The sequence below is a fragment of the Saimiri boliviensis genome, chromosome 8 (assembly GCF_048565385.1).
Source record: "Saimiri boliviensis isolate mSaiBol1 chromosome 8, mSaiBol1.pri, whole genome shotgun sequence".
Classification (NCBI taxonomy): Eukaryota; Metazoa; Chordata; class Mammalia; order Primates; family Cebidae; genus Saimiri; species Saimiri boliviensis.
Genome location: NC_133456.1, coordinates 20,546,443 through 20,617,104, shown reverse-complemented (window position 1 = coordinate 20,617,104; position 70,662 = coordinate 20,546,443). Strand labels below are relative to the sequence as shown.

The 70,662-nt window shown below is 52.0% G+C and overlaps 1 protein-coding gene across 3 annotated transcripts; it reads right to left on the bottom strand.

The window, feature by feature from the left end:
- Positions 1-29,654: 29,654 nt before the first annotated feature.
- Positions 29,655-55,488, bottom strand: HDAC11 (histone deacetylase 11). Of its 3 annotated transcripts, none has more exons than XM_039477466.2 (10): positions 55,430-55,488; positions 54,371-54,519; positions 51,140-51,240; positions 38,390-38,506; positions 37,326-37,368; positions 34,882-34,958; positions 33,736-33,798; positions 32,713-32,809; positions 31,727-31,905; positions 29,655-31,529 (listed from the first exon to the last, which is right to left on the bottom strand). In XM_039477466.2, coding segments are annotated over exons 1-10 (1,044 nt in total). In that variant the 5' UTR covers positions 55,432-55,488; the 3' UTR covers positions 29,655-31,313. The 3 variants fall into 3 exon arrangements, with proteins under 3 accessions (XP_039333400.1, XP_074260188.1, XP_074260187.1); XM_074404087.1 differs by lacking the exon at positions 55,430-55,488 and adding an exon at positions 55,300-55,377; XM_074404086.1 differs by lacking the exon at positions 55,430-55,488 and adding an exon at positions 54,703-55,089.
- Between the last annotated feature and the right edge of the window lie 15,174 nt (positions 55,489-70,662).

The window sequence follows — 70,662 nt, the reverse complement described above, 5'->3', positions numbered from 1 at the left end:
CAGTGCAGCCTCTCTGTAGCAAGCCCAAGAATGGGCAGGGAGAGACGTCACCACATGGCCTGCCGGACGACCTCAAGGAAGGAGCGGCTCTCAACCCTACGGCCAACTTCCCGCAGCTGAATCAGCTCCATGCCCCTTGGGACTCCCCCCAGCACCTGCATCCCTCTGGAGAGACTTCAGCCAACATCCTGCCACCCACAGGGAGTGTGACGTGGAGAAGGAACTCCCTCCCCTCACCGTTGTGTTCTCACCTGTGAAATATGAACAGGGCGGCGGGAGGATGGAAAAGCTGAGGCTCCCCCTTCCCCGGAACTGTGGAAAAGGCCAGAGATGCAGAAAATAACAACTGTGGACAAAGAAGTGAAGCCACAGGAATGCTCGACTGCCAGCGGGAGTTTCGGATGGTGCGACTGTTGTAGGAAACTGTTTGGCAGAAGGGACCAAAGCAGGACATATGTGTGCGCTGTGACCCAAAAATTCCCCCCCTCAGTTTCCACTCAGGAGAGCGTGTGTCCTCCAGGCAGGAGGCACAAACAAGAAGATCCCCAACAGGGCTGGCGGCAGCTCCCCAAACCAGAAGCCACTCCCCACCCGCTGACAGTGGAGATGGGCAGGTGCGTCCTGGGGTCCCCACACAGCTGAATACCCACAATTCAAGCAACTACACATAGCAAGGTGGATGTAGCTCACAGACACAGCCCAGAGCCAAAGAAGCCGGACGCAAAGGAGCACCCGCCTATGGCATACACACTTTGTACATTTTGTATGAAGTTCCAGAACAGGCAACACTCAACTATGCTGTTCAAAGTTAGGAGCAGGTACCCTTGGGGTGGTGGCACCTGGAAGGGAGCAGAAAGGGGATGGGAGCGGGGGTGCTGGTCGGGTTCTGTTTCTTGATCTGTGTGCCAATTCCACAAGTATGTTCAATTTGTGAAAAGCCGGTGTGCACGCACTTGTCATACAGGCATCAGTAATTGAAGAAAGACAGGGCTGTGGCACACCGTTCCCTGGGTGTGTGGCTTTTGTTGCTGGTCTCTAAAGGGATGGCTAGAGTTCAGTACAGACGGCCGGTGCCGGAGGTCACCGCAGCCTCATGGCTGGTTCCTGGGCACAGAGATGACGTCTCACCTACACCACTGGCGGCGAGAGCTCATCCTGCCCGTGTTGGCCAGGTAGCCCAGAAGTGTCCTGAGCTAGTGCCTCCGGGAGCCGCTCTCAAGCACTGTCAGGGCAGGGGGACGGCGGGGCTGGCAGTCTCTTGCTGGGACAATTCTGAGCTGTGCTCTACACTGTCCTTTTGGATTCCAGCTGGACTGAGCTCCAGCGGCTCCCAGTGATGACATTCATTAACATGCCTTTTCTTGTTTAAAGACAGGATCTCACTCTGTCCCTAGGCTAGAGTGCAGTGGCGCAATCATAGCTCACTGCCTCCTCAAACTCCTGGCCTCAAGCGATCTTCCTGCCTTGGCCTCCTGAAGTGCTGAGATCACAGGCGGGGCCACTGCACCAGGCCTAACACACCCTTTGTGGGCTTCTTCCTTTCCCTGCCTCACATCCTCACTGCACTCTGAGATAAGCTCCCAAATAAACTGCTTACACCCAAATCCTTGCCCCACATCTTTTGTGTCCCCAGATGTTAAGACAAGAGGGATTGTTTGTATCTGTGAATCAAGAGGTGGGAATGCCAGTCTCTGAAGGAATCAGAACACACCACATGGCCTTAGGTCACCAGCCTTGCCTGAGCCTCCCACAGGAGAACGGGGTGTTGAGGGAGTCTTTTTTTTTTTTTTTTTTTTTTTTTTTTGAGACAGAGTTTCGCTCCTGTTACCCAGGCTGGAGTGCAGTGGCACAATCTCGGCTCACCGCAACCTCCGCTTCCTGGGTTCAGGCAATTCTCCTGCCTCAGCCTCCTGAGTAGCTGGGATTACAGGCACGAGCCACCATGCCCAGCTAATTTTTTGTATTTTTAGTAGAGACGGGGTTTCACCATGTTGACCAGGATGGTCTCAATCTCTTGACCTTGTGATCCACCCGCCTCGGCCTCCCAAAGTGCTGGGATTACAGGCTTGAGCCACCGCGCCCGGCCCTGAGGGAGTCTTTTCCTTTTGCAGGAATTAGTGGCCAGGACCCAGAGCTCAGGGCAAAGAAGCAATCTGATGCCCGCATTCTAAAGAGAGCCACAGCCCTGCCAGCACCCCAAGATCCTCTCCTCAGCGAGCCCCAACAGTCTAAATATGCAGACATCCAGGAAGAGAAAGGGAGCTGGGAAGTCACCAGGCTTGCAACCTGCTGCCACGGGGCAGGAGCTGCACTTCCCTTCCTGCTCCAAAAAAAGCCAAAGTCAAGTCCAAAGCCAAATCTCCAAGCGACTGAGAGCACCTCCAAAGCAGGGAGACAGGCACCCCCCTCTCAGCCTGGGTGTCATCTCCTGTACCAGACCGGCTGTGCTGTGTCCTGGGCCCATCAGCGCAGGGAGAGGAGGGCCGAAGAGAGCCACAGGACAAGGAGGGGCGGCAGGGACTGTCCACAGCCCATGGATTGGTCCCATGAGTTTCTGCAAGTCGAATGTCACCACAGTAGGGAGCCTGGCATGGGCTGTCTCCCTGGTTCTGCACCATAGAGGGATGCCTGGCCATGTTGTGGGGGGGGCCACAGCAGCAGGGGACCCTGATGGGAGTAGGAACTGAACTGGTGGGATGGGGTCCAGCAGGAGCCAAATGCAGAGGGGGCCTCCGCCAATAGCACTTCTGGAAGAATCACAGAAGCTCTGGCGGACAAAGGCCATACCAAGGGCATTGCTGGTGTTGATGACTGGTCAGTGCAGCCAGGAGGCTACAGAGACAGAGACTGGCCAGTAGAGTCAAACTCAGCCTCCTGCCTGCTGTCTCCAGCCTCAGGGAAAGACAGGCCACACCCTCCCCACCCCATCCCTGGTGCCTCAGGCCGAATCCATCCAAACCCAGTGGAGAGGGGAGGAGTATAGAAGTTGACTGAAGCCTGAGTTGGGATTTTCAATCTGCGAGTTCTGGGATGTCGCAGAGACAGTGATTATGGCACACCAGAGTCCATAGAGCCCAGGGGACAGCACCGATGGAAGGAAAAGAGAATTCTTTTCCCTTTGTCCTCCCAGAGAGTTCAGGCTGCTCCGGAAACTGGTGGTGCTTGGATTGGGAAGCTGCCCTGCATGAATGAAGAAGGGGAGGGGAGTCAGGGATGTGGGGTTTATGGGGAAGGGGAGTTTGGCTAAGGCCTAGCCATAGGAGCCCCCACTCACCCACCCACCAGAGCGGCGCCCTCCAGACTAAGGAAGTCTCCATCACCCTTGGTGACTATGTCCCAGTGGTCACCAGCCTCGTGCCCGGGATCATTAACTCCCCTCCCCAGAGGGCCCCCAGTTCATGCCCACCCAGGGTCCAGGAAGCTTTGCCCCACCGCCCCAGCCAAGCTCTTGGTCTTGGTGGCTGGGCCAGCTCAGATAGCTGAGCCAGTGAGCATGGCCAAGGGTTGGGTGGGGAACGGGGTGGGGTGATTGAGCAATAGGAGGTTGTGAGTTTAAGAAAAGGAAAGCACAGGCCAGCCTCACGCAGAGACAGCGACGCAGCGCCCTGCAGTACAAACACTAAAACCTGGTGCAGCCGCTTCTGAAGGCAGTTGTCACCTGCCAGCAGGAGGCATCCAGGAAGGCAAGTTTCACTTTGCCCTAGAAGAGCAAGGCGTTGAGCTTACCAGGGTAAAGGAGCAAAGGGATAAGATCACCTGAGTAGAGACAGGGAAATGTTTATAATAAAGGCAACACCGGCTCATGCACATGGCTCATGCCTGTAATCCCAGCACTTTGGGAGGCCAATGTGAGCAGATCATCTGCAGTCAGGAGTTTGACACCAGCCTGGCCAAAATGGCAAAACCCATCTCTACTAAAAATACACAAATTAGCCAGGCAAGGTGGTGGGTGTCTGTAATCCCAACCACTCGGGAGGCTGAGGTGGGAGAATTGGAATCGCTTGAGCCTGAGAGAGGGAGGCTGCAGTCAGCCGAGATCGCACCACTGCACTCCAGCCTGGGTGACAGGTGAGACCTCGTCACAAAAAAAAAAAAAAAAAAAAAAAAAAAAAAAAGCAACACCTTACAAGATAGCAGTGGAAAGGAACTGCCTTAATATCATAAAGTATATTTAAATATTTCATTTTCTACAGAAAGTTAAAGATGGGATCAGATGAGTGTGAAGGTCCTATTTCAAGACCAATTTGCTCTGGCAGGCAAGTGTCCCTTAGGACCTCTCACGCCAGATGCATCACACAGAAATAGCAAGGGACGCCTCCTGTCCTGCCTCAGCGAGGCCTCTTCTTGTTCCAGAGGCGGCTGCCCCTAGGGTTGGGGAGCAAGGCCGAGCCAACTCAGTGCCACATGCCAGCTACCTGGCCTGCCCTTCCCTTCCTCCTGTGAATATCTGCCACTTTGCTTTACAAATCATGATAAAATACACATAACACAAAATTTACCATCGTAACCATTTTTTCTTTTTCTTTTTTTTTTTTTTGAGGCAGAGTCTCGCTCTGTTGTCCAGGCTGGAGGGCAGTGGCACCATCTCAGCTCACTACAATCTCTGCCTCCCAGATTCAAGCAATTCTCCTACCTCAGCCTCCTGAGTAGCTGGGACTACAGGCGCTGCCAGCACACCCAGCTAATTTTTTGTATTTTTAGTAGAGACGGGTTTTACCATGTTGGCCAGGCCGGTCTCGAACTCCTAACCTCGTGATTCACCCACCTCAGCCTCCTAGTGCTGCGGTTACAGAAAATGTTTAAATGCACATTTCAGTGGCATGAAGTACATTCACACTGCCATGCAATCATCACCACCATCCAGCTCCAGAACTGTTTCCTCTTCCCAAACTGAAACTCCCCATTCAACACTGACTCCTGAACCCCCTTCCCCCAGCCCCTGGCACCCACACCCACCATTCTACTTTCTGACTCTGGGAAGTTGACTCCTCTAGGGATCTCACGTAAGTGGAATTATCCAGTATTTTTTCTTTCGTGACTTGGATGATTTCACTGAGTATAATGTCCTCAAGGCGTATCCATGTTGCAGTATGGGTCAGAATTTCCTTCCTTTTTAAGGCTGAATAATATTCCATTGTATGAATAGACCACATGTTCTTTATCCATTCATCTGCTGATGGACACGTGGGTTGCTTCCGGTTTTTGCTGTTGTGAGCAATGCTGCCGTGAACACAGGGGAACAAATACCTATTCAAGTTCCTGCTGGCAATTCTTTCAAACCCCAGGACTACTGGCTCCTCTTTTCTCAGTAGCTCAGACACTGGGATTGGCGAGATTTGCTGCAGAAGGACTGCTTTCCGTCCTTTCTGAGGCTTGTTTTTAAGAAGGGGAGGGATGTGGGTGGGCAGAAGAGTCAGGGGCTGCATTTGTTGGAGTCATCCACGTGTGCAGTCTCAGCTCATCTGCACAGTAACCCCGATCTGGGTCACAAATGCATTTTGTTTGCTCAGGATACTTTAAAACTCAGGACAGTTCAAGAATCTGTGTTTCTGGCTTTCTGTATTGAAAAGCCAGTGGGTGTGGTTTGGCCCGCATTCCTGCAGCGGAGCCACGTGGTGGACTTTAGTCAGAGACTGCCCCGCCACTCCCTGCCCTTCCCTGGACTCCTCCATGCTGAGCAGAGGGCTGAATACCGCTGACCATCCTGGGCTCGTTCTCCTCCCTTGAAGACCCTGTGAGCAATGGAGCTTTTGAGCCCTTAGCTGAGGTTCGGGGAGTGGAGGGCATCATTTTCCCATTTTACAGCTGAGGAAAGTGAGGCGGAGAGGTTAAGGAAGTGGCTGAGTCAGGACTTGAACCCAGAACTCTCAGGCTACAAGCAGATACCAAATGAAAACCTGACTGTGGAAGTTGGGACTGAATGCTCAGAGAGAAACGTGGTGACTCATCCACAGGCCCTCACCTGCGTCCCCAACTACTCTCCAGTTTGCGTCCCAGACTGTGGCCAGGAAGGGCCTTTTGGAAGTATGCACCTGCCTACATTATTCCCCTGCCCAGAAGCCTTCCTGAGCCCCACCACCTTCAGGATGGAGTCTGAATGCATCAGCCTGGCCTCCGAGGCCCCTGTGAGCAGGCCCAGCTGCTCTGCCTCCCCAGCCCCCAACACCCACCCCTCCAGCCAGACCACACCATTCACGCCTCTGCCTTTGCAGATACTCTTCCCTCTGCCTTCACGCCCTGCACTCACTCTTTGTCGTGGTAAACTCCTACTCACCCTACAGAGCCCAGTTTAGGCATTGCTCTTTGCCCTGGGCTTCCTCCATTATATGTATTCCTACTACTCTTCTCTCATGAGACTGAGTTCTGCAAGGGCAAAGAGCTTGTCTGAATCAGGCCTGAGGCCCCCATGCCCAACCTAGAGCCTGGCACAGAGTGGGACAAATTGAATAAATAAGTGGATAAAGGGAGGAATAGAGGAAGGGAAGGATGGGAAGAGATGGGTGGGAGGAATGGAGGGATACAGGGAGGGAGGGCTGGATAGAGAGAGGGATAGAAGGACAGATGGATGCAGGAATGGAAGGAGAGAGAGAAGAATAGGTGGATGGAGGGAGAGAGGGAGAAACGGATAGATGATGGGTTGAAGGAAGGAAGAATGGCTCAATGGAAGGAGAGAGTGAGGGATGGAGGGAAAAGGGGATGGATGGATAGGTAGAGGGAGGGAGGGAGAAATGAAGGGGAAGGAAGGGAGAAACAGAGGGAGATATAGAAGGATGGATGTGGAAATGGAGGGAGGGAGAGATAGATGGAGGGATGGGATAAAAGGGATTTCCTAGCCGGGCGCGGTGGCTCACGCCTGTAATCCCAGCACTTTGGGAGGCTGAGGCGGGTGGATCACGAGGTCAAGAGATCGAGACCATCCTGGTCAGCATGGTGAAACCCCGTCTCTACTAAAAATACAAAACATTAGCTGGGCATGGTGGCGCGTGCCTGTAGTCCGAGCTACTCGGGAGGCTGAGGCAGGAGAATTGCCTGAACCCAGGAGGCGGAGGTTGCGGTGAGCCGAGATCGCGCCATTGCACTCCGGCCTGGGTAACAAGAGCGAAAACTCCGTCTCAAAAAAAAAAAAAAAAGGGGATTTCCTTACTCCACTGTGTGATGAGGCCCTTGGGGAGGCAATGAGGTCTTCATCTGACCCAGGGGTCCTCCTTGGAGCCTAGCACAGAGGTGGGTGCACAGCAGGAGCTGCGTGGAGTGAGGGGTAGCTGGAGCTGGGTTGCGCTGGAAGTGTCACTGGGAGTGGAAAGAGCAGCCTCAGTGGTGACCAGCCTAGGACAGGGGCTGGGGTCCAGGGAGGAGTGGCCAGGCCATCAAGGATGAACAGATGGGGGTCATGGGACTGTCAGAGAGCATGGAATCGTGGCCAGCTGGGGCTGATATGCAGAGGCCGAGGACGGTTCCCCTAGAGTATCATCCAGGGGCAGTGCTGGAGCCTGGGTCAGTGCTCTGGACTGGAGCTGGGCTGGGGGTTTCTAACAGAGAGAGGGGAAGGGAACATGTGAGATTGAGGGAAAAAGCAAGAGGATAAGGCAAAACCTTCGGGACATGGGAGTGAAGCCAGCCAGGAAGGAAGCCAAGAGAAAAGGGTGGGGAAGGGGGAAAGGGGTGGGGAAGGAAAAAAGGGGTGGGGAAGCCCAGGAGGAGCCCAGGCCACGAGGGGCTGGAGAGAGGGAGTTCAGAGTTGGTTCCCTTCCCTTAGGCCTCCTCTTCCATCCTGTTCTGCCCTTGGGGTCAAATAAATGATTGCAGAGAAAGGACGAAGGAGGCGAGGAGTGGGCAGAGCAGTTGTCATCTGCAGCACCAGGGCGTCAGGGCTGCCTGCCGGCAGAAGCAGCCAAGGGTCATGTTAACAGAGATGCAACCTGCCGAAAGTGGGAGTGCTGGGTGGCTCCTGGCAGACTCCTCCACCCTGGCCTGTTGTGTGGCACCCCAGCCCCTGTTTGGCTTCCTTTCTCACCCCTACTTCAGCTGCGCCTTCAACACCCCCTCCCCAGCCCTGCCTTGCCTCCATACCCAGACCCGGGGTTCAGAGCCCCACACCTCAGGGTCTTGCACCCGATCTGGGTTCTCTCTGTGGTGACTCTAGCGCAGTGGCAGACATAGCACGTCGGACACAGAGCAGGTCGCTTTTACAAAGTTACTCTTGGTAAGAGTCACAAAATGAAAATACTGTGTTGATGAACTGAAATGTGCACTAACCAAGCAAAACCATTTCACCCTGTTAGCATTTATTTCACTGTTTTAAATGTTAAACCCAAATAAAAACTCCATGTGGGCAGGCACAGAGAAAGAACAAAAAGTAACTCAACTTTTGTCTCTTCGTTTCTCTTTTTTTTTTTTTTTGGAGTGCAATGGCACGATCTTGGCTCACTTGCAACCTCCACCTCCTGGGTTCAAGCGATTCTCCTGACTCAGCCTCCCGAGTAGCTGGGATTAAGGCATGGGCCACCATGCCAGGCTAACTTTGTATTTTTAGTAGAGATGGGGGTTTCTCCATGTTGGCCAGGCTGATCTCAAACTCCTGACCTCATGTGATCTGCCCACCTCAGCCTCCCAAAGTGCTGGGATTATAGGCATGAGCCACCGCACCCAGCCATGTTTCTTTGTCATTCTAGTCACTGCACAGTCGCTGATTATTTCAAACCCACTACCTAAATGCAAGAGTAGGTACCACCACGGGGAACTAGAAACACGAGCTGTACCTTAAGCTGCTCAAATGATCCTAAATCACCACAAACAGGCTCTCCAAACACATGCTTGTCATTGAATGGGCATGTGTTGGGGCTGGCTGCATAATTGAGTTTTCCAATTAAGTTCCATATTTATTAAAACAAGTCAGCTGGGTGCAGTAGCTATAATCTCAGCACTTTGGGAGGCCTATAATCCAAGCACTTTGGGAGGCTGAGGCAGGCGGATCACCTGAAGTTGGGAGTTCAAGACCAGTCTGACCAACATGAAGAACCCTCATCTCTACTAAAAAATACAAAATTAGCCAGGCGTGGTGGCGCATGTCTGTAATCCCAACTACTCTGGCGGCTGAGGTAGGAAAATCACTTGACCTTGAGAGGCAGAGGTTATAGTGAGCCGAGATGGCGCCATTGCACTCCAGCTTGGGCAACGAGTGAAACTCCATCTCAAAAAAAAAAAAAGTCACCAGAATATGCTAATGTGAGCATGCATATATATTAGTAAAATTTAACAGTATCTACCGCAATTGTTTAGCACAAACAGCAATATTCTACCTTTTTTTTTTTTTTTTTTTTTTTTTTTTTTTTTTTTTTTTTTTTTTTCAGATTTTTTCAGAGCATGGTGATAATAAAAAGCAGCCTGGCTTTTGGCCGGGTTCATTACTGATTCAAATCATGTGCAGCAATGCACCCCTGACTGGCCGTCCCAGACAGACAGTTCCCACCTCTTGTCTTAGTCTGCCATGGCCCTGGCACCTCATTAGCTGTGAGGAAGGGTCCTGCCTGATGCCCCAGGCCTAGCTCTCTGACCACACGGCACAGATCCTGTGGCTGGAGACTGTCTCATTTACCCTGGCCCACCTAGAGACACCAGACCACCTTGGTCCTCACCCTGACTGGGTCCTGCCTGGGCAACCACCACCCCTGGTCTGAGTAGTGGCAGGGCTGGCCCGAGGGTGAGGTCTCTGGGGATGAGGACGTTTCTGGCTCTGCCCTGTGACCCCAGGAGGACACTTGTCAGGGTCCCTCTCACTCTCCCAGGCCAGATGGCCGAGTCCACCCTCCGCAGAGATGTGCCCCAGCAACCAAGCCTCGAACCAGCAGGGACGCCATGCCCAGCAGGCAGCCTGGGCCAGCCTGTGCCTGCCCACCAGACTGATGACCCTAATCCTCTGTGCAGACAGGGCCGGCCTGAAACCCTCCCTTGCACAAAAGGCCTTTGTTCTGCTGCCCCTCCTCCCTGCCCCCCATGGCTGCCTTTTCTTCAACCAGGGAGGAAGGAAGCTCCCTGCCGAGCACACCACCTCCAGGCCTGGTGCCAGCCATCCGTCCGTCCCCAGCCGTCCCTCCCCCGTCCTCATCCCCGTCCGAAGCTGAGAAGAGACTAGAAAGGCCAGGCGTGGGCTTTTGTGTCAAGCCTGAGAGGGTTTCCTCCTGATGCCACACACCCGCTTCGCAAGTCCGGGCTCGTTCCTGCCTCTCTGCAAGCCCACTTCTTAGACATGGAGGTGTCCTCCTTGCTGGAACATATTTAAGCGCAGTAGGAGACCACATCTCCCTCCCTCCTTGCTGTGTCTCTGGCTCCCCAAGCCCCATCCAGACTCCAGGCCCTGACCCTCTCACCAAGCCCCGGGCCAGAGTCCTCCTCCCCCAGTGGCTGGCCCTGATGACACAGGCCCCGATCACATGGAACACTCTGAATTCTTATCCGATTTATTTTTCTTCCCAACCAGCAGGTCTCAAATACGCTGCTCTCAGGATCCCTTTACGAGGATTGCTGGATTTACTACATAAATAAAAGTACAGAATGCCCAGTTCAATTTGAATTTCAGATAAATAACAAATATTTTTTCAGAACAACTACGTATCACATATTGCACAGGACATACTTCCATTTCATCTGGCAGGCCTATTCTCTACACTCTTAAAAATTATCAAGGACCACAAAAAGCTTTAGTTCATGTGAGTTATAAAAACTGATATTTACTGTATTCAATTTTTAAAAGTAATAAACAATATATGTTCACATGAAGCATTTTTATGAAAAAGTTACATTTTTCAAAACAAAGAAGTCAGTGAGTGGTGTTGTTTTGCACTTTTGCAAATCCTTTTAATGTCTGACTTAATTGAAAACAGCTGGGTTTTCGTAGCTGTTTCTTTGTTCAGTTCGTTGCGATATGTGGTTTTCATTGAACTATGTGAACAAAATCTGGGCTTGCACAGCTATGCAGTTAGAAAAGGGAGGAGCATTTTAATAGCCTTTTCAGATCGTTATGAATGTTTTTCTTTGCTATAACACCAAAACTCAACAAGTGTTAATTTCTTAAACTTTTTTTGTGATATGGAATTTGGAACCATATGAAGACCTTTTCATACTTGGTTACACAAAAATCCTTCTGTCTTTTTTTTTTTTTTTTGAGACCAGGTCTTACTCTGCCACCCAGGCTGTAGTGCAATGGCGAGATCTCGGCTCACTGCAACCTCCACCTCCCGGGTTCAAGCAATTCTCCTGCCTCAGACAACCTAGTAACTGGGATTACAGGCACCTGCCACTACTGCCAGCTAATGTTTGTATTTTTAGTAGAGATGGGATTTCATCATGTTGGCAAAGCTGGTCTTGAACTCCTGACCTCGTGATCCACCACCTCAGCCTCCCAGAGTGCTGGGATTACAGGTGTGAGCCACTACACCCATCATTTTGTTTTGTTTTGTTTTTAAGACGGAGTCTCACTCTGTCACCCAGGCTGGAGTGCAGTGGCACACTCTTGGCTCACTGCAGCCTCCGCCTCCCTGGTGCAAGTGATCCTTGTGTCTCAGCCTCCCAAGTAGCTGGGACTATAGATGCGCGCCACCACACCCAGCTAATTTTTGTATTTTTAGTAGAGATGGGGTTTCACCATGTTGGCCAGGCTGGTCTCAAACGCCTGACCTCAAGTGATTCACAGGACTGGGCCTCCCAAAGTGCTGGGATTACAGGTATGAGTCACCTCATCTGGCCTGCCTATCTTGTTCTTTGAATGGCTTTTTTACCTACACACTTATTATAACAACATGTGTTGATCATTTAAATATTGGTTCCCTCACCTTCCAAATGTTGACATATCTTATTATTCAATAAGTAAACATCACAGTTTGCTGATATGTCTGCCAATCTGATCAGAAAAGTCTGTAAGTACTGGCTACTGGTGCTGGTACAAGTTTTTGTTTGTTATTTTGTTTGGACTTAGGGTCTCGCTCTGTCACCCAGGCTGGAGTGCAGTGGCCCAATCACAGCTCACTGCAGGCGTGCACGCAACCATGCCCAGCTAATTTTTGTGTTTTTAGTAGAGATGGGGGTCTTGCTATGTTGCCCAGTCTGGTCTCAAACTCCTGGGCTCAGGCAATCCTCCCAAAGTGCTGGGATTACAGGCGTGAGCCAGCACACCTGGCCAGTTTTCTTTTTTCTTTTTTCTTTTTTTTTTTTTTTTTGAGACAGTTTCACTCTTTCACCCACACTGGAGTACAGTGGCACAATCTCAGCTCACTGCAACCTCTGCTTCCCAGGTTCAAGCAATTCTCTTGCCTCAGCCTCCTGAGTAGCTGGGATTACAGGGGTGTGCCACCTTGCCCAGAAAATTTTTGTATTTTTGGTAGAGACAGGTTTTCACCATGTTGGCCAGGATGGTCTTGATCTCTTGACCTTGTGATTTGCCTGCCTTAGCCTCCCAAAGTGCTGGGATTACAGGCGTGACCCACCGAACCCTGCCACCTGGCTAGTTTTCTAACGTTTTAATTTTCACTTGAAAGCTGGAATCTTTTCACTGGCAACAATTCCTATCAATTGTTTTCCTTGATGTGACAGCTCACTTTGATCATTTTCGAGAAAATATCTGCCACATTGCCAAGTCTGAATAACCACAGCTTGCCACGTTTATGGAACCCTAGGGTTCTATAAAAACATGGCTGGTCTGGGAGCAGGGGCACATGCCTGCAGTCCCAGCTACTCGGGAGGTTGAGGCAGGAGACTACTTGAACTCCAGAGGTGGAGGCTGCAGTGAGCCAAGTTCACACCACTGTACTCCAGCCTGGTAACAGAGACTCCATCTCAAAAAACAAAAACAAAAACGCGGCTAGTTGCGTTGACAACTCAAGCATCACGTGTGTGCCTTCTCTCAGAAAACCAACCACCACACTTGGGCTTGCTTTATGTGCACTTCCCACTTCGTCACATAGAATATTCAGAAGATGTGCACTCAAGGGTCAGGCTCAACACCGCGCTGCTGGTCTGTGCTCTTAGCAAGGATGTAGCCCAGGTGTGCCGGTGAAGACGCTTGGGGCCACCAACAGGTGCGCCACGGTACTGACTGCAATTTCTCCTCATCTCTGCATCATTCGTGCAAATGTCAGTGAGGGAAAAGGACTAATGATATCTTAGGATCATTATGAAAACCATTTGAGTGGCCAGGTGCAGTGGCTCACACCTGCAAAACTTTGGGAGGCCAGAACTCCATGTTTGGGTCACCTTCCAAGAACACTCCCTTCATGGAAGCCATCTTTCTATTTTCTTGATTTCCCCTCTGGAGTGCCCTTCCATGAACACTCCCTTCGTGGAAGCCTGTCTTCCCCTCCTAAACTCCACCTCTCTCTATTCCCTTCCACTCAGTGTGGACGCTGCTTTCCTCTTCTGGATTCCATCTTTCTGGACTCTCTCACTTAGTGTGAGTTAGCTGTTTCTTCCTCTCTCCTTCTCAGGTTTCTCTGTCTCTATTAAAAAACAATAATTAAAAAAAAAAAACCTTTGGGAGGCCAAGGCAGGTGGATCACGAGGTCAGGAGTTTGAGACCAGCCTGGCCATGGTGAAACCCCATCTCTACTAAAATACAATAAATGATCTGGGCATGGTGTGCCTATAGTCCAAGCTACTTGGGAGGCTGAGGCAGAATTGCTTGAACCTGGGAGACGGAGGTTGCAGTGAGCCTAGATCATGCCACTGCACTCCAGCCTGGCAAAAGAGCAATACTTCATCTCAAAAAAAATCATAAAACCATTTGACCTTGTGGATCTTCCAAGAGAGGCTGAGGATGGCCAGGAGTCTGCGGACCACACTTTGAGAAGCTCTGTGTTGCATGGATTCCTTTGTGCCTCTGCCACTGGACTGTTGGCCCCACGAAGGTCAGGCAGGGTCTTTGTCCCCCATTTTCTGCTGTGGCCCAGCCCCTCAAACAGTGCCTGTCTCTCCTTGAAACACAGAACGGACAATCAGGGCTTCTCCTCCCTGCCCAGAGAGACCCACAGTCATGAGTTTGGTGTCTGTGCTTCCAGGCATTTTTCTATGGGCTTCCGTGCATGGTTACTCCCCCAGGAAATGAATGACATTAATACTACACATCCTTGCTGAGTGCCGACTAAGCACACAGTGGGGGGCCCAGCAGGCAATAAGGCACACAGATCTCCGCTGGCCTGCGGCTGACCACTGTGTGGGGAGACCAGCAGCAGGCCCGTCAATAAGCCAATATGCAGAGGGTCAGCTGGTGACACGGGCAGCAGGGCAAGGCTGGGCAGGGCTGGGGAGGGCTGGTACTGGGGAGGGTAAATATGAGACAAGTCAAGCAAAGCCTCTCTGAGAAGGTGACACATAAGCAAACAACTGCAGACGATGAGTAAGTCATGTGGATACTTACTGAAAGAACAGCAGGTGCAAAGACCCTGAGGTGGGAACCCGCTGGCTCCCTGTCATGGCCAACAACACCTGGGATTCATTCCACACTCCAGAGACATTCCGAGCACTGGCCATTTGCCCGGTGCTGTCTGAGACCCTCACGGAGCTCATTCCAGGGAGAGGAGAGAGACAATAAAAACAAATAGGTAAACAAGCACATCTGTGTCCAAACTGGCAAGTGAAAAAAGATACAATGGGCCGGCTACACTGGCTCGTGCCTGCAATCCCAGCACTTTGGGAGGCCAAGGTGGGGAAATCACGAGGTCAAGAGATTGAGAGTAGCCTTGCCAACATGGTAAAAACCCCGCCTCTACTAAAAATACAAAAATTAGCCAGGCACGGTGGCTCAAGCCTGTAATCCCAGCACTTTGGGAGGCCGAGGCGGGTGGATCACGAGGTCAAGAGATCGAGACCAACCTGGTCAACATGGTGAAACCCCGTCTCTACTAAAAATACAAAAAATTAGCTGGGCATGGTGGCGCGTGCCTATAATCCCAGCTACTCAGGAGGCTGAGGCAGGAGAATTGCCTGAACCCAGGAGGTGGAGGTTGCGGTGAGCCGAGATCGCGCCATTGCACTCCAGCCTGGGTAACAAGAGCAAAACTCCGTCTCAAAAAAAAAAAAAAAAAAATTAGCTGGGTCTGGTCACAGGCACCTGTAGTCCCAGCACACAGGAGGCAGAGGCAGGAGAATCGCTCAAACCTGGGAGGCAGAGGTTGCAGTGAGCTGAGATCACACCACTGCACTCTAGCCTGGGCAACAGAGCAAGACTCCGTCTCCAAAAAGAAAAAAAAAAAAAGAACACGGAGTAGCAGGATGTCTGTTTTCAAAACAGGGCCCAGGGAAGGCCTCTTTGAGGAGAGGACATGAGGAAGAGGTAGGGGAGCTCTGCTAGCTTCATTCCCATTTCGCAGATGGGGAAACTGAGCTTCTAGAGCTCACCAGCCTGCCCAAAGGCACACAGCTATAACAGGACAGAGTCAGGGGAGGACCCAGTTCTCTCAGGCACCATGCAGACTCCCCCTATGCGGTCTCATGGCAGCAGGATCCGAACTCAGGGTGGGATCTGCCAGAGCTGGGCAGGGCCTCCCTGCCCAGCCCAACAAGGATAACATCCACAATAACAGTTAAAGCTGGGGCGGCCTGGAGTACTTTCCTTCCGAATCCTCACAAGCACCGTGTGAGAGGAGTCCTCGTATTAGCCCTACTTTACAGACGAGGAGACTGAGGCTCACGGAGGGTGTCTCTCACCTAGGGCCACAGGCACACTGACTCCAAGACCGTATGATTTTTTTTTTTTTTTTTTTGCGACAGAGTCTCACTCTGTCACTCAGGCTGGAGTGCAGCGGCATGGTCTCGGCTCACTGCAACCTCCGCCTCCGGGATTCAAGTGATTCTCCTGCCTCAGCCTCCAGAGTAGCTGGGATTACAGGCATGCGCCTCCAACGCCTGGCTAGTTTTTGTATTTTTAGTAGAGATAGAGTTTCACCATATTGGCCAGGATGGTCTTGATCTCTCGATCTCATGATCCGCCTGCCTCGGCTTCCCAAAGTGCTGGGATTACAGGCGTGAGCCACTGTGCCCGGCCAAGACCATCAGCTTCCCTTCCTCCTAGGAGTTCCTCTGGCTGCAAGTTAGTGCAAAGTTCCACCTATACACTCCAAGTTCCTGCAGCTGAGACAGGGGCTGTGGCGCTCTGAGGTCCATCGGGGTTGATGTGGACGCCCAGATCCCTGGCCCAGTCCCAGCCCTCTCCAGCAGTCTTCCCAACACTCAGGCTGCAAAGGGGTGGGCATTTCTTGGGTACTTCAGCCCACCTCCTGAGGGGGCCCAAGGAGGAAAAAGGCCCCCAGTCTCAGCCTGGCTGCCTGGTGGGAGAGGAGATGGGGGAGAAAGGTGGCAAGACTCCCACAGTGCCCGGAGAGGACTGCCAGGCAGCCAGGGAGGCAGGAGGAGCAAAGATGGGGTTTGGGGGTGCAGACTCAGCCTAATCTTGAAGGTATTGGGGTGGCAGCATCAGCACCACTGCAGGAGGGCCTTCCCAACAGACACACACACACCATTGTCCCGCTGCCCGGACTCTCCGTGTTTATTACCCTCTTGTCCTCATCAGAATGTTTTCCAAACAGTCCAGCCCTGTGTGTCACAGGACCCAGGGGCAGGACGTCCAGCCACTCGGGAACCAGGGTATGAGAGGGAGGAAGGTCACCCGGCCTCCCCCACCCCCAGAGGCCTGGAGTCACTGGGGAGGAAGAGGGGATGCTGGAGACAAAGTGAGCTGAAGCACTGTCACCCTGCACCCAGGAAGCCGCCCCTCCAGGGCCAGCCTTGGGGAAAGGAAGGACCAGCCCTGAGTTGTCCTCAGGGCTGCAACACCCAGGGCACGGTGAACCCAGAGCCCTGGTCTCTAAGGCCCACAGGCTGGGCCCTGCCTGGGTCTTGCCAGCCCTCCCAAGGCCTTGGCCCCAGGCCCTGATGCCTGGTCCCAGTTCCCAGCCCCTAGACTCTGCCAACCCTGGCAAGATGCCCTCCGCTCCCCTGAGCAGGCGCCACCTTCCTCCCTCAGCCCGGTAATTGTCCCATGTGTCCAGCCACAAGGGGTGCTCCCGGAGCTGGCTTTGCCCCAAGCATTCTTCGGGAACACATCTGCTCCTGCCTGCAGGCTTCCCCGGGCCTCCTGCCACCAGCCCACAGCGGGCAGCCCCACCGTTTGTGCTGAGCCCTGGCTGTCAGTCCCTGGCACTGCTTCTGCAGGCAGGTGCCCACTCTTCACCTCGTGCCTGAGACCTTGGCAGAGCCCTGGCCAAGCCTCCACCCTGCCCTTTCTCCTCCCCACCGTCTGGCCTACTTCCTGGGATGGACCCAAGTTCCCATACACACAGAGAGTCCATCCCTGTGCTGGCATCATTTGGGAAAAACATCAAGGACTCGCCTGGAGGTATCCAAGGACTCCGCAGCCAGTGCCAGGAGAAACCCCACCCGTGCCTGCTCCCTTGGGCCCTCTGGAGGGATAAGGGGAGGTGGAGGAAGACAGAGGCACAGAGCTCCAACTGCAGGCAGGCCTTTGGTGTACATGAGAGCCAAGCCTTGCCTCCATCACGTTGTGTTGGTGGCATTACTGTCCCACTTTATCGATGAAATGGAGAAAAAGAGAGAAAGGACCTGCTCAAGGTCACACAGCCAGGAAGTGGCACAGGCAGGATTTGAACCCAGAACCCATTTTCAATAGTCCTGAAATCAGCCTCCCATGGTTGGGGCCTGGACCTCCCTGGACCAGGTTGGGAGAGATGGCAGCCTCCTTCCTTCCCGTCAACAGGTAGGGCTGCAGATGGATGGTCTTGGGCCCTGGATTCACAACGACCCTGGAGTCCAAGTATCCATGCAGCAGCTGCCTCCTCCCTGGATCAAGTTTGTTGGGCCCTATAACTGGGCTCCTGCCTCAGTTTCCCTTGATGCCTAGAAGGCTAGGTCCCGCTGCTCCCCCTGGGTCCAGCAGACAGTTCCCATGTGGCTCCCCTGGCCAAGGCTGCAGATTCCTCACCTGGCTCCCCTGCCCCATTCTGGGGCGTGCAGCCCATTCTCAGCTCAGGCCCACCCTGTGTCAGGATGGGAGGCAAGGGGTGAAGGTGGCAGGGACTGTGGAGATACATCCCTGTACAGATCTGGGCATCTTCTTTCTGCCTCCTAAGTGCCAGCAAGGGCATGAAGTTCTAAGGCGGCTCCTAGTGCTAAGCACATACGACCCCCCTGGCCCCAACCCGGCCCCCACCATGCGCCTCCTTGTCCTCCTTTTCCTGGGCCTTGGGTTGGAAGGGCAGTGGGGACAGAGGGCTCTGCCCCTGGTTTCTCAGTGGGGGTAAAAGGAGGAGGCCAACAGAGGGTCAGGGCCTGCCCCAGGCCACCCAGTGCACAACCTGGGTCAGCCAGGGACTGTCCCAGGCCTGGGAGCTGCAGGAGGCGAGGGGAGGGTGGGGCGCCGGGGGCTGGGGCTGATGAATGCTCTGTCTTCCAAACAACAGCAGCAAGGACAGCAGCCAGGCTGTCGGGACAGCCTGTTCCGCAGCAGGGCCCAGGGGAACCTGGCCTGACCACACCTCAGCTATGCTGGGCCTGACATCTGCGCAGCTGCATTGGGTGACCCAGGCTGGCCCTGTCCCTGCTCAGTTCTTCCGAGGGCTGCAGCATGGCAGTAGCCCAGGGCCCACAGGTCCCCCGTCCCCATAGCTGATGGAGCTGGGGGTCCTCCCTGAGGTCAGGGGCCCATCTGCTGCCTCTGCGGGCACCTGCCAGGCTGGTGAAAGAAACAAGGGGAGGGAAAGCCGAGGAAGCGAGGAAGGGAGCTGCCACCCACTCCACTTCTCCTTCCTGCAGCCTGTGTCACATCCGGAGAGTTGCTGTGGCGCACGCACCGTATGCAGAGGCAGTGGACGTGGCTGGCCTGAGCCAGGCAGCTGTGTGTGGCAGAACCCTCGTGTCCAGCCTCGAGTGCCTGGAACAAGGGTCACCGTCAGGACCACTCACTTCTTGGCATGGTTCTGAGTGCTTTGCATGACACATTTATCCTCACAGCAACCCCGAGAGGCAGCTACTAACATCATCCCCACTTTATGGATGAGGAAAATGAGACCAGGGCAGTTAAGTCACTCATCCAAGGTCAAAGGCAAGTGGGCCCTGACCAGTGCCATCCAGTTTATCCCAGTACTGGTGCCCCTGTGGATGGAAAGTGTGAAACTTTGTTCCTCCCACCCCTGCTGTCACCTCCTCCAACCACCCCCCACAACCCGCCCGGCCTGGCTGCCAGCAACTCCTTGGACACTCCAGGTGGAAAAACAATTGTGGGGCTGGCTCAGGCAGCCAGAGCAGCCGGGAGCTCCGGGCCTGGTGTCCCACCAATGCCAAGCCGCTGGAGCGGGATGGGGGATGGGAGCACTTGCTAGGGAGCACAGTAGGGAGAAAGGAGACGCTGGAGCCCACCCTCCCCAGGAGAGGGATGAGAGAAGCAGGCTCTGGGCCTGCTCCCCACAGTCAGGAGGGCAGAGACAGCCCTCCAGCAGGCACCAGCGCACTTCCCTCCCAACTGGAGCAAATGACTAGGTCTTTACCAAGCGCCTACTAAGTGCTGCAGGCCCTCTTCTGGGGATCGAGTCAGGGACAGGCCCAATCCTGCCCCTTTACTGTCTGGCAGGAAGAACAGGTAAAGAAATGTGCCTGCTTGTTTGTTTCAACTCCCTGGGGATCTCTGTTTGAGCTGAGGAAACTGGGACTCTGAGAGTCGAAGTGAATCACCCAGGCACTCAGCAGGGCCAGGCTGAGATTAGCCCTCATGCCTGGGCTCTGAACTCACCCAGGTCCCACTCTGGTGCCAGCTGCTTCTCATTGAGCACCTACTGTGTGCTGGGTCATTCCCTTGCCTGCTGACCCTCCCAGCGGCCCCCCAGGTGGGCGTGGCCATTGCAATTTTATGGAAGTGGTAACCGAGTCTCCGAGTGGGGGAACCACTTGCTGAGAGTCATCTTGCTGGAAGGGACTCTGCCCCAGAATGTCTGACCCAAGCCCACAGCCTCTCCCAGACTTTTTCTGGAAACTCCTGTCATTTAAGGGAGTAAGAAAGAGCTGTCCTGAGCAGGCCAGAGTGGTGTCAGAGATGCTGCTCGTGGAGCCACGTCCTGCACTGGGGCGGCCGGGGGCTGGGCCTCAGCTGACACTATCCTTTTACAATGATACGTTATTCACCCAGCTCAAGCCACACAGATGAGAACTCTCTAGATAATTTTGGTCTTTCCTTTTAGGCAACAACACAGTTATAATTTAACTATTTTAAGAGGAAATGGAGTCTACACAATGTCTTCTCTGTGTTAATTACCATGGTGAGCCATTTTCAGGCCACAGTCCAGTACAATAGAAGTCTTGGTCCTCTGTGAGATAGGAAAGGTTACTTGCACCTACACAAATGGCCCCAAACTGATATTTTATTGTTATTCTTGTTCTTATGACTGCATTTAATGGTTGTTCTGTCTCCTCTCTTATTGTTGAGCTGTTATTTCTAAAAGCACTTAGGGTTTGCTCTGGAAAGTAGAAAGCAAGCTTGATACATCTTGTGGGTGACCGAATTATCAATGGTTCTGCTGTGAGCGGAACCTCACAACAAAGGGAATTTACCAAAATAATAAATTCTACCAACTACTTACTGAGCTAAGGAAGCTCCGGGGACTCAAGGGTTAAAATCAGGGCACTGATATGGCATGACCACTAGCCTTTACAGCAATTGTTTGCAAATTAAAGAAAGGCTCCACTTCCTCAAAATACTTTACTAGTGTCTGCTAGAAAATTATCCTAATCAATACACAAATCTGCTGTGATTACTGTGTAACAGCAGCCTCGAGAGTTGTGCAGTGCACAACCTGGGTAGATGTTCATGGCAGCCCTATTGGGTTCCCTTTTTTCCATCATGCTTTTTTTCTTTGCTCCCTTCATTTTACTATTTCATACTTCAGACAGGCTTTCTCTTTGTAGTGGGAAATACGGCTTCTCTAAAACTTGGTAACTCAGAAGATAAAGTCCTTCCTCTTCCACTCAAAATGTAAAAGTAATATAAGGACTATTGAGTTACATGATATCTCCAAACCATCCCTGTGATCAGGGAAACAGAAAGTGTATCAGCCAGGCTGAGGAAGGTTATGCTGCAGAAACAAACCACCGTTAAGCATCAGGAGTTTAAACAATGAAGGCGTATTTCTCGCTCACAATGGATGTCAGCCCCAGTTTGACTGGGAGCCCCGAGTTGCCTGAGATTTCAGGGACTCAGACTCTTGGGGGCTACAGCTTGAAATGTGCTCCCTCCACTGCTGTGGCAAAGGGGTGTGGAGAATCTCACGCTGGCTCTAAAAGCTTCCACTTGGAGGGGACACAAGCCACTGAGTTCACAGTTCATAAAATGAGTACATGCCACATCTAACCACACAGGGGATGGAGGTGCAGGCCTGCCTGGCCTGGAAGGAGCCTGGTCTAGGGTTATCTGAGCTTGAATCACGGGCTAACACAGCTGCTGGAATCACAGCCTAGCAGGGGCTGGGCCAGGTGGGGAGGGCACTGCAACTGTTCCAGCCCGGGATTGGGGAGAGGGGGCTCTTCAAAAAAGCAAGGAGGATGTCACCTGGTCCCAGGCAACTATGCAGGGTTGCTGTCCAGACTCAGCCAGCCCAGAGTGGCCACACCCAGCCTCTGGACACTGCAGCCAGAGGAGCCCAAAGAACCCAAAGGGACAAGAACTCCAGCCTAGCAAAAGCATGGGAGTGGCGTGAAGACAGCTCCTCCCTGCGAGAAAGGCTTCAGACGGGCAGCCCCTGGATGTGCTCTTACCCTCTGGGTCTGGAGGCAGCCATGAGCAGGCAGAGGCAGCGCGTGAGTAAGGAACAATCATCCACATCCCCTGCCGTGGCTGAGGCCTTCCTCAACTCCCACACCACACTTTCCAGCCGGGTTTCACAGAGCAGGCTACTGGGGCTTAGATGGGTCAAGGAACCTACTTCAGTTCACAGACCCAACTGGCAAACCTGCATGTACCAAGCACCTACCACGCATCAGGCTTGCTTTCCATTCTCAGGAGTTCCGGTCTCTAGGACACAGGTGAGAAAGCGCAGAGGCTGGCACATCACAATCACAGTCAGGCGGGTCCACCCCCCGAAGAAGCATCTTCCCTCCCCATGTCACTCTCTAGGTAGTGGGGTTGGGAGGGACCCTTTGGGGTTGGGGAGCCGAGGGGCAAAAGCAGCAGTCCTTTCTTAAAGGACAATGAGTATGACACGTGACCAAGGGACTCGTGCACCAAGTGGGCGTCTGCCGGCTTGCTCGTGTTTAAGGCACATTCCTGAGCTCCGCAAGGAGAAATAAAACTGTTCCCTTGTCTGCAAGCTGAAGAGACAGCAATATTGTGGGGTAACTAGGACCAGATGGGCTCTAGGAATTTCCAAAGGCCTTTTAGCATATTAGACAAAATAGCCTCCCAGACACACACCGTAGCTTTGGCTGCCTGGTATCGGTTACCGAGACGACCGTCGGGCTGCGCACACTGGGTGGAGGGTCCCAGAGGGGAGCGGACCTCTGGCAGGGCCCTTGAACACTCCCGCAGCAGGAGCCCCCTCACATGCGGCCCCTTCCCTCTTCCAAGATGAGGGCACACCCCGAGAAACTCAGCCTCTCAGGGTTGGCAGGGACTGAGAAAGTTCCAGAAGCTGGTAAGTCCCAAGCGGCTCCCACGCTCAAGCCTCCGCTTGCACACCTTTGAGTGGTGTGGGAGGTCACACCCCACAGGGCACCCAGAGTGGGGGTGACAAGCCTCCGCTTACACACCTTTGAGTGGTGTGGGAGGTCACACCCCACAGGGCACCCAGAGTGGGGGTGGCTAGGTGTCAGCCCCGGGCTCTACCACTCTGGCTGGGAGAACTTTGGCAGGCCATCAAAACTCCCATGGTCCCCTTTCCTCATCTGCAAAACGCAGTTACGTGAGGACAAAGCCATTTGATGCAAGCATGGTGCCTAGAGTGTGCTAAGACTAGCAAGCGCTCCATCTGCACTGGTCACTGTCATGTGATCTGTGCACAGTTCCGGCTACAAGAAAGTCCTTCCTCACTCTGACGTAGGTAATATTATTGGCTAATATTCAATGAGCAGTTGCCACGTGCCAGGGCAACCGATGGGGGAAACGCAGCTGAGTCTCAAGATGGTGGCTGCCTCACCCACGGCAGCACAGCTAGGCCCAAGCTCTCCTCACTGTGGACTGCCCTGCTGAACCCGCCTCCCCATGGGTCCCAATGCCTGCTTGGCCCAAGGCTTCTGATCTCTCTGGGTCTCAGTTTCCCTATCTGTGGAATAAGTGGGTAATTATCTTGTTTTTACCAGTCTTTCTTAAACATATGTATAACTCACATTTCTTTCTTTTTTTTTTTTTTTTTTTTTGAGACGGAGTTTCGCTCCTGTTACCCAGGCTGGAGTGCAATGGCGCGATCTCGGCTCACCGCAGCCTCCGCCCCCTGGGTTCAGGCAATTCTCCTGCCTCAGCCTCCTGAGTAGCTGGGATTACAGGCACGTGCCACCATGCCCAGCTAATTTTTTGTATTTTTAGTAGAGACAGGGTTTCACTATGTTGACCAGGATGGTCTCGATCTCTTGACCTCGTGATCCACCCGCCTCGGCCTCCCAAAGTGCTGGGATTACAGGTTTGAGCCACCGCGCCCGGCCAACTCACATTTATTTCAATGTTTAGTATTAGAGGCGCTTTGTATCAGAGACGTTTGGTGGTGTTTTTTTTCACCGAAAATATGCTGTAGGAACTTAACTCTTGTTTATATCAATTAGCCTATGGTAAAATTGGTATTGTTATAACTGATGTATTAGTCCATTCACCAACTGCTCTTAAGAAATACCTGAGACTAGGTAATTTATAAAGGAAGGAGGCTTAACTGACTCGGTGCTACAGGCTCTACAGAAAGCACAGTGCCTGCTTCTGAGGAGGCCTCAGGAAACTTAACAGTCGTGGCGGAAGTGAAGAGGGAGCAAGCAGGTCACATGGCTACAGCAGGAGCAAGAGAGAGAAGGGGGGCGCACCACACACTTTTCAATGACCAGGTCTCATGAGAACTCGCTCACTCTCATGAGGACAGTAGCGAGGGGATGATGCTAAACCATTCATAAGAAAACACCCCCGTGATCTGATCAACTCCCACCAGGCCTCGCCTCCAACACTGGAGATTACATGGGATTACATTTCAACATGAGATGTGGAAGGCGCGACACAGATCCAAATTATTATTATTTTTTTAGATGGAGTCTCGCTCTTGTCGCCCAGGCTGGAATGCGGTAGTGCAATCTCAGCTCACTGCAACCTCCACCTCCTGGGTTCAAGTGATCCTCCTGCCTCAGCCTCCTGAGTAGCTGGGACTACAGGTGTTTGCCACCGCACCTGGCTAATTTTTTGTATTTTTAGTAGAGATAGGGTTTCACCGTGCTAGCCAGGATGCTCTCACCTCCTGACCTCGTGATCCACTCACCTCAGCCTCCCAAAGTGCTGGGATTATAGGCATGAGCCATCTCGCCAGGCCCAAACTCTTTTTCTTTTGGAGATGGAATCCCAATCAATCTGTTGCCCAGGCTAGAGTGCAGCGGCACAATCTCAGCTCACTGAAGCCTCCACCTCCGTGGCTCAGGCAATTCTCCTGCCTCAGCCTCCCCATTAACTGGGATCACAGTTACATGCCACTATGCCTGGCTAATTTTTTTTTTTTTTTTTTTTTTGAGACAGAGTCTTGTTCCTTCACCAGGCGCCAGGCTGGAGTGCAGTGGCGCGATCTTGGCTCACTGCAACCTCCGCCTCCCAAGTAGCTAGGACTACAGGCGTATGCCACCAAGCCCAGCTAATTTTTGTATTTTTAGTACAGATGGGGTTTCACCATGATGGCCAGGATGGTCTTGATCCCTTGATCTCATGATCCACCTGCCTCAGCCTCCCAAACTGCTGGGATTACAGGCATGAGCCACTGTGCCCAGCCTAATTTTTGTATTTTTAATAGAAACAGGATTTCACCATGTTGGCCAGGCTGGGCTCAAACTCCTGACCTCAGGTGATCCACCCACCTCAGTCTCCCTAAGTGCTGAGATTACAAGTGTGAGCCCCTGGCCTGATTCAAACTATTTTACGTGGTTTCACTTGAAATTAGTTTCCAAGACCCTATCAAGGACTTAAATGTGGACTTACTGTACTGCTTTGCAGGGTAAATAAAGGTGGAGGTGGTGATTACAGCAATATTGGCAACCCCTGCCCCTAGTGATACAAGAGCTGAGGCTGATTAGGTACAGTTCTGATGCTTAAATGGGTTCTTTCTCACAACTACTCTGTAAGGCCAGTGCTAGTGTGAACCCTATTTGACAGATGGGAAAACGGAGGTATGGGGAGCTGTCACCTGCCCAAGGTCACATGGAGGGTAGGGGCAGCAGTGGGACTTGAATCTGCTGCCCTAGTTCCCAGAGTGTGCATGCACTGGTCACGCTACCTGCTTCTTCAAGCTCACTTTCAGCTGGGTGCGGTGGCTCACACCTGTAATCTCAACACTTTGGGAGGCCGAGGCAAACAGAATCAGTAGTTTGAGACCAGCCTGGCCAACATAGTGAAATCCCATCTCTACCAAAAATATAAAAACTAGCCTGGTGTGGTGGCAGGTGCCTATAATCCCAGCTACTTGGGAGGCTGAGGAAGGAGAATTAGTTGAACCCAGGAGGCAGGGTCTGCAGTAAGCCAAGATTGTGCTGCTGCACTCCATCCTTGGCAACAGAGCAAGACTCCATCTCAAAAAAAAAAAAAAAAAAAAAAGAATGTCACTGTCTCTCAGGACCAGCAAGCAGGGTGACCTGTGAATTCTGGGTGATGAAGGGGACCCAGACTGGTGCTTTACCTGCCTGGCCTCCTTGACCCTCAAGCCAGCCTGGTGAAGGAAGTGATTATCATCCCCATTTACAAAGGAGGAAACGGAGGCACAAAGCATGAAGTGATTTGCCCACAGTCACCAAGAGCCTAGATTCAAACACAGATCCAAGTCCAGGACCGAATTTTCCCTGTATGGGAAGAAGGCTCTCCTCCCACCGTTTGGAGATGTGACCCGCTCAGCTCCATTCCCGGGATAGAGGGCTGGGAGTGCAGCAGGCTTCAGGGAGGCTCCCCAGCATCCCGGAGGCCAGGCTTAATGATGTGTGTCCCCAAGTCCTTTCAGCTGAACAGACCCTCAGACCCTATGAACTCTACAGCCAGGAGCCTGGATCCATGGGAGGGTGGTATGGGTTCAGGCCCAGCCCGAGGTGGGTGCGTGCAAGGGCTGGGTAAGCCTTGGCCTGGGGCCCTGCCCTAAAGGGCCAGCTCCCACAGCCCACTGAGAGGCCAGAAACCAGAGATGGAAACAGGACTCTGCCCTGTTTCTGGGTCAAAGAGGTGATGAGAACAGAAGAGGGTAAAGAAGTTCATGGCCAGTGTCACATGTGTTATGCACCTGCTGTACGCCAGCCTCACTCCCACTGTTACCAGAGTCCTCTATAGAGGAGGCAGTGAGGCTCAGCCCAGAGCCACACCATAGGTATGCAGCAGAGGCAGGACTGAAACCCTGATTGGACAACCCAGAGCTGCGTTCTTCCTCTGAAGGCCACTCTCCACTGTAAGCTGAAGTCCTGGCTCTTACCCGCCCTGTCCACTGTGCCTGAGCCCTAATAAAACCAGGGAGTTCAGAGGTCAACACCGGGGTGGTGGTGAAGACTTACCACTCTACCACTCCACCATGCATGGCTGTGGGCGAGGGCCTGCAGGCCTCTCCGAGCCTCAGTGTTCCAGCCTGGACAGTGGAGCGCCAGGACCTGCATAGAGGACAAACAAGGACCAGGCATGTAGACAGTAGCACGGGCCTCGCCCTGCGGGGGCCTCTGCAATCCTCTTGTTGACGTCAGGCCTGGCACATGGCACAGGCTCACCACAGCCACCCTCACAAGGAGGCTGCCGGGGGGGGAGGGGCGGGTAGGAGGAGGCTGGGGCCCTGGTTTGCTTGCTAGGGGGTGCCAGCCTCCTTAAAGTCCTTCCTGGGCCTCACCTTGCCCATCCACAAATCAACGACACTGACAGCCAGCACGAAGCCAGAGTGAGCAGGCCTCCTCAAAGGATACCCGCCTTCTCATCCACCCCCGCACGCCCTGTCCAGCTGCAGCGCCGAGGCTGGGTCTCTGCACGTGGAACGGGCAGGTGGAACAGGTGGTCTCCAGGGCCTTAGCCCCAGCTGCATGTGCCAATCCATGATGCATTTCTCAGCTGCCTGCTCTGTTTTATGATGATTTTTAAATTCGCTTTGTACTTTGAAAATTCAAGCTGAAAGCCAATCGCCTTTCAGAAAGCCCAGTATATGTTTGCCAGCTGAACAGCATTTCAAGGGCGGGACGTGGGAGTGCTTATCTCTGCAGGCCCTAGCCTGAGCAGGCAGCCATGTACCCACAGGTGCCACACTTCCCTCCATCAGGTCCTGCCACCACCACTGAGGGCCTGTGGGACTGCCTTTCCCCTCCGGGTCCCTGTTTCATCTGGACAACAGCGGTGCTGAGGCCTGCCTCTCCCAGGGCTACTGGTAAGGGTGTGAACTGGGGAAAGGCATGGAGTCCAGGTGGCATATGGGATGCCATGCTCACCAAGACGCTCTTTGCCAGAGGGCCTGGCCATGGGGAAAGGGCACTAGTGTTGGAGTCAGATGGATGTGGGTGCATTCACTGGCTTTGCATTGCCCGACTGTGCAGTCTTGGGCAAGCCTTTTCACCTGAGTTTCTGTTGCCCATCAGTAACAAGGTGGTGGTGATGACAGGGATGATGAGTAGCTTGGTTGAGTGCTTACTCTTGTTTTAAGCCCTTTACAAACATTCGCTCATTTCCCTAACACCTAGGAGGTAAGTGCTATCATCCCCATTTTGCAGATGAGTAAACAGGCTCAGAGCCCGGCTAGAGGGACTGGAGCCCACACAGCCACTCAGTGGGCCTCCCTAGCAATCATGTGACACTCCCAGGGTGGTGCAGAGCCTCCCACAGTGGCCCTGGGCCTAAGCAGGGTGTCCCCAGCCAGTGTTGGCTGAGCTGAATGAAACCAACTCAAGGGCAGGCTGCCCTGGAGGAGTTCCTGGCCCTAAACCTCAAAGGTTTGGCTGAGGAGCCGGGGCGTCATTATAAATCTTCCTTAGGTCTGCCTGGGAGTCCCGCTAGGCAGGGAGGGGCCCCATGCCAGCATCCGCCTCTGTTTATGCCTGAGCTGGCAGGGTGGAGACATTCATGCCTGCCTCTGTCCCCATGCTGGGGCCTTCTTAGCCTAGCCTGGAGGAGTGGGTCCTGGGCAGAGGCCAGGTTACAACCAGATACTGCTGCTTCCTGCTGGAACCTCCCTGTGTCCACCCGGTAGAGAACAGAGCTGTGACCGCCAAGATGAAATCCCTCTTCCCAAGCCTCAGCTGGCTCACTGGCCAGGCATGGTGCAAGGTCATGCCTCCCTAGGTCTCCCGGATCATGAGTCTGATGGCCAGTCATCCCCAGCCTGTCCCTGCTCTTACCCAAGGCTGCCAGCAGCCACTAGGGTGCCAGGGCTAGTGCCACTTCATGAAGCTGACCTGGGCTGGGGCCTGGGACAGCCTGGGATGTAACTGTGTGTAATTTACACACAGCAAAATGCACAGATTCTGCAAACATGTCCAAACACCACCTAGCCTCAATTCTTCTGCCTCACCTATAGGACACTCCTCCCCTTCACTCTTGACAGTTACTGGGAGCAGCAGAAAGCCACCTGGTGTCCTGAGCACCCAGGTACTGAGGCTCTTTTTCCAGGACAACCTTTTCCACAAGCATCTTTAAGGAGGAAGCAGCTCACAGGTTCTGGAGCTGAGGCCTGGGCCCTAGTCCTCACTCCTCCACTTAGGGGCTACGGGCACTCAGCAAGTAACCCCTTTCCCTGCCTCCACTTCTGCATCTGTGAAGTAGGCATGGAAACAGTTCGAACCTTGAAGTGCCATGAGGTTCCATATGCAATTCCTAACCAGAGCCTGGATAGGGCCTGGCCCTTAGTACCCGCTGGTCAGCGTCAGCCTTCATCAGTCTCCTCATACCCAGCACAGGAGTGCCAAGCTGGATGCCTGCCCACCACCCCTATGTCCTTATCCCTAGCACCCTGTCTGACCCTCAGGAGGCCACCCTGACCCCCACCCAGGCTGTGCCACTGATACTGAGGATGCTCTGGTCACTCTGCCCGGTCAAGGTTCTGCCTCCCCCACTGCCTGGACACCCCACCTTCCACCCCAGTATGCAAATGTTCCAAAAGCACCCCAGGCCTAGAAGACACCCTTTCCACCTGCTGCCCTGCCAGGACCTCCTCCCACTGTGCAGAGCCATTACAGCCCAGCTGTCCCAAACCCCCACCCAGTGACCTTATCCCCCAGGGACTCTAGACCCTTCTCTGTCCAGAGAATAACTCCCCCATGCCAAGTGTGAGGCAGCTGAGAACTTTTACTTTGGAATCTGGCAGAGCTGGATGCAAGCTGGCTCTACCACTGTTGAAATCTGCTGAGAGGTACAGCCTGGGGCAAATTTCTCACCCCTGCCAAGCCTCAGTTTCCTTATCTGTGAAATGGGAATCATTATCAACTCCACAGGACTCAGAGGATGGAATAACACACTAGCATTTATTGAGCAGCTACCCATGTCAGGCCTTGTGCTACAAGAACTTTCCGTGTTCATTTCCTTTCACCCCTAGTAGGTGGGGATTTTTCACCTCCAGCACACACAGCAGCCTGGGTCAATCAAGCCTCTAGGGCTCTCTAGGAACAGCTCAGCAGTGACAAACCACATCTGTGGCTGAGCCCCAGAAGTCGCTGGCCTGCATTGGGTGTGAACAGATGTTAGGTGCCTCGAGTCAGCAACAGAGACCAACGGCAAGGGTAGGGATCTCAGAGTGCATTGTTAGAGCCTCAGGAGGCCGGCACTGTTGACAATTTGTGATCTTGGAACCCTCCCCCTGCAGCAGAGGGAACAGGAGGGAGGCTGGGAGACAGTGGAGGCCCTCCCACTGTAATGAACACAAGTCCTGTAGGGGGCTGATGGAGCAGGGACACCTCTGCGGACCCACTTTCCCTCCCCAGCCCTGATTTGGTCAGGGCCACAGCCGCTGGCTAGCAGGGGCAGATGCTCCCAGCATACTTCCTGGAGGCCCCTCAATGTCCCCATCAGAGTAGGGCTGGGAAACAGGCCAGAGGTCCGGGCCACCTGGGGGCCCTGGGCACAGAGAGGGATCGGGGCCCGGGCCCTTCGGTGGGGCCAATGGAGGCCACAGCCCCACCCAAGGCCCTGCCCTGGCCACCTATGCTCACAACCCCCAGGCCGGGATAGAGATCCTCGCTGCCCTCTCCCCAGGAAGCCCTGCCCCACCTCACCAGTGCCTGGGTCCCTCCCAGACCTGGCTTAACCACCAGCCTGCATCCCTGATTTCCACCTGCGAGCCTGACCTGCCCATGTCCCCCACCCTTCTTCTGCCCCCTCCCCACCTGGGTCAGCAGCCCCTTGGAGGTTCCAGGGCTGAGGCCTGTCCCTGAGCTAAGAATTCCTCCCCCAAAACCTGCCCCTTGCACTGAACAGGACAGACTGCTGCCAAAGCAGAGATCTGGGGGCCACAGGTCTTCCCCACCTTCACCCCCACAGAAGGGCCTGGGAAGGCAAGTCCAGACCTTGCTTTATTGAGGGTGAACCCCACCTGTACCCCTTCCTGACTGCCCCTCACATCCAGGCCCAGGCTTCCCACTTGCTGCCTGAGAACCAGGCCCACCTGGAGACCTAGCCCCAGCACCTCCCAGGCCATCCACACTAGTGCCCACGGCTCTTCAGCTCTGGGGCAAAGAGGACAGCCAATCCCACGACCAAGGGTAGGGAGGGAGGCCCAGTCAGGATGGAGGTGGAAGCTTCCTCACTCCGACCTGGGTCTGCCATTCTCCATAACACCCCAAGCCCAGGGCCCTCGCTGTGCCTAGGATCTCGCTGGTCCTCCCTGATTCTCAGTGAACTGCCTGCCTCCCTGGGCCCATGGGCCTGTGACTCCATGTGGGTCCCCCTGGGACACAGGCTCTGCCTTCTGCCCCCACCCATAGAGGCCTCAAGCCCCTCTGGCATCCAGTGGGGAAAAGTGGAGGAAGGGCCAGCTCCAGGCCCCAGCCAGGGATGGCCCTGCCCCTCCATGCTCGCTGAAGGCTGCCTCCACCACCCCGAGAGGTTAGAAACAAAAAGCACTAAGGGGCGGATAGGCGGGGCCAAGTGACAGGCAGGGCAGCGAGGGTCAGGGCACTGCAGTGGGAAGCAGCGGTGTGTCTGAGTTCTGTGCCGAGATGCTGGGTGACTCAGGCCCAATGAGCCCCAGGCCAAACAGATTAAGGATGGAGTCAGCAATGATGCGGGCTGTGCGCTTCTGGTACCCGCCCGAGGTCACCATGAGGATGGGCACCCGGCGGCCACGGACCATCCGGAACACCAGTTCATCCCGCTTCACGATGCCCTATTGGGGGAAGAGGAGGGTGACTCAGGCAGGCCAGATCCCCATGGTGTCAGGAAGTCCTGCTGCAGGGCTAGCCTTGCTCCAGACTGCTATTGGTTCAGCCCATCTCCTCCCTGACATGAGGCCGCCCAACCTTTCCTGCTGCTGCTGAGTCCACAGAGCAGACCCTCCCTGCGGCCCCCAGGGTCAGGACGTACCGCTGGGCTGATGGACAGTCCCCCAAGGCGGTCCCCCTCAAGGATGTCAGTGCCTGCGTTGTATACCACCACATCCGGCAGGTGCTCCTGGAGGGCCTTCTCAATGTTCCTCTCCACCTTAACCAGGTACTCATCATCCTCCGTGCCCCACTCCAGCTCCACCTTCCGCCTGATGGCCTCTGGGAGGGAGACATGGATAGCCTCAATTTGCAGAGAAGGGAAACTGAGGCTCAGAACAAGACTGGACACAAGGCAAGACTGGAAACTGGTCTGCTGGATTCCGGCACTGCTCGACCTCATGCCACCCAAAACCAAGCTGAAAAGGGCACTGAGAGGTACAAAAAGGGGACTCAAAGGAGAGTAGGGGGACTGGGACCGAAACACTGCCCTGGGGGGTGTGGAGATCCGTGTCAGCAATGTCAGATTTCACTACCTCAGCCAGGCCTTGCCTACACATGTGGACCCCCTGCGCTGCCCTCAAGCCCAGGCTCAGCACCTGTGAGGTTCCATTCAGAAACTGGTCCCTTGGGCCATACTGGCTGCTGACTTATCCACACCAGACTCACCACAACTGGTGCAAAAATGTCCCCTACCTGCGAAGGTGGGAGCCCTGTTTTCAAATCTCATCTGAGAGTCTCTGCCTTTTGACTGATAAGTTTAATGCAGTTTCATTTTAACTATTATGCATGAATTTATTTGTTATTTTGTATTTTCAAATTTATTCAATTTTTTCTTTTTTTCTTTCATCCTTTCCTGTTTTTTTGCCAGGCAGATGCACGTTTGTTGGACAGGGTTATGTGATCTTGGGTGGGTTGAGTGACTCTCTAGGACTCAGTTTCCTCATCTGTAAAATGGAAAGGATTCCCTCACAGGGATGCTATGAACCACTGTGGTGGCTTCTGCAGGGCCTAGCAGGCAGGAGATACGCAGGAGAGTGCCTCATCCACAAGGACACACTCGGAACCAGGGGAGGGGTGGCAGCTTACGCTTGGCAAAGCGGTCCCCAGGGTAGATGTGGCGGTTGTAGACATCCATGATGTACACGCGCTTGTCATCCATGAAGTCCCGCTCATGCCCATTGCCCTGTGGGGAGGTCACAGTAGCCACTTTTGGGCAGGTGCCCTAGGCAAGATGGGGGCTCCACCACCCTGCCTTAGGAAATTCCCCATGTGCCGGGCAGCCGGGCCTGCTCTCAGGGGCAGCCGGTCTCATGGCTGTTAAGGGGCAGAGCTGGAATTCAACCTCAAAACCAGGCCCCAGAACCTTCCAGCATGAGCTTGAGCAAGCCCAGCCCTCTTAGGTTCCCTATCAGAGGAAGAAATTCCGCTCTGCCGCCCTCTCAAGTCTGTGGTGGGACTGGTTGGGATCAGGAATGTGAAAAGCAAACTGTAAAAGACAGTGCACATGTGGCTCAGGAGCTCAGGGTCACGTGAACCCAAGGCAGGGCCCCAACTACCTCAAAGCCACAGCAGTAGCAGTGTGAGGGGGTGCACCAGGTCCCTTCCCCATCTGACCAGAGGCACTGGCCTTGTTAGGGTCCTGAGAAGGAGGTAACCCTCTGCTTTGACACTTTACTCCCTAAGTGCTGAGTCCTTAAATGGGGACCCCAGGCGCTCGAGCTACCCTGAAGCCATGTGTGTGGCCATCTGCCGAGGGGCAGGTCCCAGTGCTCAGCAGGTCTAGGCAGTGGGCAGTGCCCCAAATTATTCATAAGCAATGGGGAGCCGCAGCAGAGCTCTGCGTATGAGAGCAGTCCCATCAAGGTAGGCTTCAGGAAGAACCTCGTGTGGCACAGTCAGGAGGCGGGAGGGAGGACCCTCGGGAGCAAGGAGGACTCACTGTCCTGGACACAGCAACAAAGACAGACCCTCCATTTGTAACACAAGAGGCAGAAGACAGAAGCTGTGAGAGCTGTGGGGACATGAGGAGGGAGACTCTCCTTCCCCAGGGAGATTCTGGAACTAGGGGCATCAGGTCCCCCAAGAGTCCAGCCCCTGCAGGGCACTCACCTGATGGGCATCAAGATCAATGATGGTAGCCCTGGAGATGCCCTCCACACGCTCAAACAGAAACTGCCAGGGAGGAGAGGGTAGACGTGAGGACCTGGGCAGGCCAGAGGACCCAGCCCTACAGCAACTCCTAGCTGGCTGGTAAGGGGCGGGGCAGGGGGCATAATGCTTGTAGGTAATCAGGCCACCCGGCAAAGATGTCACTTGCCAGGGAGCGCTGTGCAGCTCCAGCTGTGGGGCTCCATGTGTGCAAGCAGGAGGTGGTCAAGGAAGGCTCCCTGGAGGAGGTGGCACGTCCTGTGCCCTGAAGGGTCATAGGTCAGGAGGCAAGTGAGTCACTCAGGCCCTGGATTTTCCCAGATCCCCGAGGAACTGTGTGGGGGTTAAGGAGATAATCCCCATGGCTCTGGGACTTCATCTAACCTCTCCCTTATCATACAAGGCCAAGTCCTAAATGCCCCCTCTTCCAGGAAGCCTTCGTTCCCTACCTCTCTTCCCCAAGAAGGTCTCCTGTGCTTCCCCCTTCTCCTAACGGCCTGCCTCCTCCATTAGTCTATGTGCACTGTGAGAGCAAGGACACATGGGAACAGGTCAGCCTGTTCCTGACGCCCAGCACGAGGCCAGGCACAGAGTGGTGGGGGAGCTGCAGGGCCCCACAGACCAGAAGCCGAGACAGCTCTGCCCCTGCTAGCTGCATGCCCTCACCTCTATGGGCCCCAGCCTGCATGTCTGCGAGGATTCAGGGAGTGAGACCTGGAGCACAGCATGGGTTGAAGCATGCAGAAGTGCCCGCTGCTATCAGCAGCATCACTCTCCACTCCCATTCCCTTTGCAGCCATGCCCGTCTTCCAACAACTTAATATGTGGCTATGCAGCAGATCCTGGCCCTCTCTAGTCCCCTGGCTCTGTGGGAGGCTGGAATAACTCCCTTCCACCACAAGCAACCCTTTTAAGCACCACGGAAGAGGAGCAAGTGTCAGATCTGGATTCTGTTCCAGCCTGGCTGAGCAACCCACACTAGCCCCCCTCCCTGCTCCAGCAGAGGCCCCTTGTCTATAATTCAAGGTAAGAACAGTTAATTTGGAGCTGTGGGGAGGATTCCAGGGGGGCTCTTGGAGGCGAGACCCCACATGCTCATAGACACACCTTGATGGCGAGCGTGATGTCCGCATAGGCACAGAAGCCCCCACCTCGGTCACTGGAGCAATGGTGGAAGCCACCCCCTGCAAAGGGCAGAGAGCGGTACTGCTCAGAGCCAGGCTCCCAGGCTTAGTCCAGGAGTTCCTCCATCCCTTCACCTCCCCCAGCATCCTCCCTGCTCAGCATCAGGGACCGGCGCCTTGGACTCTGGGTTGGCAAACTGAACTGAGTGCCAGGACATGTCACCATCCCGAGGACAGAAGGCAGCCATCTCTTCACGGTGTCCCCAGCAAGTCCCCAGTGTCCACTCATACCCCCAAGTGACAGGGAGCTCATCATTCCTGAGGCAGAAAGCTGCTCCTTGTCCCCACCAAGCTGGGCCTGCCTCCATGTGTGGCTCCCCACACCAGGAAAGAGTGGTGGCATGGGGTCTGTGCAGATTCTGCCAGTGGCCGAAGGGGATAGTCAGGAAGGGCACCCTCTGCTGGTCATAACTGCCCACATCCACGAGGAGGACCCTAGAGCCCGGGATCCATCACCCTTCAACCCTGAGAGAGCCTCAGAGCCCCAGGGTCCAGAGACCCCTTTCCCTGCAGCCCATGGGATGGCCTGAGTTGCAGGGGCCCTCTGAAATGGAGCCCAACAACTGCCCCATCATATAGTGTGCAGCTGGCCCCATGGAACCAGGAACTTGGCCCTCCCACCCTCTAGGAGGCTACTGTTGGCTTGTAATGATGAATGACAGCCACAGTGAACACCTGACTGGGCACTGAGCTGGGCACTAGTCTCACCATCCTCATTTTACAGATAAGGAGACTGAGGCACAGAGGTCAGCAACTTGCTTAGGGTCACACAGCCAAGTAACAGCAGAACTAGGATCAAACCTAGGGTGGATCAGGACCCAAGCTCTTAACCTCTACCAGGCAGTAACACCTGCCATGGGGAGGGCCATCCGGGCCTCCTCAGAACCCCCCTGTAGACATTCAGGGCACAAATCACTCCTGGGTTTGTGCAGCAGAGTACCCTAACATCATTACTATGCCAGGCCGAATGCTGGGCATCTGGTGACACCAAAATGGAAGAGACCCAGCCCCTGCAGAGTGAGGCTTCCCTCAACTCTGGAGTGGCCCAGGGTGGCCACTCTCTTGCAGAGCTCACAGTCAGAGGCTGGGGGACCCTGCCTTGGGGCTCTGCACAAGCCACTAGGCATCTTTCCATGTCCATTTCCTCATCAGTGAGACAGGCCTGACAATTATGCCCAGCTCCATTAAGAGCCTGGGTGAAGGCCAGGAGCGGTGGCTCATGCCTGTAATCCCAGTACTTTGGGAGGCCAAAGTGGACAGATCACCTGAGGTTGGGAGTTTGAGATCAGCCTGACCAACATGGAGAAACCTTGTCTCTACCAAAAATACAAAATTAGCTGGGCATGATGGTGCATGCCTGTCATCCCAGCTACTGCAGGAGGCTGAGGCGGGAGAATCGCTTGAACCTGGGAGGTGAAAGTTGCAGTGAGCCAAAATTGTACCATTGCACTCCAGCCTGGGCAACAAGAGCAGAACTCCACCTCAAAAAAAAAAAAAGGGAGGCCAAGGTGGGCAGATCACAAGTTCAGTAGTTTGATACCAGCCTGACCAACATGGTGAAACCCCCGTCTCTACTAAAAATACAAAAATTAACTGGACATGGTGGCACATGCCTGTAGTCCCAGCTACTCGGGAGGCTGAGGGAGGAGAATCGCCTTAACCTGGGAGGTGAAGGTTGCAGTGAGCTGAGATCGTGCCACTGCACTCCAGCCTGGTGACAGAGTGAGACTCCATCTCGAAAAAAAAAAAAAAAAGGAGTGTGCGTGAAAAAGAGCTTTGCAAACTGTCAAGGGCTGTGCCTCCAGGAGGAACAATGACAGGAACAAGAGAGACTTGTGTGCAGCCCTCCCATGAGCCAATCTTGTGGGAGTCAAAGGGGCTGGGGAGCACAGGCCCTCGAGACCCTTGAGAACGTGGTGGTATTGACCCTGGGTGTGTCTACCCAACCCAACATGACCCAGCTTCTGTGGGCTGTCCTGGGCCCCAGGACACAGGTGGAGTCCTTCAGGGAAGCCACAAGGCAGACCACACCATGCAGAGCTGCCCAGGGATGGCACAGGCTCTCTGCAAGGGAGGAAGCTCCCTACCACTGGAAGTGTACAAAGGCAGGGCTGGGGAGCCACTTGGGACCTCCTTAGACAAGGATCCCATGTCAGATGGAGGCACTGGTCAGTCCCTCCCAGGTACTAGGAGGCTACACATCCACCTCCAGGCCACTCCACAAGAAGGCTAGGGTAGCCTGGGGACACCAGAGCCACTGAACTCACAGCTGCCACCTCCAGAATCCTCCTGCCCTCCCCCAGCCCCCTTTCAGGCCAGTTCCACCAAGCCCGGCTGGACATTCCCAAGGACATTCCCAGTACTCACCCACATTGATGGCCCAGCCTCGTTCCACGGCCAGCTTCCCTGCCTTTAAAGACAAGCAGAGGGTGAGGGGCACAGGCAGCCAATTCTCCACTCATTCATTCACTGATTCATAGACTCATTCCATAAACACTGCTTCTAGTCAGCTCTGGGGCAAGGATGAGCTACAAGGTAGGGGTGTAGAAAGAACTCCCTACCCCAAGCAACAGTCCAGGAGTGCAAGACTGACTGGCATATGAGATGTACACTGCATAAGCACCTTTGCAATTGTGCAAGGAAACTGGAAGAAATAAAAGTACTTATTGTCCATCACATATGAGCTGACAGTAATTTTTATGTGGCTTTCAAAGGGAAAATAGGCAAAGTTTTGCTCATAGAAATATAGTAGATTGAACCAGGCACGGTGGCTCACAGCTGTAATCCCAGCACTTTGGGAGGCCGAGGCGGGTGGATCATGAGGTCAGGAATTCAAGACCATCCTGGCCAACACGGTGAAACCCCGTCTCTACTAAAAATACAAAAATTAGCTGGAGATGATGGTGCATGCCTGTAGTCCCAGCTACTCAGGAGGCTGAGGCGAGAGAATCACTTGAACCTGGGAGGAGGAGGTTGCAGTGAGCGAAGATCATGCCACTGCACACCAGCCTGGGCGACAGAGTGAGACTGAAAGAAAGAAAAAGAAAGAAAGAGAGAAAGAAAGAAAGAAAGAGAAAAAGAAAAGGAAAAGGAAAAGGGAAGAAAGAGAAAGAGACAAAGAAAGAAAGAAACTGGGAGGGTGCATTAGAGTTAGAGTGCTAGGATATCTGCTTTGGTGGGTGGAGAGATTTACTATATATTAGCAATTACGGTAACCAACAGTAGGTCACAGGAAAAGGAACAATGAGAATTCTATGTCTCAAAAGGGAAAAAAGGCTTTTGGAGAAAGGGTCATTGTTGCTGAGCCTCGAGGAATATTTAAGATTCTGTTCAACTACTAAGTGGGAGGAAGACATTCCAGGACAAAGGAGGTGAGAAGGACCCAGGGGTATGGGGGCTCCCAGCCCAGCCATGCCCCGTCCCCCACCTACCATTATGGTTCCTCCTGTTTGGGTCCGAAGGGGCCTCAGCACCTTCCTCTGCACGAGGAAGTTGGGGAGAAAGATGACAGGGGGGATTTCTGTGATGGTGGCAACAGCAAAGGACCACTGCAGAAAAAGAAACAGGCTGTTGGCCTTCGTTGCCCCACCCGAGGCAAACCGTGAGAAATCAGATCCCCGGGAAATGCCTTAAGGACAGTTTCCAGGTGCCCTTGGGTGAACTCCCTGGTCAAGCACACTTCCTTTAGCAGAAATGAGAGCCAGAGCCACAACCCTACCAGTCTCCTGCCAAGCTCTGGGCTCAGAAAAGAGCAGTTTGCACCGTGCATTTCTTAAAGGGTTGACCGGGATTTCCCAGGTTTCTGAGGCCCTTGGCTGCCCTCTTGTGCCTAGAACAGGAGCTGCAGCAGGCTTCAAGTCAGCAGTGCAGGCCTAGGACTGCTTTGGGAGAACAAACTGGCCCAGACCACCCACTGTACAAAAGAGTAGCAGGGAGGCCCAGGAAGGGAGGATCTTCCCAAAGCCACACAGTGAGTCACTGACAGAGCCTGGACTGGAGCCCTGGCCTCTTGCTCCCTTGCACTGCATTGTCTCTTCATCCTCAGGAATCAGATCTTCCTGGCAAAAGAAATGCACTGCCCTCATCTCCAGCTGCTGAGGCTGGGGGGGTCTACGGTGCCTGAAAGGCATTTGCACTAAGACCAGGACAGAGTGTGCCCTGTGACCTCCAAGTCCACCAGGTAAACATCCATGGCACTGGTTGCCCAGCTGCACCCAAACCCCAAGCCATAACCTGGCTGAAAATGCAGCCCCGCTCCCAACCCACCTGAGACAGAGCCACTCATTTTGTAAATATTTACTAAGTGCCTGCTAGGTGCCCCAGGTGGGCACTGACGGGCCCATCCTCATGCCAGGACAGTTGCAGGCACTTACTTGCAGTGTGATGAGCGTGGTGATGAACTGGGTGGGGGTTAGAGAGGCTTTCTGGAGGAGGTGGCATCTGCAGGAGGTGAAGAGTGAATAGCAGTTATCTAGATGCAGAGGTCAAGGGAAAAAGGTGACTATGGGCAGAGAAGTGAGTCCATGATCCAGAGGAGGTGGGCGCAGCTGGAACAGGGTAGGCTGAGCTTATAACACAGGGCCTAGTCTGCTAGCACAGGCTCACACATTGTCATCAGAGCAGTAGGGAGCCATAGATGGTGCTATCCCAAGCTGCTCTAGCTGTAGCAAGGAGAACCAATTAGGGGAACAAGAATAGAAGCAGCAGCCCCAGGGAGGAAGCGTGAGATAAGGAGGCTCTGGGTGGTAAGAAGAGCAGGTGTTAGCAGGTAGCATGTGGGGACAGGGATGGAGGGCCCAGGTGTCAAGTCTGGGGCCTGTGAGGGTAATGGCCCTCAGAGGTGAACCTGAAGCAGGGTACTGAGAAGGCACTAGGTTCTGCTCTCCATGAGCCAACTCAGCCCCTGGGGCAGCCAAGTGAGACAGCTGAGGTTTAAGTCAGGCTGGAGCTCAGAACAGGGGCAGGAGAGTGGGAGGTGAAGGGCTAGGCTGGGACTGCAGGACTCCCACGCTGAAGGGCAAGGCCCAGACAGAGAGCCCCTGGGGATAATTGAGGGCTTCCCCGGGACAGGGTGAGGCGTGGAAAGACCTGAGGTACGGTGCTCAGGAGGCCAGAGGGAGAGAGTGGCTGGAAGGAGCGGATGGAGTGAGGCATCAAGGCCGCCGAGACATTCCATGAGAGGGAAGTGGGAAGTGTGGCCATGGCATTCATCAACCAGGAGGACGAGTTTCAGAATGGGAGACCCAAGCATGTTTAATGATGGAGAGCAGGCAGCAGGGAGGGAGAGGGTGGCCAGGGATGGTGTGATGGCAGAGGGGGGATGAACCTCAGAGGGCCAGGAGGTGCCAGAGCCAGGCCACTCAGGACCAGGCAGGAAGCAGGACATACCCTAGGTCAGGCCCCAGGAGGGGGCCTTCTGTTGTGTTGGGGAATGCCTGTGGCTACTGGCCCAGGCCGGCAAGGGAGGCTGAAGGCTGGGGAAGCTGGCATCACTCCCTCACTCTGGTGGAGAAGCCAGTGAGCAGGGTCCCATTTGTGGTCCTGAAGGATAGGTGCCCATGGGGCACCACTTCCACAAGCCCAGGCCCTCTGGCTATAACATGGAGGCATCGTGGAACCTGGGAAGGGGTAGCAGTTTAAGAGCTGGGACCAGGACGGCTGGACAGCTTCAGGACACTCCCATGTGTGTATATGTGTGCACAGGTATGTGCATGTGCATGTATGCATGTGTGTGTGGTACAGGACAGACCCAGAGAAAAGAAGGTCCCTGCCCGAGGTCATCGGCTCTCTTGTTCACCACACCCATCCCACTGCCCTGCACAGGCCCCGCGTGCGGCCGGCATGGAACCATGGTTTTCCATGAATCAATGAGCAAACAAAAGAGCCACTGCAGGAGCACATGGAGTCACGGCCTCCCCCTCTCCCTTGGGAAGCCAGCAGGGGACAGACTGGAAGACAATGAAGCCGAGAGGTGCATCATGGACACAAACCACGAGAAAGGCATCCGCTCGCATGCTCCACAGCTATGGGTCTCGCACACCACTCCTGGAGAAGGCTCCCACCGGCGAGTCGTTTGAGAAGCCCGGCTTATGATGCCTGCCTCCTGGAGATTTGCAGCACACCCTGGCATGCCAAAGGCTCTGAGAAGTTCCACAGCAAACAATCCTCTCTAACTTTGTTCCCCCCAGGATTTCCCACACCCTCTGACCAGTGTCAGAAAGTCTGCCTGCCCTCTTTGCTTTTTAAGCCACACACACTAACCTTCTGCAAAGCTGCAGTGGCATGGGACACACTTGGGAACCTCAAAGAGGTTCCTTGGTATCCTCCACAGACAGTGCCTGACCAAGGGCCAGGTGCAGCCTGTGGAGAATACCAAGGAACCAGGAGCCAGGTGCAGCTACCCAGGAGCATGTGTGGGACTTGGCCAGCGGGACCAGCCCCTACAGGACAAAGTACATGTGTTTGTTGTGCCACTGTTCCTGGGAGATGAGCCCGTCGGGGGAGCAGCAGCTTTGGGCAGCAAAGAGGAGGCTGGCACTTGGCCTTCTGCTGGTCAGCAGTGGTTTCTGCACAAGGCAGTGATGCAGCTAACAACACCCTAGACAGGAACCATCCAATCCCGTCAGCCACAGCTGGCTACTTACGAATGATCCTAAATTCATCAATATTTTTAAAAATCCAAGTTTTGTTCCTCAGTTACACTCTCCATATTTCAAGATCCATGTGCGGCCAGTGGCAACTGGATGGCACAGAGCAGGTCGAAACATTTCCATCATTGCGGAAGTTTCCACAGGGCGGCACTGCTCTAGAAAAGCCACCCACCAGTGGCTGAGGTGAGAAATAAACAGAGCAGGTGGGGAAGACTAGTGGTGGGGTCCTGGGTGAGGGGAGAAGAGAAAAGAGGGACTGGACTAGAGCAGGCTCTGTGTAGTCAGAGGTGGTGGCAGGTAGGAGGGGCTCAGGGCACCACTAGGTGACATCTGGAGATTCACTTTCTGACCAACACTTCCAGGGATAAGCCCCCAAGGGAACTGTGGACGGGGAAGGTGGAGGGTGCAGTTCTGCTGACAGATACCTTACCTGGGACTACAGCAGGCTACAGCAGGACTGCCCAGATCTGCCCACAGTTCAGACTCCCTGATAGCCTCGTCCTGGTCAAGGGCACTGGGCCAGGCTAGGACTGAGGTGGACAGGCTTAGAAGTCTCCCAGAGTCAACTGGTTCAACTCTGGGTTCTGCCACAGGCTACATGAATTTTGGCTTCACTTTTCTGTGCCTGTCTCATCCATGAAACAAGGCTTTGGATGAGGACTTAGATGTGGAAACCAGTTAGAGACGCCTGTCCTCACCATCTAATCTAAGATACCCCTACCCGGCCAGGCACTGTGGCTCACACTGGTAATCCCAGCACTTTGAGAGGCTGGGGCAAACAGATGACTTGAGGTCCAGAGTTCACAACAAGCCTGGCCAACATGGTGAAATCTGGTATCCATTAAAAACACAAAAATTAGCTAGGTGTGGTAGTAGGCGCCTGCAATCCCAGCTACTCAGGAGGCTGAGGCAGGAGAATCGATTGAACTTGGGGGGAGGGGGGGTGTGCAGAGGTTGCAGTGAGCCAAGATTGTGCCACTGTACTCCAGCCTGGGCAACACAGCGAGACCCCGTCTCAAAAAAAAAAAAAATACCCCACTCGGGGCCCCCTGGAGCCCACACCTTGGCTTCGTCTTCCCACACAGCATTTCTCTCCCTGAGGCTACAGACTGTCCCAATTAGTATCTATCTCCCTCAAAAGGATGCTAGCTTCAAGAGGACAGCACACATTCTGCTCACTGCTATGTGGACAGTGCCAAGGCCACACCTGGCACACAGGAGGTGTTGGCCGTGCATGCTGTTGATCCTCTTTTATGGCTGGTGCACCAGAGCCCTTCTCCTGACAGAGGCCACCTCACCTGTACCATACCGTGAGAGCCATGACTGGTAAGGGGCTTTATCAGCCATGCCACATTCTTCTGGGCAGGGCAACCCTGTGGTGACATTTACACCCCAGAGCTCTCCATGGAATCAGGGTGAGGAGCTCAGGGCACCACCAGGTGACATCTGGAGATTCACTTTCTGACCAATTGCTGGTCAGAAAGTGAATCTTCCAAACCCATATCGGTGACCAGCTGCTCACTCTACCCACTCCCCACTGCCTGCATCTCTTGCATCTAAAATCGCCTGCACCATTTCAAATTCTGCTTCGAGAGATGTGGTTCTCAGACCAGCAGCATCCACAGCACTTGAGAATGTGTTAGAAATGAAGATTCCCAGTCTCTACCCAAAACTACCCAGAGTTTCCGGGGAGGGGACCAGCCATCTGCTGGAACAAGTTTTTGACACTTGCTTGGGTTTGACAGCTACCATTCTAGGGAACCCGACCTAAGGCAGTGCTGGGTGAATGAACACACCATGTGAGCATGGGAGGTCTACCCCAGACTGATGCCACCACGTGCCAAAGGGCATGGCCTGCATCTGACCAGTTATCAGGGCCTCCATACTTTGTTAGCCTCTAAGGGACACCACAGAGAGCAGGACATCCCTGGGGCTGGCCACACCTCTGGGACCTAATGCCCCATCCACTTAGCTCCTTAAGCTTCCACCTTCCAGACGCCTGATTTCCTCAGGCAGACTACCTACCCTCAGAGGTTAAACCAAGAACTGTTGTCAGGGAAAAATTGGCTGCAACCTTCCTAGGGCCCCCACTGCTTGCTTTAGATGGGTCCTTTCTACCAGTAGAAGGGGAACAAAAGCAGAGAAGGGGAAAACACGATCTCTCAGCTGATATACAAAAGCCTTTGACAAAATTCAACAGCCTTTCATGATAAAACCACTCAACAAACTAACAACAGGAGGGAACTCCCTCAACATGATAAAAGGCATTAAAAAAGGCAACCCCACAGCTGACATTACACTCAACTGTGAAAGACTGAAAGCCTTCTGTCTAAGATCAGGAACAAGACAAAGATGCCTGCTTCACTACTGCTATTCAACATACTACTGGAAGTTCCAATCAGAAAAATTAAACAAGAAAAAGAAATAGAAGGTATCCAAACTGGAAAGGAAGCTACCTCTATTCACAAATGGTATGATGTTATACATAGAGGAGCCTAAAGAATACACACACACACACACACACACACACACACACAAACTATTAAAGCTAAGAAGCAGGCCAGGTGCAGTGGCTCACACCTGTAATCCCAGCACTTTAGGAGGCCAAGGTGGGCAGATCATGAGGTCAAGAGATCGAGACCATCCTGGCCAACACGATGAAATCCCATCTCTACTAAAAATACAAAAATTAGCTGGGCATGGGGGTGTGTGCCTGTAGTCCTAGCTACTCGGGAGGCTGAGGCAAAAGAATCGCTTGAACCCAGGAGGCAGAGGTTGCAGTAAGCCAAGATCGTGCCACTGTACTCCAGCCTGGAGACAGAGCAAGACTCCGTCTCAAAAAAAAAAAAAAAAAAAAAAAAAAAAAGCTAAGAAACAAATTCAGCAAAGTTGAATGTTACAAGATCAACACATAAAAATCAGTTGTATTTCCATACAACTGATTATTGTATATACCAGCAATGAACAATCTTAAGGGGAAATTAAAAAATTAAAACAATTTCATTCATAATAACATCAAAAAGAATAAAATGCATGGGAATAGATTTAACCAAGAGGTGCAGGAACCCATGTTCATGGATTGAAAAACGAAATATCGTTAAGATGGCAAAACTCCCCAAATAAACTTACTCAATGCAATGACTGTCAAAATCCCAACGCCTTTTGTGCAAAAAATGGAAGTTGATGCTATAATTCACATGGAATCTCAAGGGACCTTAAATAGCCAAAACCATCTTTAAAATGAACAAAGTCGGAGGCCTCACAATTCCAAATTTCAAAGTTTGCTCCAAAGCCACAATAACCACAGTAAGCCACAGTAACAATACCAAAATAGTGTGGTATTCACATAGGAACAGATATATAGATAAATGAATAGAACTGGCCGGGCACAGTGGCTCACACATGCCTGTAATCCCAGCACTTTGGGAGGCTGAGGTGAGCAGATCACTTGAGGTCAGGAATTCAGGACCAGCCTGGCCAACATGGCAAAACCCCAATTCTACCAAAAAACACAAAAATTAGCCAGGCATGGTGGCACATTGGATAGTGGCATAGTAATTCCAGCTACTTGGGAGGCTGAGGTGGGAGAATTGCTTGAATCCAAGAGATGGAGGTTGCAGTTAGCCAAGATGAAGCCACTGCACTCCAGTGTGGGCTGTCGAAAGAGTCCAACTCTTTCTTAAACAAACCAAAGAAATGAGTAGAATTGAGAGTCCAGAAATAAATCCATACATCTATGGCCAATTGATTTTCTACAAAGGTACCAAGACCATTCAATGGAAGAAAAACAGCCTAACAAATGATGCTGGGAGAACTGGATATCTGAGTACAAAACAATGAAGTTGGACTCGCCTCACACATATACAAAAATTAACTCAAAATTGAATTTAAAACTATAAAACTCTCAGAAGAAAATACATGACCTTGGGTTTGGCAATGGAATCCATTGCCAAAAGAAAAGGAACAAAGAGAAAAATAGGTAAGTTGGACTTCAGCAAAATTTAAAAATATGGGGCATCAAAGGACACTATCAAAAAAATACAACCCACAGAATGGGAGGAATTATTTAAAAATTGTATGATATTCAGAATGTATAAAGAACCCTACAACTCAACAAAAAGCCAATTTTAAAAATGGGCAAAGGACTTGAACAAACATTTCTCCAAATGAGATATACAAATAGCCAACAAGCACATGAAAAGATCCTCAGTGTTAATTAGCCATTAGGGAAATGCAAATTAAAACCTTGAGATACCACTTCACACCCAGTAAGATGGCCATACTGGAAAAAAAATAAACAGAAAATAACAAGCATTGAAAAGAATGTAGAGAAGTTGGGACCCTGTTACATTACTGGTGGAAATGGTGCAGCCTCTATGGAAATCACCTTGATGGTTTTTCAGAAAATGAAACAGAATTGCCATGTGACCCAGCAATTCTACTCCTAGGTGTATACCCCAAATAACTGAAAACAGGTATTCTAATAAATACTCTTATGCACATGTTCACAGCAACACTACTCACAATGGCCAAAAGGCCAATAAACTAATGAATGGATAAACAAAATGCAGTGTTTTACAACGGAGTATCATTCAGCTGTATAAAGGAATAAAGTACTGATACATGCTACAACACAACACAGATGAACCTTGAAAACATTGTGCTAAGTGAGATAAGCCAGACACAAAAGGTCACACATTACATTATTCCACGTATATGAAATATCCAGGATAGGCAAATCCACGGAGACGGAACGCAGATGAGTGATTACCAAGGGGACTTAAGGGGGATGAATGAGGAGCAACTGTTTAAAAGGCACAGGGTTTCCTTTTGGAGTGATAAAAATGTTTGGAACTAGAGGTGACGGTTGCACCACTTTGTGAATGAACTAAACGCCACTGAGCTGTACACTTTACAATGATTAATGGCTAATTTTGTTATATGAATCTTACCACAATTTAAAAAAAAAAATGTTTTTTAAAGGAGAAAGGAGCCCCCTCAGAGAAAAAAAAGAGTTGGAGACCAAAAAGAGCTCATTCCTCCAAAGACTCCTGAGGGTTCCTCCAGGCGCTCCGCAGAGCTGTGGCCTGTGTCTCCTCTCCCACGCTGCACTGGAACTCACAGGAGATAGTTCTGCCCTGGGCCCTTTGCACTTGCTGTTCCTTCTGCTTGGAATGCCCTTCCCCAGATGACCACATCACCCACTCACCCACTCCCTTCCTGTCTGTGATCACATGTCACCTGTGATCACAGGTAGTAAGCCCTTTCCCGACTCCTCATTTAAAACTGCCGTCCTATCACCAGCTCTCCCTGCCCCTTTCCTGCCGTCCCTTCCTTTCCTCAGGATACTCAGCACCATCTAACATATTATCTCATTACTTATTACATTTATTGTCTGACTCTCCCACCTAATGCCAACTCCACCAAGAAAGGTCTGTTGCTCCGTCCCATCCCTGCAACACCTAGATCACAGAGTGGTGCCCTCTGAGCACTTGCTGGATCCATGCATCCTAAGCACCGCCCAGTGCAAAGTGTACAGGGGCAAGATGTCAGACGCTGCTCAGCACTAACCCACACTCCATGGCAAACTGTCACCTGAGAATCAGCTAAAGGCAAGAGCCCAGTACTGGCGTGCTGGGGTGCTGGGGAGCTGGGGAGCTCAACAGCCACCCTCAGAGGAGCCAACTCAGGACCTTGCACACAGTAGGAGCTTGATAAACATGGGTTTCCCTGAATTGACATCATCTTGCAAACATCAAGCTCCTCTTCTCCTTCAGTGCCCTGTTTATTAAGTATCAAAGGCCACACCAGTGCAGAGTCAGGCATGAGCCCCAGCAGGGGTTGGAGGCCGAATGGGATAAGGAAGGAGAGAGAGTGGATGTTATACAACACACACAGAATGATCAGGGAAAAGCAGCCTGAGAAACCTGCAGGACTCTCCAGGGCACTCTCTGGGTACCCACAGCAGAGGAAGGAGAAAAGAAACATTGCAGACATCTGCGGGAGGTGGGAGATGTTCCTGAGCTGCCCCCTAGGTGCCAGATGATGTCTGAAACAGGCTTGGGTCCCACCTGGACAGCAAGGGCATGTCACACCACGTCACCCTCCTGCTGAAAACCCTCTTGTGACTGGCCAAGGTCCCTGGAACACAATATGCACTCCTCCCACAGCCTGTAAGACCCTGTGAGGCCTGGGGCTCTGGCCTCCCTACTGCACTGTGTACAAGTGCAATGTTTTATATTTCCTGCCATCCGGCCTCCCAAGCATTCTTCTCCCCTTTGGGAGACCAAGTCTCCTTCACCCTCCAGGCCTGGGATTCTGAAACATTCTTCCTTCAAAGCTATATATGAGGGCCAGGAGTGGTGGCTCACGCCTGTAATCTCATCATTTGGGGAGGCTGAGGTAGATGGATTGCTGGAGGTCAGAAGTTCGAGACCAGCATGGCCAACATGGTGAAACTCCATCTCTACTAAAAGCACAAAAAAGAGCCGGGTGTGGTGGCAGGCCCACCTGTAATCCTAGCTACTTGGAAGGCTGAGGCAGGAGAATCACTTGAACCTGGAAGTGATGGTTGCTGTGAGCCAGAATCACATCACTGCACTCCAGCCTGAGCGACAAAGCAAGACTCCATCTCAAAAATTAAAAAATAAAAGAAAGCTATACATGAGTATCACCTGCTCCTTTGTTTAGTCTCAACTCAAACATCACCTCCTCTGTGAAGCCCTCCCTGATCACCCGATTACTCTCTATTTTTCACTTTCTTCATAGCCCTTGGTGCTCTCTGAAATGCTGTTGGGTAGCTGCTTCCTTAATTTTAATCTTCCACAACTCAAACACAAATCCATGGTGTGTGCTCTCTGTACTCAGCACACAGCTGGCGTTCAGTACAGATGTGTTGAATGACTACTTCTTCACCTTCATAGGTGCTGTAGAAACCATCATGTTTCTCCTTTTGCTCTGGCTTCCAGGGAGCTCCAAGCCAAATATGCAGTTGAATCATCATCTTGGTTGACTTTTTCAGTTACCTGAATTCTTCTCCTGCCCCCAACCTCAGTTTTCTTCTTGGGACTCTACCTGTTAATATTTTTATTTTTTTAAGAGACAGCCTCACTCTGTCACAGCAGCTGGAGTGCAGTGGTGCAATCATAGCTCACTGCAGCCTCAAACTCCTGGGCTCAAGGTCTCCTGCTTCAGGCTTCCAAGTAGCTGGGACTACAGGTGCATGCCACCACACCCAGCTATTCTGTATTATTATATATCACATAGTAAGCTGCTTTCAGGCTTTTGGAGGACCAATCCCAGGCATGCAGCCTGCCCTACACAGTTCCCCTGAAGGCTCCTCAGATGCATGGGGTCCTGAAATCTAGGCCCCACCCCCAACCTGGTTCACTCACACCCTGGCCTCATTCTGCTCTGGTTTCTCCCTGCCCCAGCTGAGCGCCTCCTGTCTCTGCCTTCCCCTCACCCTCGGGACTCTGGCAGCCATGTGCTCCTGGCTCAGCCCTAGGCTGTGGACTGTGACCACGCATGCCTAGGGAAACCAGGGCAGCCAAGCACTGGGCTTCCTGCCAAGGCCTCACACCCCTCTCTCTCCCAGGAGCCAGGTTTCAACCTCTTCCTGGTAATCTTTCATGAGCTCGCACTGTCATGGCCCGATCTAGAATTCTCACAGCTCCAGCTGGAGTCGGGGAGCAGGGAAGCAGCAGCCCTGACTGGGAACCTAGAAGACTGGCCTGGATGGCCTGCCAGGAGTCTCCCCGAGGCCTGGCCAACTTCCCAGGTGACCTTGAGCGAGCACAGCCCCTGTCTGGGCCTAGGCTTTTCCACCTGTGGAGCAGAGGGGCCTGCTGGCCTCAGACATCCACTGTGGCTCTGAGTCTAAGGTGAGCCCAGCCAGGGAGCCTGGGGGTCGGGGCTCTCACACTCTGCGGCAGATAACCTAAGGCATCCCTGACCCTGCTCTCACCAAGGCAGGCTGGCAGCACCAGATTCCAATGCAAGCCCCTGACCCAACCTCCCTCTGTTCCCACAAAGAGCTCTGAATTGAATGCCTTGGCCTTCAGAACCTCAGCCATTAATGGTAGCTGTGTCCTCCCCTGGAGAAAAGTCACAAGCAGGCAGCCAGTATGCCTAGTTCGGTCTACAGGAGGGCTTTTACAATCTTACAATTAATGCTACATTAAGAAATCCGGGCCAGGTGTGGTGGCTTATGCCTGTAATCCCAGCACTATGGGAGGCCAAGGTGGGTGATCACCTGGGGTCAGGAGTTCAAGACCAGCCTGGCTAACATGGTGAAATTAAAAATACAAAAAACACTGTCTCTACTAAAAATACAAAAATCAGCCAGGCACAGTGGCAGGTACCTGTAATCCCAGCTACTCGGAAGACTTGGGCAGGAAAATTGTTTGAACCCAGGAGGCAGAGGTTACAGTGAGCTGAGATCACAGCACTGCACTCCAGCCTGGCCAACATGAGTGAGACTCTGTCTCAAAAAAAAAAAAAAAAAAAAAAAAAAAAAAAAAAAAATATATATATATATATATATATATATATATATATATATAATGAAATGTCACTTAATAATCTGGATTCCTGGCTTCTCTTTGGAGACCAGGTGCTCTGGCCATGCCAGGCCCACAGTGGAGCTGAGTAGCAGCCCCTTGGGAAGGGGCAGGAGTTCTCCAATTCACCCAGACTCTACCACCGGCCCTCCCACTTATTTCTGTTCTCTGCTGAGCCCTGAGGGTTCCAAATTAGTTTTTAGACCAACAATTTTCAACAAATCTTTAATAGAAGTCCTTAGACCAGATTTTTAAACTTCAGCCCAATATAAAAAACAGGGTGGGTACAGTGGCTCACACCTGTAAACCCAGCACTTTGGGAGGCGGAGGTGGGCAGACCACCTGAGGTCAGGAATTCGAGACCAGCCTGGCCAACATGGCAAAACCCCATCTCTACTAAAATACAAAGAAATTCGCCAGGCATGGTGGCATGTGCTTGTAATCCCAGCTACTCACTCAGCAGGGCGAGGCAGAATTGCTTGAACCTGGGAGGCGGAGGTTGCAGTGAGCCGAGATCACGCCACTGCACTCCAGGCTGAGACAGAGCAAGACTCCATCATAAAAACAAAAACAAAAAACCACAAATGAACAAACAAACAAATATAGGTCAAAGTGAAAGAGCTATGGTTGGATGAGGACAGGGGCTGGGCTCCCTGAGGCCTGCCCAGGAAGCACAGATTGAAAGTCATACTGTAGAAGCCTGAGACTTCTATGAAGGCTTTCATACACCCTGGAGAAGGGGAGGTCACCACCCTCACAGTGGCCTGGACCAAATCGAGGTCTGCCTTTTTATGACCTCGCTCCTTCTCTTGGGGACCACAGACTCCCATGTTCCCCCAACACTAGGGACGTGAATGGGTGCCCTGTGAGGCTGTGCTTCCCCAGGCTGAGCTGCCTCTTGCCTCTGGCCAATCCTGGCTAGCAGCCCCCGCCCCAGGCCCACAGCCCCCCCAGGCCCACCGTCCTGTACCTTGAGCTCGTTAAGATAGCGCCTCGTGTGCACCACCAGCAGGTCCTCCTCCGAGGCCTCCCGTGCCTCCACCAGCATGCTGTCAGACAGAAGCTTCTCTTCTGAAACCACAGAGGGAGCACCCTGCTTCCCTGCTGACCTCAAGGCAAGGGCCAGCCCCAGACCCTCCTACAGGCTTCAGACTTGGCCTCTGGCAGCCCCCTCCCCCCTGCCGCCCCAGGGGTAGGTGGGTACTGCTGGCTTGTGGTCCTTCTGAGAAGGGGCAGCCTCCCCAGCCATTGTGGACAGTGGACAGTGCCTCTGGCCAAGGAGCACTGAACATTGTATACACAGCGATCCCGTGTTTCCTAAGCCACTGATAGTCACAAGGAGAGCTCAGGTGTACCAGGCAATCTTCAGAAACAGGTGGCACAAAGGGCAGAGATGTTGACCCTCAGAGTGAGAAAAACTCTTCTTAGGAATTCTCTCTTCACCTTTTTATCCCTTTGGTTTTTCCCCTTTAAAGAGACAGGATCTTGGCCAGGTGTGGTGGCTCACACCTGTAATCCCAACACTTTGGGATGCTGAGGCAGGTGGCTCACTTGAGCCCAGAAGTTTAAGACCAGCCTAGGCAACATAGTGAGACCTAATCTCTACAAAATGTCAAAAAATGAGGTGAGAGGATCACTTGAGCCAGGAAGGCTGAGGCTGCAATGAGCTGAGATTGTGCCACTGTACTCTAGGCTGGGTGATGGGAGTGAGACCCTGTCTTAATAAACAAACAAACAAATAAATAAATGTGAGACAAGGTCTTGCACTGTAGCCCAGGCTGGAGTGCCGTGGCACAACCGTAGCTCACCGCAGCCTCGAGCTCCTGGGCTCAAGCAATCCTCCTGCCTCAGCATTTCAAGTAGCTAGGACTAATAGGTGCATACCACCACCCCCAGCTAGGTGTTTTATTTTTATTTTGTAGAGACAGGGTCTTGCTATGTTGCCCAAGCTGGTCTCAAATCCCTGGCCTCAAGCAATTCCCCAGCCTTGGCCTCCCAGAGTCCTGGGACTATAGGCATGAACCACTGGGCCTGGCCTCCCTCCACCTTCTAATGACATCACAGGAGGCTCAGTGAGGGATGGCCTCCCAACACCTGCCTGTGCTTTGCTCATCTTCCTTTTGAACCAGCAGTCAGTCTCACAGCCTGCAGGCAATAGTAACCGCCTGAATTGAATTAAACTGTTGTTTTCATTGCATTTCTTTTTTTACCATGACCTATTTATGGCAAGTGAAATTGCCTTTTCCCATTTTGATGACATAATGTTTCCTTTTAAAACAAGTGTTTTTGTTGTTGTTTTTAGACAAAGGCCAAGTCATTAAAAATAAGAAGAGTGGTTTACAACTGATAAAGGGGAAACAATGCCTTATTTCCTCACCCCTCGCCTACACCAGGCAAGATGTGCTCCATTTTGCAAAAGAAGAAACAGAGGCTGAGAGCAGAAAGTGCCCTAGGGCACTGTGAGAACTGGACCATGATGCTCTGGGTACTAGGGAAATCTTTCAATGAGTCACCCCTAGTAACTAACCCTGGTAGAACCAACTAGTTCCATACATTTTCCACATATAGCTCCAGCCAGGACTCCTCTCCCAGAACATTCCATGGTCCCCACTGCCTTCAGGCACAGGATCAGCTCCTTTCCTGGCACAGCATCTGAGGCCATCTGCTACATGGCCCCTGCCTCCCCTCCATCCTCAGAGGAGAGAGGAGGGAACTCAGGCCAACTGCTGGCTCTGAAACCAAGGAGAGGAGGAACCCTTCTGTTGAGCTACCTGGCGATGCAGGAGCCCAAGGGGAGCAATGGGGAGAACTACTCCACCTGATCCTGCTTGAGACACAGCCTGAGGACTGTGTTTAGGAAGGCAAGAGAACAGCAAGGTGGGAGGTGGGCTGGCTCCACTCACCTCACCAGGATTCACCATCTCAGCACACCACCTGTGCTCTTTTCTACTTAAGATTTTTCAGGCCGGGCGTGGTGGCTCACGCCTGTAATCCCAGCACTTTGGGAGGCCGAGGCGAGTGGATCACGAGGTCAAAAGATCGAGACCATCCTGGTCAACATGATGAAACCCCGTCTCTACTAAAAATACAAAAAATTAGCTGGGCATGGTGGCGTGTGCCTGTAATCCCAGCTACTCAGGAGGCTGAGGCAAGAGAATTGCCTGAACCCAGGAGGCAGAGGTTACCGTGAGCCCAGATCGCGCCATTGCACTCCAGCCTGGGTAACAAAAGCGAAACTCCGTCTCAAAAAAAAAAAAAAGATTTTTCTTGGAACTCTCATTCTGGTTATGATTGCGGATGGAAAGTTAGTATCGCTTGCCATAAATAGAAGTTAAACAAGAAAAGAAATACAATAGTAGCAAGGTTATTGATCTCCAATTCGATCCTATTTTCTGCAAGACACAGAGCCTGAGGCTTGCTCTAGACTTGTTAAAAAGGGAGATGGGCTTAGGTATTAAAGATGGGCTAGCACCAAAGTGAAATTTATACACAGTGTGATCACAAGGGTTGTGTGATTTTAAAATGTTCAGAGCTGCATCTGATGCCAGGTAACATCTCCTACTTCCCTCAATTAAAGAACCCCTTATACAGGAAACAAGGGGAATATTTACGCACCAGCCTATGGTGATGCCTCAGTTTCCCACCTAAATCATGCCCCTTGATCACAAACCACAGTTAAAACGATGTGCTCTCCAAAGTATCATTTTGCTCAGGGGGATGAGCCCTAAAGGTGGGGCACCTGGGGTTCTAAGTTCCAAACCCAACTCTGACTCTTAGTAGCTGCGTGACTGTGAGCATGTTTCCCAACCTTTCTGGTCCCCAACTTCCCCCACGTGTAATCAAAGGGGTTGGGGTGGAGGTGCTCTACCTCCTGACTCTCTAAACCTCAGGGAATGGACTCCTCCAAGCTTCACCTAACCTGTGCCCATCAGTAATCAGGTGCCCTTCCTCTAGGCCTCTTGGGCAGACGCAGGACTTAGGTCCACAGCATGAGAAGCCAAGGAGAGTCTGAGTCAGGGACATCATATCTTGCTTAGGCGTCTGTGTTGGAAATACCCTTTTGGGCAGAAGCATGGGTGTAAGGCAGTCTGTGGGCTAAAACTGCAGAGGGAAGAGCCTGAGGCTTATGTTGGGGATGAGGACGGAGAGGGCAGGTGGGTTGGAAGAAGCAGATGAGAGTCCAAGGGGGTCCCTTCCATACCTTTTAGGAAATTGATCACTTTGCCCCATTTTCCAGCATCAAAGGGATGCAGCTTCTCCAGGCCCATGAAGGTGATGTTGTAGCGCGGCGAGTACACGATTGGCCAGCGTGTCTCTGGCACATGCTGGTACAGCTGGGTTGTGTGTAGCCTACCGTGTGGAAAAGGACAGAGGCACAGCTGGGGCAGCCTCAGCAGAAAGCAGCTCCCTCCCGAGCCCGCCGGGATTGACCCACCAGCCTTTGCCCAATACCACGAGCCCCTCAGCCACAGAGAAGGGCCACTCAACAACAGCTGTTTACACTGGCTGTCCTTCCACAAACCCAGTTCCAACCTGTTCCTCACAGCAGCCCTGGGGGATAGGCACCACAATCGCATCAGAGGTTCAGAGAGCAGACTAGGTGTGCCCAAGGTCACAGGGCAGGTCTGCGGAGAAGCAGGCGTGCACTCCTGTGTGTCTGGCTGCAAGGCCTCCGCGCTTCCCCTCTGCACTGCAATCACTGCCCCCACAGCTGTGTGGCTCTAGGCCCGGGATGCAAAATGTGTGGCTGTTGTGAGGACTCCGAGAATGCAACCGAGGCGCTGAGCACAGCAAGCGCTCAGAAACGCTAGTCCGGACCCAAAGGGAGCCAGGGCAGGGGGCCCTTGGCCCCGCCGCGCGACTGACCCCTCCCATCACACCCAGGCAGTCGTCACCCAGGGACAGAAATCCGCCCCAGTGGCTGCCGCCGTGGGGGCGTCCGCGCAGCCGGGGGGCCGGGCAGCGCAGACGTCAGACCTGCGCACATCGCCCGCCCGCTCCCGGTCCCGGCCCGAGGCCGGCGCGCTTCCCTCAGGCCACAGAGCAGGGGCGCGGGGCTGGCCTGGCGCACCGGGAGGACCTGGAAGCACCCAGCCCGAGCGTCCCTCACCCGCAAACCGGGACCCTCACCTGGCGCGCCCTCCCGGCCGCCCCCGCCCTCGCGCGCCCGCCTACCGGGACCCCTGGGAGCCCCGGAGCTGGCCTGGGCGTCCCACCCCCGCCCTCGCCCTCGCCCTCGCCCCCGCCCCGCGGCACTCACATCCCGGGGCCGGCCCTCCCAGCGCTGGCCGCGGCTCCGCGACCGGGCGGGGTGGGGAGGGGCGGGGCACGGTTGGGGCCCGCCCAGTACACGCCCCCGGGCCCGACCGCGTCCTCTGGGGGCGGAGCTCCGGCAGACTTGACCCGCCCCGCCAAGATGCGTCACAGAGGGCCTGCCCTCGGGAAGGCCAGCCTCAACGCCCATCAAGCCTGAAGTCCCGCCTTCCCAGGGAAATACCCAGTGGAATCCCGTCTGGCTCGGAAGCCCCACCCTCTGGCGGGGGGCCGCGCGGGTTTTACATGGGGCGTCGCGGAAGGGGCAGACCTCTTTAAGACCTGTTCCTGCGTTCCCCAAGCTGAGCAGAAACAGTGAGGGGCTGTGGGTTAGAAACGCCAGGTTCCCGGCGGGCTGGGCCGGGGCCTCGCTGAGTGACCTTGGGCTGGCGTCCGCGCTCTCTGGGCCCTTGTTTCCTCGGGTTAAACGTAGGGGCGAGGGAGTTTCTCTGGCCCTGCCGCCTGTGACCTAAGGAGCCCCGTGACCTCTCCAACCCGAGCCCGCCCCCGGCCCCGGCTGCGGCAGCTCCGGGACCAGGACTCCCCGGAAGGCACGTAGGCTCTCAGAGCCTGCGTTTCGCTCTGTAGAGCAGGCCGCGTCTCCGTCACCGACCCGCACCCCCACCGCTCGGGGAAGCTGAGCCAGGCCCGAGCGACAGCTGGGGGTGTCCGCGGGGCAACAATAGAGCCCTAGAGTACGGAGACAATGGGCCTCTCTGTCGGCCCAGCTGTCCCCGCCAACCAAACAGAAGCAGCTGACGGAGGACTGCCGGGCTGGGATCTCTGGGCTCCGCGGGGGCGGCGGTGTGCCAGGGCGGGGCGCAAGGGAAGCACACCGACGTTTGAAGAGTGGCCCCCGTGTGCCTGCCATGATTGCATAATGGCATTTGAGTCTCAGAACTTAATCCTGAGAGAGGTACCATGATCACCCCAAGTTTATCATGAGGAAACTGAGGTCCCGGCCCGAGTTAAACCCAGACTCTGCCACCTGCCAGCACTGTGGCTTTAGCAGGTTGCTTCAGCCTTCTGGTCCTTCATGTCTGCTTCTGAAAACAAAGTACTGGGCCTGGCGCAGTGGCTTACGCGTATAATCCCAGCACTTTGGAAGTCCGAGGCAGGTAAATCACCTGAAGTCAGGAGTTCAAGACCAGCCTGACCAACATGGTGAAACCCCGTCTCTGCTAAAAATACAAAAAATTAGCTGGGCGTGATGACGGGCCCCTGTAATCCCAGCTACTCAGGAGGCTGGGGCAGGAGAATCGTATGAACTCGATAGGCGGAGGTTGCAGTGAGCCGAGATCACACCACTGCACTCCAGCCTAGGTGACAAGAGTGAGACTCGGTCTCAAAAAAAAAAAAAGAAAAGAAAAGAAAAGAAAATGAAGTGCTGACTCCACTTCATTCTCTGGACTTCATGGGGAAGTCCAGAGAATCAAGAGACAATAATATTGATTATTATTCAGAGAGCATCTGCATGTGCTTAGTTCAAGTCCAAACGCTTTTTGTTCACTGAACTCTTATAACGGTCCTAGGAGGCTAACTATTGTCACCTCCACTTTATAAATGAAGAAATTGAGGCACAGAATGATGAGGTAACTCACTCATAGGTCAGGGATGTGGACAGATGTAAACCACAGCCACAGAAGGAATCAGTACTATTTTAGAAAGTGATAGAGTGCATACAGTGGCCCTGTGGCATTCGTGAGAGTCCGACTTCCTCTCAGAACTTGCCCTGTCGTTTGAGAAGCCACACAGATGAGCCTCTGGCTGAGAGGAGGTTGACCTGGGGCCACCTGGGCCTGAAGCTGAGGCCAAAGAGAGTGGGATTGGTCTGGGTCAGAGGGGTTTTTTAATTTTTTAAATGTTTAAATTATTTTTTCAGAGACATAGTCTCATTATATTGCTAAGGCTGGCGTCTAACTGCTGGGCTCAAACTATCCTTTCACCTTGGCCTCCCAAAGCGTTGGAATTACAGGCATGAGTCATAATGCCTGGCCACGGGTTTGTAAGTTGTGTCCTGGTAGCTAAGGAGAAAAGTGGTCTGCAGAGGCCCTGGAGCTTGTGAACATCTTCAAACCACCATGCCAGCCTGGGCCACTGACCCACATTATCACATGTGGGAGAAGTAAGTGTTAAGCATGCTGCTGTGTTTGGGGGCCTCTTTGTTACAGTATCGTAGTGTGTCTGCTCACTAAGACAGCACTGGGGAGGCAGCTGCACACAGCAGATGAGGTCAGAGAGCCTCTGTCAAGCTCGTAGTTAGTAGGAGAGACAAGCCTTAACCTAGGAAACAGAATTATGATTACAAAATGTGGTAACTGCCGTGAATGTCACAGGCTGAGACAGAGAGAGACTAATGGGGTCCCTGAATTGGACAGCAGTCAGGGAAGGCCCCTTGAAGAAATAGATTTTTTTCACTTTTTAACTATATGTATTTTATTTTTAAATGGCATTTAATGAAATAAGACACTGACTTATTGAACATTGTAGACTTTTTCTTTTCATACAATCTTGAAATATATTTCAACTTAAAGTCCCAAATATAACACTTCTTTTGAAAAATATAGGCACCCAAAGGACATTACAGAAATGCACCAAACATGAATTATTGGCACAGATCCAATATTCCAAAACAGTTAATTAGATTGAGACATCTTTTTTTTTTTTTTTTTGAGACAGAGTCTTACTCTGTCACCAGGCTGGAGTGCAGTGGCGCAATCTCAGCTCACTACAACCTCCGCCTCCCGGGTTCAAGCAATTCTCCTGCCTCAGCCTCCCAAGCAACTGGGACTACAGGTGCACACCACCACACCCAGATAATTTTTGTAATTTTAATAGAGACAGAGTTTCACTGTGTTGGCCAGGATGGTCTCAATCTCTTGACCTTGTGATCCACCTGCCTCAGCCTCCCAAAGTGCTGGAATTAGAGGCGTGAGCCACCGCACCCAGCCCAAGACATCTTATTACAATATTAAAACCATGTCCCTTTCAATTCAAGTGAGCACCTCTATTTCCATTCCAAGACCCTGTGATTTTATACCCACTTAACACAACAGCAACAATAACAGTAATGTTAGCTAGTATGTTATGCACTTAATGAGTGCCAAGCTTGGCTAAATATGTAAAACATGTTTTGTTTGTTTTATTGGTGAAGAGATGATTTCTTTTTTTTTTTTTTTTTTTTTTTGAGATGGAGTTTCGCTCTCGTTGCCCAGGCTGGAGTGCAATGGCGCGATCTCGGCTCATCGCAACCTCCGCCTCCTGGGTTCAGGCAATTCTCCTGCCTCAGGCTCCTGAGTAGCTGGGATTACAGGCACACGCCACCGTGCCCAGCTAATTTTTAGTATTTTTAGTAGAGACGGGGTTTTACCATGTTGACCAGGATGGTCTCGATCTCTTGACCTCGTGATCCACCCGCCTCGGCCTCCCAAAGTGCTGGGATTACAGACTTGAGCCACCGCGCCCGGCCTGAAGAGATGATTTCTTAAACAACCAGAAGATACTGCAAGTTCAAAGTCCTGGAGGCCAGAAGGAGCTTGTATTCAAGAAGCAATCAAGGAAATATAAGAAAATATATTTTCTCAAGGAAACATAAGTTGTGTTTCTATGTAACTCTGTGCACCAGGAGGGCCCCAGCAAGAAAAAGAGGTCTCACTCTACAGGGTTTACTGAAAAAAGTTTAGTGAAGGGGCCATTTACTTGAGATGTGGGCAAAGTTGAGGGGACCAACAGGAGATGGCGCAGCACCTGAACTGGCAACAGAGGGGAGGGAGCTCTTACCCCTAAACCTGAAGGGAGGAGGGGGAGTGGTTTCCTGGAACCAGTGAGAATAGCTAGCTATGGGTCACCTGGAAGCCTGAGAGAAGGTTTGAGGTCACACAGTCACTGCCAAAACTGGGGATACATGGGGAGAATACCCCACATTTGCTCTCCTCCCAGCCTCCTATGCCCTGCTGGCACTTCCCATTGGCTGGATCAAACTGGAACCCCAAGATCAAAGAAGCCTCAGTGATGGCATCCATGGGGGTCCGCTTTGTGGGGGAGCACTGAGCAGGGTGGAAAACGCTGGTGAGCGGGTCTGCAGGTTGCAGGTAAGCAGAGAATGATTACTGATGTTCTGAGCAACGTTGGAGATTTTTCCAGCCCTCGTGAGCCAGCTCTGAAAGAGGAGTGAGTGGGCTTGAAAAATAACCCTTCCTCCTGTCCCCAGTACTGCCTGCAAAGGTCTTGTTGACCTGGGACATTCACATATTTGTCACTATGGAAACCTGATACTCCTGGCTATCTCTGCCTACCATCTATACCAAACTGGTGGCCAAGGGGACGAGAAATCACTGCACTGCTAGAGCCCCTATTAGAAGCCCCAGTCCCCACTCTAGGCTCCTGGCAATAAGCAGTTTGCTTCAACTGCAAGGACTGGCCCCAGGGGAACTCGTAAGTCCACACCATGGCCAATGACAAACTCAGCACACATTCTGGGGCACTCCCTCAGCTGCACAGATGGAGGGAGACACAGGGCCCACAGCTACAGGCACACACCCATGGTGCCAGACTCAAATGCACACACACAGGCACAGACGGAGACGCACCCCCACAGTGAGTGCTGCCACGCCCCAGCCCCTTGCCTGGCTACTCCTGCCAATATCCCAGTCTCCAGCTCCCTGATTGTCCCAGGATAAAGACAAAAATGCGACACCCCAAAATACTGAACGTCTTCCCTGCTGTGTCTCTTCTCCAGAAAGGGAAGTTCCTGGAGCACGGACATGAAAGGCACAGATATAGCTGTGGATCTAGATATACACATGCCAAGGACAGAGTTGGGGTTTGTGAGGCCCGATGTTCATACAGTGAGGGAGGAACAGCTCTTAAAAAACAAAAAAGGCCGGTGCAGTGGCCCATGTCTATATTCCTAGCACTTTGGCAGGCCAAGGTGGGTGGATCACTTGAGGTCAGGAGTTGAAGACCAGCCTGGCCAACATGGTGAAACCTTGTTGCTTCTAAAAATAAAAAAATTAGCTGGGCATGGTGGCAGGCACCTGTAGTTCCAGCTACTTGGGAAGCTGAGGCAGGAGAATCACTTTAACCCAGGAGGTGGAGGTTGCAGTGAGCCGAGATCACACCACCACTCCAGGCTGGAGGACAAGAGTGAAACTCCATCTCAAAAAAAAAAAAGATTAAAACTGTGAATACAAAAACTAGAGACCTTGGAAGGAGCCCTGAAGCTCAACAAGAAATCTGCTTCTGTCACAGGACACAGAGAGATAACCCCATAAACACATGTGGGAGCAAAGACCCAGACACAGGCATGCACACACACACACACACTCCGTGCCTCAGGCGCTCTCAGGGCAGCCTACGGAGGCCTCCGTGCACCAACCTTCAGAGAGGTCCCTGCAGCCCTGGCCCACAGGCAACCTCTGAGACCCTGCACTTTACTGTTTCAGAGGAACCAACCCTGCTCCCCACTCCAGCTTTTTCACCCGTGACCTCCAGCCCCAGGACAAGATGAGCAGGAGGAGGGGGAGCTACCCAACATTCACTGAGGAGTCAGCCTCTGGACCTCAGAGCCAGCATCACCCCCTGCACTCACACCCTCACTGCATTCTGCTGCCTTCTCCTGAGGAGGGGAAGCTGAGACCCAGAGAGGGAGGGCATGAGCCCCAATTCCAGTCCTCCGGGATGACAGCAGTACGTCATCACATGCACACAGAGAACCAACACGCATTTTTCTGGAATGCAGGCTATTTTAAAAGGTTTCTTTTAATACAGAAAAGCACAAAGATGAAAATGGCCTGTAATGCTGCCGCACAGATAATCACAGTGGTATTTTTAAAATAAAGTTAATGAATGCCCACGTTTGCAAAATTCAAACCATACCAAAGGAGTATGAAATGAAAACTAAAACCTTTTCTATCAACAGTCGCTCTCCCCAGAAACGATGCCTCTTTGTTTCCTTCCTGAAGACATTGGCATGCCAGCATTTTTTACCTATAAAAAGAAAATCACTGTGCCCACTATTTTGGACCTTGCTATTTTTTCACCTAAAACACATCTCTGCAGATCTTTTCACATCTACCCGGCTAATCCGCCTCCTTCTTTCTAACGGCTGTGCTGTACTCTGTTGCATGAGTGCGCCTTCCGTGGGTGTGTATTTACCGTATTTCCGGTTTCTTTCCTCTTACAATGCACCAGCAGAACCCTGAGGTACCTGAATATACTGGAAATGTTTCCGCAGGGAATATACTGCACATATTTCCACACAGGCAGAGGCGCTGGGAGAAAGGGTATGTGCATTTTTAATTCTTGGTGGGTCTCTTGGCTCATGTCTGTAATCCCAGCACTTTGGGCAGCAGAAGCAGGTGGATCACCTGAGATCAGGAGCTCAAGACCAGTCTGGCCAACTCAGGGAAACTCCACCTCTACTAAAAATACAAAAATTAGCGGGGCATGATGGTCTGTGCCTGTAGTCCCAGCTACTCGGGAGGCTGAGGCAGGAGAAGTGCTTGAACCTGGGAGGCAGAGGTTACAGTGAGCTGAGATCATGCCACTGCACTTCAGTCTGGGCAACAAGAACAAAACTCTGTCTTAAAAAAAAAAAAAGAAAGAAAATTCTAGTAGAGATTGTCAAAATGCTCTTCAAAAAGATAGCATTCAGGCCGGGCGCGGTGGCTTACGCCTGCAATCCCAGCACTTTGGGAGGCCGAGGCAGGTGGATCACAAAGTCAAGAGATCGAGACCATCCTGGTCAACATGGTGAAACCCCGTCTCTACTAAAAATACAAAAAATTAGCTGGGCATGGTGGCGCACGCCTGTAATCCCAGCTACTCAGGAGGCTGAGGCAGGAGAATTGCCTGAACCCAGGAGGCGGAGGTTGCGGTGAGCCGAAATTGCGCCATTGCACTCCAGCCTGGGTAACAGGAGCGAAACTCCGTCTCAAAAACAAAACACAAAAACAAAACAAAACAAAACAAAAAAGATAGCATTCATTGACACTTAGCAACGATATATGAGTTTGTCTCCCTAGGCTTTTTTTTTTTTTTTTTTTTTTTTTTTTTTGAGAGAAGTCTCCCTCTGTCACCCTGGCTGGAGTGCAGTGGCACAATCTTGGTTCACTGCAACCTCCACCTCCCAGGTTCATGTGATTCTCCTGTCTCAGCCTCCTGAGTAGCTGGGACTACAGGCATATGCCATCATGCCCAGCTAATTTTTTGTATTTTTAGTAGACACAGGGTTTACCGTGTTAGCCAGGATGGTCTTGATCTGCTGACCTGGTGATCTGCCCGCCTCCATTTCCCAAAGTGCTAGGATTACAGGCATGAGCCACCGAGCATGGCCTTTCTTTTTTTTTTTTTTTTTTTTTTTTTTTGAGACGGAGTTTTGCTCTTGTTGCCAAGGCTGGAGTGCAATGGCACAATCTCAGCTCACTGCAACCTCCACCTCCTGGGTTCAAGTGATACTCCTGCCTCAGCCCCCCAGTAGCTGGGATTACAGGCATATGCCACCATGCCCTGCTGATTTTTTATATTTTTAGTAGAGACGGGGTTTCTCCATGTTGGTCAGGCTGGTCTCAAACTCCTGACCTCCAGTGATCTGCCCACCTCAGCCTTCCAAAGTGCTGGGGTTACAGGTGTGCAGGCGTTAACTAGCTTGCCAGGCCTTTTTAAAGACGGAGTCTCACACTGTTGCCCAGGCTAGAGTGCAGTGATGCGATCTTGGTTCAAGCAATTCTTTGCCTCAGTCTCCTGAGTAGCTGCGATTACAGGCGCCTGACACTACACCTGGCTAATTTTTGTATATTTTTAGTAGAGATGGGCCAGGTTGATCTTGAACTCCTGACCTCATGATCCACTGGACTCGGTCTCCCAAAGTGCTGGGATTACAGGCATGAGCCACTGTGCCTGTCTCCCTAGACTTTTAATCAGTGTTGCCAATCTAAGGAGTGAAAAGTCCCATCTCGGTGGTTTTCAATAGGTTTATTGTTATATAATTAACATGCTAGACAATTCACTATCCAGTGGTTTTTCATACAGAGTTGTGCAACTATCACCATCAACTTTAGAACATTTCGATTACCCCCAAAAGAAACCCTATACCTTTTAGCACTCACTCCCCATTTCTTCTCTTCTGGCAGCCACTGGAAGCCATTAATTCACTTTTTTGCATCTATAGATGTGCCTATTCTGGACGTGTCATCTAAATGCAATTGTGTAATATGTGACCTTTTCTGGGAGCAAAGGGGCACAGGAGCTGCTGTGATTGGAGCACCTGGCACCTGGAGCCTCGATGGTTCCTACTGCCATGCGGTTGGGCACACAGGCCCACAGAGCAGAACTTGATATCTAGCTCTCCACGTCCGTTGGTCCTTCCTGGTCAAATGCCTGCCTAAGCTTGCCTGCCGTGAGGGAGGGCATAGGGCTGACTTTATGTCCCGTGTCATCTTCCCTACCCTCAGCTGGGTCCCAGCAGGATGACTGGGCACTGCTTCCTGGCCCTGCAGGATTAGCATGACTTTAAGGGGTATTTTTCCCCCCTTCTTTTTATTATGGAAAATTCCAAACATATGCAAATAGCATAAATGAACCTTGTGTACCCATCATCTGGGTGCAATGGCACAATATTCGCTCTTTGCAACCTCTACCTCCCAGGTTCAAGCAATTCCTCTGCCTCAGCCTCCCGAGTAGTTGGGATTACAGGCACCCACCACCATGCTTGGCTAAATTTTGTATTTTTAGTAAAGATGGGGTTTCGCCATGTTAGTCAAGCTGGTCTCAAACTCCTGACCTCAGGTGATCTGCTCACCTTGGCCTCCCAAAGTGCTGGAATTACAGGCATGAGCCACTGCACCAGGCTGAAGTTTTTTTTTTTTTTTTTAATATCACAAATGATATGTGTTCGTTGTACAAAATGTAGAAAATTCAGAAATACATACAGTAGAAACAAAATAAAAATCAGCATAGCCAGGTGCAGTGGTGCATGAACTTATAGTCCCAGCCACTCAGGAGGCTGAGGCAAGAGAATCACTTGAGCCCAGGAGTTTGAGTTCAGCCTGGGCAACATAGTGAGACCCCATCTCTTAAAAAAAAATCAGCCATAAGCAAATCACACTGCCACGTGTATAGCTATGCAACAATCTTGCATGTTCTTCACATGTACCCCAAAACCTAAAATGCAATAAAAAATCAGCCATAAACTTACTACCTGAATTCAACTACGATTACCATTCTCTACTTTTTTGAACATAAGAGATTATATTCTTAGGATTTGTAATCTGTCTTTTTAGCTAACAGCATAGCACAAGTATTTTCCAATGTTGCTTATAAATTCCTTGTAAATGTTCTTGAACAGCTATACATAACTTATCAAACAGATATATCCTAATTTACTTAATGAAACTGTTTGATCCTATTTTAGATTTTTTTCTAATATAAATAACACTATAATTAAAATCTTTGTGCACAAACGTTTTTATTTTTAAATTTTTTTCCCCAAATTTTATATTATTTCCTTAAATAATTGTACCAAGGGTGTGACCAATTTAGAGGCCTTTGGCATGCATTATCAAATTATATTCTACAAATACTGGGCCTGTTTGCATTCCCCAGAATGTCATGAGATGGCCTTGATCACCACTCTGTGATGGAACATCCTGTGTCTCAGATGCCACAGCTCTGTGAGAAGAAACCTTCTCCTATGCATGCTATCCAATGCCAACAACCGCAGTGGAGTCTAGGAAGCAGGGAGCAGGCCCTGGAGTACAGGGAAAAATCATGTGTCAGTTAGCTATTGCTGAATAACAAATCACTCCAAAACTTTAAGGCTTAAAAACATTCATTGTTTCTAATGAGTCCATAGGTCAGCTGGGCGGTTCTATTAACCTGGGCAGCACTTGACTGATCTTGGCTGCCATCATGTAGTGAGCTGGTAGGTCAGCTAGGATACCTTGGCTGGGATGACTCAGCCCCCTGAGTTAGTTGGCCGTTAACTCTTTCTGTGTACCTCTCACAATGTTCCAACCAGCTAGCCTGGGTGTGGATGGGCATGGACTCCTGCTGGGCTAATCTCTCCAGCCCACTTCATGGCAGTGGCAGGATTCAAGAGACAAAACCTCAATGATCAAGGGCTTTTTCAAACTTCAATTTGTATTAAATCACCCTCTATGCCATTTGCCAAAGCAAGTCACATGGCCACTGTGGGAGGGAAAGGATGCTGTACCAAAGGATGTGAATATTGGGAAGCAAGAAAAATCGGAGCCATTATTGCAATCAGTTGCTACAGGCTGCATCCTCGGCAGATGGGAATGTGGTCTCCATGGCAACCAGCAAAGACCACTCCTGAGGCCCAGATGGTACCAAAGATACCTCAGTGGAGGCTACTAACCCCTCCCCCCAATGACTTAGCACCACATTTAATCCCTCAAGAGTGTAGGTGCATCCTAGAGATGGAAAGAGAAGAAATGTTGAGTTGTCACCCTACAGGAATAGGATCTGGGAAGAGAAATTAGGACATAAAAAATAAAGAAAGGTGCTATTTGTGCACACCTGAGTTTATAGATTAGAATCCAAATCCACTACAACTGAGAATAATTGCCCTTCAGTGGAATGCAAAGAGGGTGATAAAGACACTAGAATGCAGTGGGAAATGTTCCAGCACTGGAGGGAAAGAATCCTCCCACTCCTTGGAATCGTCCACTTTGAGGTCAGCAGCGTCCTTCAATATCAAGCAGCATGATCCCCTCATTTAATAGTCAAAAGAACAGATGTCCAGGGAGGCTCAATACTTGGCCTGAGATCTCACAGTCGGTGAACGTGGGGAGCCAGAACCCGAGCCTGTGGTTTTCTCTGCTACACTTGGGTGGCTGCTGGGGCTTGCTGCAGACACCCAAATTGCTTCTTAATTGGAGTCTCCTGCTTAATTAGCTGCTTCCTGAGCAGCCCATGCTCCCTGTCTGAAAAAGCTCAATCAACATCGTCTTCTCTAAATTGCTGTGACCTCACTCTTCTCATCTCCTCCACACAGGGATTCACTTCTTGGTTTTGCCCAGTGAGACAGCTGGGGAGGCAATAGGCCATGTGGGCAGCCTCTGCAGAGAGAAAGCAGCTGTTCTTACGACCATGCCCTGCTCCAGGGACTTCAGACGGCTTCACAGGCACTCCAAGAGGGTCAGGACTGGGGAACAGGAAGACTGGGTCCAATCCTGGATTTGCCAGTAACTCCCCTTGTGATCTCAGGAAAACTCTGTCCCTCTAGGAGGCTTCAGTCACCACTAAATTATGGTTTTTTTCTCTAAATTAGGGTTACTAGGTTTAGCAAATAAAAATGCAAGATATTCAGTTACATTTGAATTTCAGTAACCAACACAATTTTTTAGTATAAGGGTGTCCCATGCAGCAAGTGTATTTGAGATATACCAAAAAATTTTTTTGGTATCTGAAATTCAGATTTAAGGAGGCATCCTGTATTTTACCTGACAATCCTACCCCACATGGAAAAATTCTGTTCCATCTGCTCTGTGGAGGTAGCCTGATGAAGTGCACACAGCACAGCTTGACGGTGAGGCAGTCCTGAGGGTGAGTCCCAGACTCGCCACCCGCCTGTGTGATCTTGGGCAAGTCAGTTGACCTCTCTGAACCTCAGTTGCCCAGACTAGAAAATGGATGTATTAATCACAGACTGATTATCTCTCCGGACTGATTAGTTCTCTCTCAAGACTAGCAAAAGAGACCAGAGGCAGTGGCTCACACCTGTAATCCCAACACTTTGAGAGGCAGTGGCAGGAGGATTGCTTGAGTCTAGGAGTTTGAGGCCAGCCTGGACAACATGAGGATACCTCGTATGTATCAAAAAATACAAAAGTTAGCCAGGCATGGTGACACAGGCCTGTAGTCCCAGCTATACTCAGGAAGCCAAGGTGGAAGGATCCTTAGAGCCCAGGAGGTCAAGGCTGCAATGAGCCGTGATCATACCATTGTACTCCAGCCTGGGCGAGACCCTGTCTCAAAAAAAAAAAGATTAGTGAAAGGACATAATTAAAATCCCTTTGCAGACTGCAAAGCGTGCGATAAACTTGAAAACTGACTAAGAACCTGCTTATACAACATATTCTACCAAATACTATGGGAAACAGAGATAACAGTGCAATTGGAAAGACATTTGTAAGAAAAGCCCAAGACTATCTATTTTTCACAGAATCCTTCCATAAAGTGAAATCCCATCAAGAATCTGAATTGGGACTGCTATGAACTGATAAGAAATGTGAGGCTTCAGGAAAAAAAAAAAAAAATGTGTGCAGTCTTGGGAAACAGTCATGCCTGGGCTTGGTGACAGAAAGAGCTGGAGAGATTCCCTCAGGCAGGCTGGACTTTCACATTCCCACCTGGGAGTATCCCATCTGGGAGGAGACCTGGCTGATCTAAGGTGACCAAAGTCATCAGCTTATGTGGGATCTTTCTTATCTTGCCTTGGGGCTGGCAACCAGCAAAGACCACTCCTGAGGCCCAGATTGCCTTGGGCCTTGGAGATGCCTCTGCTATCAGGGAAGAGCAGGCTTCATTTGGTTCCCGCCATCCAGAACCCTAGAATAATGGGGGTTGGTGGAATTGCCAGCCCAGCACCAGTCCTCAGGGAACCAGCTGTTCCCCTCAGTCCAGGAGGTTCTCCAGGAGTGGGCATTTAATCCACATGTGGCCACCACAGTGAGTCAGAGACAGGCATGTGAGGAAGACAGGATTCCAGTATTGTTTGAACTGGGCCTGAAGCCAGTTTCCTGAGTCAGCAAACTCTCTTTGTACCAGTTTGAGCTGGATTTTCTGTCACTTGCCACTGATGGACACATTGCTTCAATATGATCCCTGCTTGGCTAGCCCCAGAGAGACAAACCCAGCATGAGTTAAAGTATGCAGGGAAAGGCCGGGCGCGGTGGCTCAAGCCTGTAATCCCAGCACTTTGGGAGGCCGAGGCGGGTGGATCACAAGGTCGAGAGATCGAGACCATCCTGGTCAACATGGTGAAACCCCGTCTCTACTAAAAATACAAAAAATTAGCTGGGCGTGGTGGCGCGTGCCTGTAATCCCAGCTACTCAGGAGGCTGAGGCAGGAGAATTGCCTGAACCCAGGAGGCGGAGGTTGCGGTGAGCCGAGATCGCGCCATTGCACTCCAGCCTGGGTAACAAGAGCGAAACTCCGTCTCAAAAAAAAATAAAAAAAAAAAAAAAGTATGCAGGGAAAGCTTCAAACAGAGAGAAAAGCCACCCAGGGACTCAGCCCAATGTTTGCAAGGGATTCACACACAATTTTCACACAATCAGCACCTACTCTGTTAATGGGCAGTCTCCGCCTATGTTCAGGACCCAAAAGCCACACTTTTTTGGGCAACTGGACTAGGGCTTTAGCGGATGTGCTGTCTCCTGCGTCCTCCTCTCCCCACCAAGCTCACCCCTCACAATGACAGTAGAGGTTCATACTAAGTTAGCACCCCCCCAACCCAGCACTGTAATCCAGAGCTGCCCCACACTGTACACTTCAGTCACATGCTGTAATCCCCAAGACACAGGCTATGCTTCCAGCCTCCCCACCTGGCCTCCTCCTATTACCTCTGCCTGACATCCACTGTGCTGTTCACCCCCATCTTGAACTTATTAAATATCTACAGAACGAAGCTCCTGGTTACCTCTCAGAACCATGTCCCAGTTTCCCCTCCCCTGATAGGTGCTTATCTCACTCTGACAGGCTCCAAGAGCCCTCAGTCTGAATCTCAACCAGAGGGTATTATTCTGCCATGTCTTGGGTAGCTGGGCCCAGCCTGAGTCTAAGCGGAGCTTGCCCCCGGGGATCAGACCATCTGATGAGCCAACAGAGCTTGGAAGAGGTCACTACGTGGACATTCTCGACTAAAAGCTAAATATAGGCTCTCTCCGATCTTCAGTTTCCACATTTATAAATAGCAAGCAGGAACGAATCCTACCTGCCTTGTGTAGTTATTGTGAGATTAAATGGCACAACATATCTATGACTACTATGTCCCACATTACCAGTTACCTGCTGGAATTATCATATGGTCATTTAACTTGCAGCAAATCAGACATTGGGGGTGGAAGGGCATTGGATTTTTTATTTATTTATTTATTTTGAGACAGAGTCTCACTCTGTCCCACATGCTGGAGTGCAGTGTGGTGCAATCACAGCTGAGCGCAGGCTCAGTCTCCTGGGCTCAAGTGATCCTCCCACCCCAGCCTCCCAAGTAGTTAGGGCTACAAGTGCTCACCACCATGCCTGGCTTTTTTTTTTTTTTTTTTTTTTTTTTTTCCCTTAGAAACCGGTCCTGTTATTTTACTCAGGCTGTTCTCAAACTCCTGGCCTCAAGCAATCCTCCCTCCTTGGCCTTCTAAACTGAGGGGATTACAGGTGTAAGCCACCATGCCCCAGGTACAGCTATTATGAACCCCTTAGCTCTCCCCTTGTTCCCACCATTCAGACTAGACCTTGCTCCTCACTGTCCCAGAGAAACTAGACCACAGCCAAGCTGAAAAGAAGAAAACGTTATTTTTAGCTTTTGAACTCCCAGGGACCCTAAATTCTATTAATTCAGGGCCGTTTAAGGAATTTTCACAGGCAAATTAACGATAACGTAAATTGGGTTTAGGCTTTAGTACCTAAACTTCACATAAAGCAGAAGTCCCCTTACATTCTCCTTGAGGCTCCTCCTCCAAAACACTGGATTTAGGACCCTGAGGACTCACTCATTGCAAAGGGACCAGTCCAAGTTGCTAACACCAGGCACAGAGGACCTCAGCCACCCTCAAAGTCCCGTCTACAGCCTTGCTGCCGCCACAGGGGACGCTGCAGAACACCGCTGCTAGGAAGTCTGGGGGACCTTCCTCCTCTGCCAAGGTGATTCCACCTGCGCCTGAGGCCCAAACAGTTCTGAGAAGGTAAGTGTGCATGCGGTGGTCAAGGCAGGGGGGAACAAACCTCAATTGTTTACCATGACAGGTGCTGTGATGATGGGTGATCATTTATTTGGTGTTGCCGATGTATAATTAGAGAGACCGGAGGGTTTGGTTTTGTAAGGAAAACAAGTGGTATTTTACTTCTTTGTCTAGGTGCACTAAAAAAGTCACTGTAGAGCAAATTGTGATTTTGAGAAGAGTCATTAACTGGCTCCTCCGAGGTAAATACAAAAA

Bases quoted from the DNA above. Each gene is read 5' to 3' on its own strand.
- HDAC11 (XM_074404086.1), bottom strand. From the start codon at position 54,746: ATGCGATTGTGGTGCCTATCCCCCAGGGCTGCTGTGAGGAACAG. The intron at 37,369-38,389 runs GTAGGTGGGGGA...TTGTCTTTAAAG, and splicing joins AAACAGGAGGAACCATAATG to GCAGGGAAGCTGGCCGTGGA. The intron at 32,810-33,735 runs GTGAGTGCCCTG...ACCTCCCCACAG, and splicing joins TTGATCTTGATGCCCATCAG to GGCAATGGGCATGAGCGGGA.